The following is a 72089-nucleotide window of genomic DNA, read 5'->3' on the forward strand; positions in this document are numbered from 1 at the left end:
GCCTTCCCAGAGGCTTGAACCAGAGATCTCCACCACGCTAGGGCTTCACCCTTGAACGACTGGGATACAAACTTCACCACGTCTCTCTCAGCACAACCACTGATGTCCACAACAGTGTCCATTTTGTCTAACCAGGTCATGCAATCTACCGCGCCCTTTTTTCCAGTAAAATCTCGGGGTTTGCAAGAAACGAAATACTTATACGTGCAACCCCTGGCGCGAGGTGCGTCGTCGACCACTTTTTTCTTAGGATGGACACCATGGGCGGACCTAATGTGGTCCGAGGCGTAGCCCGGGCTACGGCTCAACTTTTATCCGCTAGTGTAAAAATTTTTTTTTTCGTTTTTTATACTAAGGACACCCCTCAATAATTACTAGGACACCCCTAAAAAAATTACAAACTGAAATAAGCCCAATTTATTCTGATTATGTTGGCCCAAATAATCAAATGATAGCCCAATACTAGTTAACCCAAATAACAAAATAATAACCCAACAACATTGGGCGGCAGATTATTATGCAAGGATAATCAAAGGTCACGAACAAACAGGCGGAACACGGGAACAGTTCAACAATCGAACAGAGGGGGGTTTTTCCCAGATTTATTGGGTTTCCTCCTGAATTGGTGTATAGGCATTATTGCCTAGTGGAGATGGATATGATCGGGTGGTTCTGCTGGTGGCACGATGATACTCCAGTGGTCCGTCAGTGATCCAAATTTGCCGTTCAAAAAAAAAAAGTTCAACAATCGAACAGAATTGGCTTGGCTGAAGTGTTGAACTGCTGTTGTCGGTCACATTAGGTCGCGAACAAACAGGCGGCAGATTATTTTCCACTTGCAGGTTTGTTTCCCTTTGATTTTTTCAATATTAAAGTTTTATTAGTTTTATTAGTTTTATCACTTTGATTAGTTTCCCTTTGATTTTTTCCACTTGTAGATAATCAAAGGTCACGAACAAAGAAGTTTTATTAGTTTTATCACTTTATGAATATTAAAGTTTGATTAGGTATTTAGGTTTGTTAGTTGATTGTTTAGACTTTCAGTTTGAATATTTGATTAGTTTTATGAATATTTAGACTTTCAGTTTGATTAGTTTTATGAATATTGTTACTTATTGTTAATGGCGGTTTGATTAGCTTTATGAACATTGTTACTTATTGGTAATTGGTTGTTAGTTTGATTGTTTATTGTTTGAATTCTTTGTAGTGATGACGAAACCAAAATCCAAAAAACAAGCTTTAATTGGGAACTTTTTCAAAAGAAAATATGAAGAAATTAATGATGATGATACAACTCCGAATGAAACAACTCCTCCGAATGTTGACGTTGATTCAAGTCCGAATGTTGATCAAGCAAAATGATGACGTTGATGCAATTCCGAATGTTGATCAAGCAAATGATGATTTGAATGATAATCCTACAACTTCAATTACAACAACACGAGGTATTATTGTTTTTTATATGCATTTGATGGGAGATATATTAAGTTACACAAATGCTCTTTCAAAACACCTTCAACAAAAAGGTAAAGATTTATTAGAAGCGGCCAACTTGATAAATGGTACAAAACGAGTATTAAATGATTTAAGACAAAATGGGTTTGAGCCGATGTTGGAAAAAGTGACTTCCTTTTGTAAAAAATATGACATTACAATGTTGGACATGACGGAAAGTTATGGTAATCCAAGAAACCGAAAGAATGTCATTACAAATCGACATCATTTTGAAGTAGACATTTTTAATGAGGTTTTGGACATGCAAATTCAAGAACTAGGAAATCGATTTAGTGAGGTAACAACTAGTTTGATAAAAAATATGTCGGGTTTAAATCCTTCTAACAGTTTATCTAAGTTTGACCCATCGAAGATATCAGCGTTTGCTAAGATGTACCCGGATGATTTTACTACACAAGAAATAGGGAGTCTTTTGGGTGATATTGAGTCATTTCGTCACACAATAAGCGATGATGATAACTTTGAAGACTTGAATGGAATAAGTGATCTTGCGCGTGTTATGGTTGAAACGGGAACGCATAGTTCTTGTCCTACAGTTTATCGGGTAGTTAAGCTAGCTTTGCTTTTACCGGTGGCAACCGCAACCGTTGAAAGATGTTTTTCGAAATTGAAGCTTGTGAAGATGCATTTACGCAATCAAATCGGTCCGGAATTCTTGAACAATGCTATGGTTTGTGCGGTCAAAAAGGATTTTTTAAGTGAAGTAAAAGACGACGATGTGATGGAACGATTTCAAGCTATGAAAAAAGAAGAGGACAAATCTATTAGGTATTTGTTTTACTTTATTTTATGTACTGTTGTTTTTTTTAATATTGTACGATTGCACGGTAAAAAAAATTTTTTTTTGGGATACCCCTGAATTTTTGTTCTAGTTCCGCCACTGATGGACACTATTCTCATTTGATGAGTGCCGATCGTCATCCTTCTTAGGCTTAGACGGAGTCGAGGGTGGTTGTGAGATTTAGAGTGGGTTCTTGGCTTTGAGTGTGGTGTAGATAGGGTTCTGTTCCGAGACTCGGTGTATTCTTCGTACTGACGATCTAAGGCTGCCTTAACAGCGCCGTCTACTAGAGCTTTCAATTCCGCGCCCGTTATATGAATTTGGGCGTTATCATTGTCATCCTCCTTCGAATGACCATTAACTTCATTTGGGTCAGCCATTGCAAACTTGAATCTGCTACAGAAGATAATGACAAAGTTTTATTTAGGAGTTTATTATGGAGTTGTCTTTTATGGCAAATCATTAACCATGGTAAACATGGACCATATCTGGTTAATTTGTTACTCACTTTCATTTAGAATTTGAATATAACTTATCCTAATTACAAATAATATTGTTAGTGGCATATAATCCTAGTCACAAGGACGTTTTTATAATATAAGCCGGGATTTCAGAGAATCAAGGCATGAAGGTTTGAACCGTAGTCCTTTTACCTTTTCTGACAGGGAGTCACAGACTACAACTGCCTTTTGTCTTTTATGACAATAAGTATGGCCCGTAGGCACTATATCACTAATTGATGTTTTAACCCAATGATTTATAAATCATTAATTTAGGTCTTGGAATCCTTCGCAAGATTCTTAGAAGAATGACGCGTGTGATTTAACGCAGGGGCGGACCTAATGTGGTCCGAGGCGTAGCCCGGGCTACGGCTCAACTTTTATCCGCTAGTGTAATTTTTTTTTTCGTTTTTTATACTAAGGACACCCCTCAATAATTACTAGGACACCCCTAAAAAATAATTACAAACTGAAATAAGCCCAATTTATTCTCATTATGTTGGCCCAAATAATCAAATGATAGCCCAATACTAGTTAACCCAAATAACAAAATAATAACCCAACAACATTGGGCGGCAGATTATTATGCAAGGATAATCAAAGGTCACGAACAAACAGGCGGAACACGGGAACAATTCAACAATCGAACAGAGGGGGGTTTTTCCCAGATTTATTGGGTTTCCTCCTGAATTGGTGTATAGGCATTATTGCCTAGTGGAGATGGATATGATCGGGTGGTTCTGCTGGTGGCACGATGATACTCCAGTGGTCCGTCAGTGATCCAAATTTGCCGTTCAAAAAAAAAAAAGTTCAACAATCGAACAGAATTGGCTTGGCTGAAGTGTTGAACTGCTGTTGTCGGTCACATTAGGTCACGAACAAACAGGCGGCAGATTATTTTCCACTTGCAGGTTTGTTTCCCTTTGATTTTTTCAATATTAAAGTTTTATTAGTTTTATTAGTTTTATCACTTTGATTAGTTTCCCTTTGATTTTTTCCACTTGTAGATAATCAAAGGTCACGAACAAAGAAGTTTTATTAGTTTTATCACTTTATGAATATTAAAGTTTGATTAGGTATTTAGGTTTGTTAGTTGATTGTTTAGACTTTCAGTTTGAATATTTGATTAGTTTTATGAATATTTAGACTTTCAGTTTGATTAGTTTTATGAATATTGTTACTTATTGTTAATGGCGGTTTGATTAGCTTTATGAACATTGTTACTTATTGGTAATTGGTTGTTAGTTTGATTGTTTATTGTTTGAATTCTTTGTAGTGATGACGAAACCAAAATCCAAAAAACAAGCTTTAATTGGGAACTTTTTCAAAAGAAAATATGAAGAAATTAATGATGATGATACAACTCCGAATGAAACAACTCCTCCGAATGTTGACGTTGATTCAAGTCCGAATGTTGATCAAGCAAAATGATGACGTTGATGCAATTCCGAATGTTGATCAAGCAAATGATGATTTGAATGATAATCCTACAACTTCAATTACAACAACACGAGGTATTATTGTTTTTTATATGCATTTGATGGGAGATATATTAAGTTACACAAATGCTCTTTCAAAACACCTTCAACAAAAAGGTAAAGATTTATTAGAAGCGGCCAACTTGATAAATGGTACAAAACGAGTATTAAATGATTTAAGACAAAATGGGTTTGAGCCGATGTTGGAAAAAGTGACTTCCTTTTGTAAAAAATATGACATTACAATGTTGGACATGACGGAAAGTTATGGTAATCCAAGAAACCGAAAGAATGTCATTACAAATCGACATCATTTTGAAGTAGACATTTTTAATGAGGTTTTGGACATGCAAATTCAAGAACTAGGAAAACGATTTAGTGAGGTAACAACTAGTTTGATAAAAAATATGTCGGGTTTAAATCCTTCTAACAGTTTATCTAAGTTTGACCCATCGAAGATATCAGCGTTTGCTAAGATGTACCCGGATGATTTTACTACACAAGAAATAGGGAGTCTTTTGGGTGATATTGAGTCATTTCGTCACACAATAAGTGATGATGATAACTTTGAAGACTTGAATGGAATAAGTGATCTTGCGCGTGTTATGGTTGAAACGGGAACGCATAGTTCTTGTCCTACAGTTTATCGGGTAGTTAAGCTAGCTTTGCTTTTACCGGTGGCAACCGCAACCGTTGAAAGATGTTTTTCGAAATTGAAGCTTGTGAAGATGGATTTACGCAATCGAATCGGTCCGGAATTCTTGAACAATGCTATGGTTTGTGCGGTCGAAAAGGATTTTTTAAGTGAAGTAAAAGACGACGATGTGATGGAACGATTTCAAGCTATGAAAAAAGAAGAGGACAAATCTATTAGGTATTTGTTTTACTTTATTTTATGTATTGTTGTTTTTTTTAATATTGTACGATTGCACGGTAAATTTTTTTTTTTTGGGATACCCCTGAATTTTTGTTCTAGTTCCGCCACTGATGGACACTATTCTCATTTGATGAGTGCCGATCGTCATCCTTCTTAGGCTTAGACGGAGTCGAGGGTGGTTGTGAGATTTAGAGTTGGTTCTTGGCTTTGAGTGTGGTGTAGATAGGGTTCTGTTCCGAGACTCGGTGTATTCTTCGTACTGACGATCTAAGGCTGCCTTAACAGCGCCGTCTACTAGAGCTTTCAATTACGCGCCCGTTATATGAATTTGGGCGTTATCATTGTCATCCTCCTTCGAATGACCATTAACTTCATTTGGGTCAGCCATTGCAAACTTGAATCTGCTACAGAAGATAATGACAAAGTTTTATTTAGGAGTTTATTATGGAGTTGTCTTTTATGGCAAATCATTAACCATGGTAAACATGGACCATATCTGGTTAATTTGTTACTCACTTTCATTTAGAATTTGAATATAACTTATCCTAATTACAAATAATATTGTTAGTGGCATATAATCCTAGTCACAAGGACGTTTTTATAATATAAGCCGGGATTTCAGAGAATCAAGGCATGAAGGTTTGAACCGTAGTCCTTTTACCTTTTCTGACAGGGAGTCATAGACTACAACTGCCTTTTGTCTTTTATGACAATAAGTATGGCCCGTAGGCACTATATCACTAATTGATGTTTTAACCCAATGATTTATAAATCATTAATTTAGGTCTTGGAATCCTTCGCAAGATTCTTAGAAGAATGACGCGTGTGATTTAACGCAGGGGCGGACCTAATGTGGTCCGAGGCGTAGCCCGGGCTACGGCTCAACTTTTATCCGCCAGTGTAATTTTTTTTTTCGTTTTTTATACTAAGGACACCCCTCAATAATTACTAGGACACCCCTCAAAAATAATTACAAACTGAAATAAGCCCAATTTATTCTGATTATGTTGGCCCAAATAATCAAATGATAGCCCAATACTAGTTAACCCAAATAACAAAATAATAACCCAACAACATTGGGCGGCAGATTATTATGCAAGGATAATCAAAGGTCACGAACAAACAGGCGGAACACGGGAACAGTTCAACAATCGAACAGAGGGGGGTTTTTCCCAGATTTATTGGGTTTCCTCCTGAATTGGTGTATAGGCATTATTGCCTAGTGGAGATGGATATGATCGGGTGGTTCTGCTGGTGGCACGATGATACTCCAGTGGTCCGTCAGTGATCCAAATTTGCCGTTCAAAAAAAAAAGTTCAACAATCGAACAGAATTGGCTTGGCTGAAGTGTTGAACTGCTGTTGTCGGTCACATTAGGTCACGAACAAACAGGCGGCAGATTATTTTCCACTTGCAGGTTTGTTTCCCTTTGATTTTTTCAATATTAAAGTTTTATTAGTTTTATTAGTTTTATCACTTTGATTAGTTTCCCTTTGATTTTTTCCACTTGTAGATAATCAAAGGTCACGAACAAAGAAGTTTTATTAGTTTTATCACTTTATGAATATTAAAGTTTGATTAGGTATTTAGGTTTGTTAGTTGATTGTTTAGACTTTCAGTTTGAATATTTGATTAGTTTTATGAATATTTAGACTTTCAGTTTGATTAGTTTTATGAATATTGTTACTTATTGTTAATGGCGGTTTGATTAGCTTTATGAACATTGTTACTTATTGGTAATTGGTTGTTAGTTTGATTGTTTATTGTTTGAATTCTTTGTAGTGATGACGAAACCAAAATCCAAAAAACAAGCTTTAATTGGGAACTTTTTCAAAAGAAAATATGAAGAAATTAATGATGATGATACAACTCCGAATGAAACAACTCCTCCGAATGTTGACGTTGATTCAAGTCCGAATGTTGATCAAGCAAAATGATGACGTTGATGCAATTCCGATGTTGATCAAGCAAATGATGATTTGAATGATAATCCTACAACTTCAATTACAACAACACGAGGTATTATTGTTTTTTATATGCATTTGATGGGAGATATATTAAGTTACACAAATGCTCTTTCAAAACACCTTCAACAAAAAGGTAAAGATTTATTAGAAGCGGCCAACTTGATAAATGGTACAAAACGAGTATTAAATGATTTAAGACAAAATGGGTTTGAGCCGATGTTGGAAAAAGTGACTTCCTTTTGTAAAAAATATGACATTACAATGTTGGACATGACGGAAAGTTATGGTAATCCAAGAAACCGAAAGAATGTCATTACAAATCGACATCATTTTGAAGTAGACATTTTTAATGAGGTTTTGGACATGCAAATTCAAGAACTAGGAAATCGATTTAGTGAGGTAACAACTAGTTTGATAAAAAATATGTCGGGTTTAAATCCTTCTAACAGTTTATCTAAGTTTGACCCATCGAAGATATCAGCGTTTGCTAAGATGTACCCGGATGATTTTACTACACAAGAAATAGGGAGTCTTTTGGGTGATATTGAGTCATTTCGTCACACAATAAGCGATGATGATAACTTTGAAGACTTGAATGGAATAAGTGATCTTGCGCGTGTTATGGTTGAAACGGGAACGCATAGTTCTTGTCCTACAGTTTATCGGGTAGTTAAGCTAGCTTTGCTTTTACCGGTGGCAACCGCAACCGTTGAAAGATGTTTTTCGAAATTGAAGCTTGTGAAGATGGATTTACGCAACCGAACCGGTCCGGAATTCTTGAACAATGCTATGGTTTGTGCGGTCGAAAAGGATTTTTTAAGTGAAGTAAAAGATGACGATGTGATGGAACGATTTCAAGCTATGAAAAAAAGAAGAGGACAAATCTATTAGGTATTTGTTTTACTTTATTTTATGTATTGTTGTTTTTTTTAATATTGTACGATTGCACGGTAAAAAAATTTTTTTTTTGGGATACCCCTGAATTTTTGTTCTAGTTCCGCCACTGATTTAACGAATCACATCTGCCAAGAACGTTAACATGTCTACAGAGGTTAACAGGAATCTAAACCTTTTAATCGGGTCTTACCATCTTGGCCGGGTCTTATAATGACACCAGGCTAGGTTTCACCATTAAGATTCTTTATTTAAGCAGGTTAATTTAAAAGGAATGATTTCATATAATAATGTATTAAAATGACAAAAATGAAATTTATAAACGTAACATTCCATTAATCATAATAATGCTTACACACTGCCCTAAACGGGACTTTTTTTTAATAGACAGTTACTTACGCAGAGGTTTACAGAAAACAAGTCCACGCAGGGACCAAATACAAGGATAGATGTCCGCACAGGGACAAAAAGATAAGTCCACGCAGGGACTGAAAGGCAATTGTCCACGCAGGGACTAAATACGATAGATGTCGTCGTAAGGACTAAAATACTCAAAACAAATGTCCTCGCAGGGACTTGATTGTAATAGTAAATACTATAGTACATAAAGAGACTAATGATCTCATTTCTTCCTCCCTTTTAGTAGGTTTCCTAGGCCTTTAAGGAATCCACGATTACTTTTACGTTCTTGCTCAAAGTCTCGTTCCACTCGGTTTAGACGGTGGAGGATTTCTTCTTGCTCCGGTGGATAAAAACGTAGCTGCTGCGACGGCTGCTGAACCGGAGGTCTAGGAGGTGCTGGATACCCATGTGCTGCGTATCCTAATCCCCAAGGATCCCCATAAGGTCTGTCGGGATGGAGGGCATTGTAATTAGCCGCTACCACGTATGGGTCGGCATCATAATTATAGTTGTAGTGCGTGTGAGTCGGCTGCTCAAACGGGTTGTACGCGGTGGAACCGGCGTACACTGGTATCGGATTGTCATAGCCGAATGGTGGCGGAGGTGGTGCAACTGGTGCAGAATTCACCTCTACAGGGTGACCAGAAGGTTCCCCTAACTGTGGTTCTTCAGGCACTGGCGGAAAGTGACATGCACTCGAGTGGCGAGGGGTGCTAAAGTGGAATTCCCCTCCTCGGGTAGACATCCGCGCGCCTGATCTCCTGCGCCTTGGCGGATCAGGAGGTGCTGGTTGAACTGGTGGCGGTGGAGGCGGTGGCGTAACTGCCACGAAACGCGAATCCTCGGAGGGATCCTGTTGCTGCTGCTCATGAGGCGAGAAGTGGTGAGGAGGTGTGAAGTACCAATCACACTGGTTAAACCTCGCCTGGTAACTGTCGGGACCTTGATAGGGTGTTCCATGAAAGGATGACCCATCAGAGATCTCGATAGGATGGTTGGGAGTACCTCGTGCAGGTTCTATGGGATCCGTGTCTTCATCCATATCTACCGCGTTGTCTTCAGAAAAGTGATCCTCTGGTCCTAAAGGGTTGTAACCTATTGGTTCTTGGACGTAATCAGCCGGGTTAAATCGGCCTTGAAAGAAAGGGGTAGGATCGCCATAGGAACGGTGCGAAGCAGATCGCTGGAGAGGTATAAACGAAGGTTGAGGGTTATCGGGTTCATTTTCTGAGTTTGGTCCAAAAGAGTGACGGTATGAAGGTGTCGAACTGTGTGAGGTAGACCGTCTTGCTGGCTCAAAGAGGTTTCTTCTACGCCTCTGAGGTTCTTCACTCCTTGTGCTGGAAGGAGCTCACATGTTTAAAGGTCCGGCCTCGTGATCATTATGAGTAGTGATCGGCCCTTTGCCTCTTCCTCCTCTTCTAATTGCTGGTGGCATATTTCCTGCTTAACAATTCTTTAAATCACAATAAACAATAAAAGACAAACTGGAATAACAATTCGAATTTGTCCTATGTTCTTGTCTAGACTCAAGTATGTGCAATTGTGTCATTGAGATTAAACACATAAGGATAGTGTTTAATTCACTCAACGTTGGCTCTGATATCAACCTGTCACACCCCGATTTCCACGTGTTTCACCGATAGGCCCGGTGGGGGATTACCAATATAGTCAAACCACAACATTTAAATGCACAGCGGAAGCATAAAGATAAATTATATTTCAACCACTGATTGTAATATCCAAGTATCACGAGTAGTCGAAACAAATCCACAGGGGATCAAAATAAAATATAAAATATTGTTCAACAGATATTGGCATCCCAAGCTTGCGAGGCTCTAACGATGCTAAGGAGTGGCCAGCCTATTACGAGTAGAACCTGCATTAATCTTTTTGGGAAAAATACGTCAGTTTACACTGGTAAATACATTCAACCGACACTTTTGTAAAATGTTTAATAAAATTGATTTGAATGCACCTGGCACAAACTCTTATAACTTGGGATAATTTATAATTAAATCTTGTAAAAGAATTACATGTTCACTATGCGTTCGGTCGCCCGGGTCGTGCCGGGTTTAAGGTTAATAGACACGCCACAAAGCATAAAGCCGTGGCGGGAAAACCAACGGTTATACCTTTAATAATATAGACACATTGTCGGGTGTACGCCTACACCCGCGTGTCGGGGTCGTGGCCATTTCGTAAAATGATGCCAAGGATATCCGGGACATGGTCATTAAGCTCCCAAAGGTGTAAAGCCAACAAAACCAATTTTTAAACGGGTCACATTGAAAACACCCGACTACTAATGAGTTGGGGTCAATTGCCCGACCAAGCGGTATTTTAAATACCGTAACCTAAGCCCGTATAACGGAAAATAAGTTAAAAGTATTTACCTGAGCAAGTAGTAACCTTAATCAAATAAATGCAAGTTTATTTTACTGGTCTTCTATTCTGGAACGAAGGTTTAAAATAACCTATTAGAATCCTAGCGGGTCTTTAATTCAGCCTTAGCTTAGACCGGTCAGTTTCAAAGGATAATTACGGTTTAATCGCGTGAAAGGCGAAAACCGGGATTGGAATGTGGTTTGGACCCAACAAGTTTGAAGATTTGTTTTATATGGGTAATATAACCACACTCTGGATTTTGAAGTAAAAACGATAAGGTTTGACCCGTTTCGGCTAGTTTATGTAAACTAGTTACATAAACCGAACCGTGCGCGCAAAGGCGTAACGGGTAACCGTAAGAGTCCTACACAGGTTTCCTAAGTCAATATGCTTTAAAGAGGTTTTGGTATCAGTAAGATACCTTCCATAATTCCCGTAACGAGTTTAAATTCAATATATGCCCCGTAGGGGTATTTTGGTCATTTTAAAGGTTATAAAAGAGGTTTCTGAGTTCTACAGGAAATCTGAGTTCTCCGAACAGTTTATAAAGTCCAAAATACTCTATTTATTATTTAAAATCAGTAGCAACTGGAATCGGGTCAAAATACCATGTAGAACTCAAGTTATGTTATGAAAAGGGTATATTCGGTAATTACCGAACCGATGCCATAACTGCAGGTTATGAGCAGGTTAAAAATAATTAAAAATCTTTAAAAATCCCAAAATATTATTTTACATCAGTGTGTAAAAGGTTTGGTGTCGAAATTTGGGTTTAGATAGGCTTTATGCTAAATGCGCCGTTTAATTACTAAAGTTTCCGTAATTGCGCTATTTAGCATAACTCCTATTCTAGACCTCGGATTGACATGAAATTTTTAGGGACATGTTTAGAAATCAGTAACTAAGGTTGTTGTCCTTTCATCTGTTGAAAATTCTCGTTTTAAAGCGAAAAGGGCGTTATGGTCAACTTTTGAGCTTTTAACGGAAATGTGTAAAAGACTCGGACAAACCACGAACCGGTCACAGAGGGTTATACCATCATGTAACCTGGTCCTAAGAGAGTCCTAAGGCATATCTAACTCATACCATAACGGGTCAGAATTGAAGTCAAAGCAAAAGTCAAAGTTTTGCGACTTTCGGTTCCGAACCGGGTCAAAACAGAAAACGGTCGGATCAAACAAGCTTAGACTAGTTAATAAACTTGTTATCATGTTATATGAGTGTTAAAACAGGTTACACGCTATCTACATTACTGATTATGCATAAAATCGCAAAATAGCATTCTGTTGACTTTTTCTAAGCAAGTTTGACTCGACATTCGGATTAGTTAGAATGGGAATCAGAGGGTGCCCTTTCAGGGGTTTAAGGCCCACATGATTACCAACATATAACTACCTTTGATTCGACAAACCACTGGACCATTTGTGATTTATCGTAAAGTCAATCGTTAATTACGACGGATTGACTTTTAAGCTAAAACTATGTAAGAACTAAACCACAAAGGGTTAGGCATACTTACAGAAGCTTGGTACACGACCTGAGATGATAGAAGAGTGTTCTTGAGCTCCAGAAGTGATCAAGAAAGCAGGTTTGAGGTGTGTTTACTAAGTGCACAACTCATGGCCTTTTATAGTGAAAATGGAAGCACAAGATCATCACAACTAAGGTTACAAGGGCTCCTTGATCATCAACATGTGTCCCTGGGTGCTAGGGGTCGTTTAGGGGGCGCCCATGCTCTCATAATGGCATTCTAAGGCGGTTAAAATAGCAAACAGTGAACCTGTCCCCGTATTCTGCATCTGGCGGTCTGACGCGACCCGCGTTAAGGATCAGGCTACCCTTACGCGGGTCGCCTGAATCCTAATGTCAGGAACCGTATCTACACATGGCTCGCGGCCCGCGTAAGATCACTTGCAACTCTAACGCGGCCCGCTTTAGACTTGATTTTCAAGATTTTCAAATCTTTTGCCATTATTGCCCTGGCCTTTCGGTTTCGAAGGGGTAACTTTGCGTTTTAGGGCCTCGTTTATTTACGAATAAGGGCCTCGGAACTTTTACCCAGATTATTAACCCTTGGTTAATTTATTATTACCCGAAAAGTCATAACTTTCAATGTTTGACGCTTTCAACCCTTTTTAACGAATTTGATCATATTTTCTCGTTTTAAAACGGAACTTCGTGAAATTTGAATCACGCCTTCTAGCGAGTATAATTTACCATTACAAAGCCTCGGGTATGCCCAAAGGTCACTCAGAGGTATAACTTAAACATGTTGACACATTTGGCCCCTGCAGTTTGTAATTCCTCACTTTCTTCCACAAATCGTTCCGTACGATCCATGATTCATTCGTTTGAAGGTACTAGCATCATTTAGGGTTACTGTACAGTATATTTATCCCTCGTTGATATTTTTAACCCTCGAATTTATATACTTCCGATGTTTGTCAACTTTAGTCCTTTAATTAGTATTTAATACCACGTGTAAACTTATGACACGTGTCAATACATCATTGGACGCAAAATTTCGAGGTGTTACAACGATGTATTGAAACGAGGAGATCTACTTATGGTTACTCAATTTTCTTAGGCGACAACTTGGTCTCCTGGAGTGCCAAGAAACTACCAACAGTAGCAAGATCAAGTTGTGAATCTGAGTATAGGGCAATGGCAAATGCGACAGCCGAAATCATTTGGATCACACATCTATTGCAGGAACTTCATGCTCTACCACCGAATCGGCCAACACTTCTGTGCGACAACAAAAGTGCCTTATTCATGTCTCAAAATCCAATTTCTCACAAACGTGCCAAGCATATCGACTTAGACTATCACTTTGTGTGAGAATTGGTTATGTCGGGAAAATTACATACAAAGTTTATTCCTACCAAGCTTCAACTTGCGGACATCTTTACAAAAAGTTTGCCACGACCTCTCTTTGAGCAATTTCGAGACCTCCTACGTGTTCAACCACCGCCGTTCGCTTGCAGGGGGATAACAGACAATATCATCATCACCTAATCACTCCTAAAATCCCTCTTCTACATTACTGTGAAAATTATGTTTTATTGTATAGTTAATAGATTGCTTATACTTCTCCATGTAATTAGCCTTGTAATCAAGTATATAATGATACATCAATCTCTCTAAAATTCAAGAGAGAATTCCTTGACTTTCAGCCACTTACACCACCTCTTAGGATCACTCCCACATATTGCTCTCACAAATTTAGCCCAAAACCATGGCCCAATCATTCATCTATGCCTCGGCGAATTCACTTCTGTCGTAATCTCCTCCCCCGATCTAGCTAAACAAGTCATGAAAGCCAACGACTTATCTTTCGCAAACCGACCCAAGCTTCTGAGTGCTGAAATAGTTGGATACAACTACACGGATATCGCCTTCTCCCCTTACGGAGAATACTGGTGACAAATGCGTAAAATCTGCATCTTGGAGCTGCTTGGTGCCAAGAAAGTCAGGTCATTCGAGTCCATTCGTGATCAGGAGTCATGGAGACTCGTGGAATGCATGGTTAATGAAGGTAAGGTGACAGTTAATCTTACTAAGAAGATTTATGCCACGATTAATGTTATTGCAACTCGGGTGTCTGTTGGAAGTAGATGCAAGGATCATGGGATGCTTGTTGAGTTGATTGAACAGGTTGTGTCGTTATCTGGTGGTTTTGATGTGTCTGATTTGTTTCCTTCGTTTAAAATGTTGCATTTTGTGACGGAACGAGGGGAAAGTTGATGAAGCTTCGTGGCAAGATTGATAAGATGTTGGACAGTATAATCTCCAACCACCAGGAGTGTCGTGCCGGTGGCGGTCGGGCTGAGCAAAATGAGGATCTGCTTGATGTTTTGTTGAGGCTTAAAGATGATGGAGGGCTTGAGTTTCCATTGACTTATGATAACATCAAAGCAGTCATCATGGTTAGTACTCTGCTGACTAGTTGGGTTTGTGCTCAGGCTCGAAGTTAAACAAGCTACCTCAGCTTTGCTCGTGTTTATTTTAGCGAGCAAAGATTTTGAGCCCGAGTTCGACTCGTAAAAAACTCAAACTAACTTGTCTATTTACACATATTGATATATATATATATATATATATATAATATTTTTAACATACACATAATACATAATTTATATGATCCTAAGTCTAATGCACAAGGTTGGCTAATGTAAAACTTGGGTTATAATTAACATATAATAAAATCTGGGCTTTAGTTAAATCGAGTTAAACGAGTGGAGTCTTAAGCCGCGAACTTTTTAAACAACCATACGTTAACTCATTAAAATATATGTTTGCCATAGGTGTATCATTACTCTATGCCATTTACTTCTATTTTCCTTTTAATAGACATTTGATTCATTAATGTATTAAACTAATCCTGTTTTCATGCTATTGATATAGGATATGTTTGCAGCCAGTACAGATACAGCTTCGGTGATAATCGAGTGGGCAATGTTTGAACTAATGCTAAATCCAAGGGTAATGCATAAGTTACAAGGAGAGCTTAGGTGGGTTCTCAAAGGTAAGAAAAAGGTTTACGAGTCGGATATTAAAGATCTTGATTATTTAAGACTAGTGATCAAGGAAACCTTGAGGTTGCACCCTCCTCTTCCGTTGTTGGTCCCTAGAGAGTGTCGTGAAAAGTGTGAGATCGGGGGGTACGATATTCCTGTTAATACAAAAGTAATTATTAATTTCTGGAAAATAGGACGCGATCCAGACTTCTGGAATAATCCTGAGAGTTTCATACCAGAAAGATTTAGCGAGAGTTTAATTGATTTTAAAGGGACACATTTTGAATATATTCCATTTGGTGTCGGAAGAAGAATTTGTCCAGGGTTAACTATGGGGTTGGCGAATGTAGAGCTTCTTCTTACGAGGCTACTCTACCACTTCAATTGGGAACTTCCGAACGGAGTAAATCCAGAGAATCTTGATAGGAGTGAGTCTTTTGGAGCCACTTTAAAGCGAAAACACGACTTGTACTTGGTTCCAAGTGCTTATAACACAAACTAATGATCTAATTGTGTGTTTAAAGTATGATATTGAAATCTATTGTATGTTAATATGTTATAGTTTTTTTATGTAACAGTGAAATTGTAACATCCATCCTAATTGTTTGATGAGGTGGACACTATATGAATATTGTATTAAAAAGTCAATAAAAGGTTATATTAACGTATAATGATGAAATTCTCAACTTTTGTGGCTAATATCCAAACAAACAACACATGAGGGACTTAAATTGCCATTACGACAAAGTTTGTTTCATGAGTATAATTGCAAAAGGGGTTCGTACGTTACACAAGGAGAAAGCACAAACTTGGTATGATTTTAAGCCGTCAAAAAAAGTTTTTTTGGTTTAATCCTTTCAAGTAGATTTTGCTTTTTCTTAATAAGATACAAAGTTTTGTAAAAATTCTTTATAAAATTTTGAGTATGTAGTTGTGGCGTGCTTATTTTTATCTACATTTTGATATAGATTTTACTCTAAACCGAATTGTATACAATAATTTGCAAGTAAACGACGCACAAACGTACATGTCATCAAAGTTGCTTCACGGTTTATTTGTGTTCTATAGATAAAGTGACGCCGTTTACCCTTTTAGTTGTTTGAGTAATATATTATGATGCTTCATAAGTCGTTTACCCTTTTCGATATTTGAGAATTGTAATATAACGTTTTATGAAATTTTGAGTATATCATTGCGACGTGCTTATATTTATTAAGGATCTAGTAAATATTTATGTGACCAAGAGATCCAATAACATCCGAAGAATATCAATACCAGAGTTGTATTCAGTTTTATGGTTTTCTCAACTTGGCGGTACAAAATTTGTTGAGTTTTTTTTATATAAAGTTACAATATTTACCTTTTTAGTAACATAATATATATCATCAAAGTTGCCTCATGATTTAGTTTTTTTATAGTATATAAAGTGACAGTGTTTACTATTTTAATTGTTTGAGTAATATAATACGATGTTTGATAAGCCGTCTACTTTTTTTTCTTGAACACGATTAGTACAATATGAAGAAAATGTTTGTTTACAACAATTTTTTTTTTATAGAAAAGTTGTCTGATGTAACCTAAATATAAAGTTGTATTTTATATCAATCGTGAACCATAAAAATAAATACCAATATTAGTTCCAATTATACTAATACCGATCATGAAACACTAACCTCCGTTTTTGGGCCACCCATTTTCGACTAAGGACACTTCATGGTTTTGGGCCACCCGATATTGATCGTCTCACAAAGTATAGACACTTCACGGTTTTGGGCCACCCATTTTCGGCTAAGGAAGTAGCTCAAGTATTCCTTGATAACATCTATAAGCTTCATGGGTGTCCTAACTCAATCATCTCAAATCGTGATCCCATATTCTTGAGCTCTTTCTGGACCAAGTTTCTAAAGCTTCAGGGGGTGTCTTCTAAGTTGTCTACGGCTTACCACCCGCAGACGGATGGCTAAACAGAGGTTGTTAACAGGTGTATAGAGGGCTATTTGAGGTGTACGGTGATGGAGAGACCTCACACGTGGGTGAAATGGGTGTCTTTAGCGGAGTGGTGGTATAACACAACGTTCCACTCGTCCTTGGGGAAGACCCCGTTTGAAGCCTGAAGATGCATATCCGCGGCCGGACATTCGTCATGATGACCGGACCGAACCGTAAAGAACGAACATCCTGGGAAAACCTCGTTCCCCAACCATCGGTGGACGGACCACCAACAGGTGCGTCCAGACGGATGGCATCATCACAGTTGACTAGTATAAATACCCCATCAAGTAAAAACCAAGGATGATTTTTCTGAACCTTCGTCCTACTTTTCTCTCTATCAAATACTTATCCTCACGTCGGAGGGTGGTCGTAGAGGGGCCCTCCCATCTCTGCGGCGAGCCTAACGGTTTGTTCTTTTCTAGGTTCAGATATGCGATCAAGTATAAGACCCAAACTGTGATTACAGGCCCCGACCCTAATCCTTGGATATTCAAAGCCCTTTACGGATATTGCCCCCCGTTACACATTCCTTACATTCCCAAAGACGCGATGGATAAAGAGGTGGATGAGATGATGCAAGATCGGGAAGAATCTTTGAAGGTCTTGAGACAATCATTAGTCAAGGCTCAGAATCGTATGAAGGAACATGCCGATAAACACCGAACTGAAAGAGTTTTTGAAACGGGCACCTGGGTTTATCTCAAACTGCAACTGTACATGCAAAATTTGTTAAGGGTTCACAAGCATTCGAAGCTCACCCCTAAGTATTTCGTATAAGGAATGACTCCTCAAATTAAGTCACTACCTTAATTCTAGCCCACTCATAATTGGAAGATATCAATGTAATTATGCAGCCTTCTTTAGATCCTTCTAATTAGCCTTTTATTCATCCATTTCCATGTTGTATATTGTCTATAAATTAATTGTAGCATTCACATCTCAGATATCAATAAAAACTATTTCAATCATCAACCTCTTTATGGTATCAAGAGCCTAAAAGCTCCCTTGAGCCCTTCTTCATCGATCCTCTGTTTTTTTTCTTCTTCTTTTCTTCAACCGACATCCATGGCTAACACTTTTGCAACCATCATCACCCTTGCTACCCACACTCACTTCCCGATTCAACTCACATCAGACAACTTCTTGTCCTGGCGCAAGCAAGTTCTCTCGACCCTAACCGGTCTCGAACTCGAGCAATTTGTTGATGGCCGCACTGAACCACCTCCGAAGACTATGGACGGAAAACCCAATACGGCGTACCGACTTTGGTTCCGCCAGGACCAGATCCTTCTCGGTGCACTTCTTGGCAGTTGCTCGGCTACAATCCTCCCGATTGTCTCGTCTGCCGACACCTCTCAACAACTCTTATCCCGGCTAACCGAGAGTTACGCCAGCGTTTCACGCTCCCGGATTATTTCTCCACGGTCCAAACTTGCAACCAACACCAAAGGAAACAAGTCGATTGCTGGTTATCTTCATGAGATGAAGGTAATTGCTGATGAATTAGCCCTTGCCCAGAAGCCGGCCGACGATGATGACCTTGTCGTTCACATCATTACACACCTCAGTGACGACTACAAAGAAATAGTTGCCTCTCTCAAGATGCGAGATACCTCCATCTTGTTCCATGATCTCTTTGAGAAATTGGTGGACCATGAAAGAACACTAAAAAAATCCCAACCCCCTGCCCTAGTTACCACCGTGAACTCTACTCAAAGACAAAGCTACAGGCCTTTTAACTCACGACCCAACTCAGATTATAGGACACCCAACAGGCCTAATCAATCTGGCCCAAGACAAAACCGCTATTCTTCACAACACAGTGGCACACCGAATTTTCGTACTAACAAAAATAATCTCTTTTGTCAATTTTGCAGCATTCCAGGTCACGACACAAAAGAATGTCGCAAGTTTGCAAGTTTTTTTTGCAAAACAATAACCTTGCTCTTATGACCTCCTCAACAAGTCCAACCATCAACGCTTCCATGGCAAGCTCGTCACAACACCCATCCACACCAATGTTTAACAGTGGGGCATCTAGTCATGCCACATCCGACCATGCATCATTACACCATCTCTCATAATATGGGGGGCCGGATGAGATTATCCTAGGAAATGGTAATTCTCTTCGAATCTCTCATATCGGTCAATCATTTATTTCCACTCCTTCTCGCTCTTTACATCTCAACGATGTTTTGCTTGTTCCTAAATTACGCAATTATATTATCTCAGTTGCAAAACTTTGCAAGACTAATCGTGTTTCGGTTGAATTTTTTCCTTTTCATTTTTTGTTAAGGATCTTCGCACGGGGGCGCGACTTATGCGGGGGGTGAACATCAATGATGTATATTATGCATCTCCAACGTACCGCACTTCTCTCACACAACTAAAATCAACCAGCAAGACATCCGGATCACTTCTTTCATGGCACCACAAACTTGGGCATCCCTCCATCAAAATCCTAAAACTTATACTCAATAATTTAGGAATTGATTTCAATAAAATGTCCAATGCTTTATTTCATTGTACTGCGTGCTCTTTAAATAAAAGTCATAAATTACCATTTGGTGAAAATTCTTTCAAAGTCTCCAAACCTCTTGAGCTTGTCTACTCTGATGTTTAGGGTCCGGTTCAAACCTCTAATGATGGTTATGCTTATTATGTCATATTTGTCTACTTTTATTCCAAATATACTTGGTTATATCCAATGAAAAGAAAATCCAATGTCTTCATTTTATTTCCCCAATTCAAGTCTCTCGTTGAAAAATTCTTCCACACACCACTTATCTCTCTTTTTTCAGACAATGGTGGTGAATACATTGGCCTTCTCCCCTACCTTCAACAAAATGGCATCTCTCACTTTACCACTCCCCCACATACCCCCGAGCAAAATGGTGTGGCCGAACGACGCCACTGTCACATAGTTGAAACTGGGTTGTCTCTCTTACAACATGCCAACTTGCCACTCACTTTTTGGTCACATACATTCCAAACCGTCGTCTATCTTATCAACCGTCTCCCTACTAAAATATTAGACTTTAAATCACCTTGTGAAAAATTATACCGAAACCCACCCAAATACACCAAACTAAAACCTTTTGGTTGCTTATGTTTCCCGTGGTTGCGTCCATACGCGCCATCAAAACTTCATCCTCGATCTAAATCATGCCTTTTTCTCGGTTACTCCTCCTCAAAATCGGCCTACAAGTGTTATGATCCCACCTCTCACTGTCTCTACCACTCACGTCATGTCGAATTCGTTGACCATATCTTTCCGTTTTCTATGAATGGCGCCACTCCAATCAAATTACCTAACCCAGACAACTTCATCCCTACATATCTCTCTCGTTCGACCTCTTTACCCAACCCTCCAACTCCATCTTCTGCTTCGTTTCCTACACTACCTACATCTCCTAATCATCCCCTCCTTCCACTTCTGCCACTGAACCACACTTGCCTACCACTTCCGCTCAAACTCATCACCAAAACCCATGTCCTACCGAACACCCCACAAATCCCTCTCAATCTCGGTCAACCGATGCACCAATATCCTCACGCCCTTCCTCTTCGAACCATGCTACCACTCGTCTCCAGCGTAATCGCAAACCCAACTCAAAATATTACAACCCCAACCTCGTAAATGCCACTACACTTCATCCTCTACCACCCACCCTTGAACCCACCACCCACATTCAAGCTGCCAAAAGCTCACAATGGCGTAATGCAATGGACTCAGAATTAAATGCCCTTCTACAAAATCAAACGTGGGAACTAGTTCCAGTAAACTCTCACACACCAATAGGATGCAAATGGGTCTTTCGCATTAAACGCAATCCTGATGGCTCCATTGCTAAATATAAAGCCCGTCTCGTTGCCAAAGGCTTTCTCCAACAACACGGAAAAGATTACTTTGACACATTCAGCCCTGTCACTAAACCTATCACCATTCGACCTATTCTCTCCGTTTCTCCCTCGAAGAATTGACCATTAAGACAACTTGTCAATAATGCCTTCCTTCATGGTACTCTTCATGAGGTTGTCTTCATGACCCAACCACCCGGCTACATCAATCCTCAATTTCCTCATCACCTCTGCAAACTCAAAAAATCCCTCTATGGTTTAAAACAATCCCCTAGCGCTTGGTACAATGTGCTCACGAATTTTCTTCTTCGCTTTGGATTTCGAAAATCCTTAGCCGATGCCTCCCTCTTTATCTACCAACATTCAAAAGTCACTTGCTACTTCATGGTCTATGTGGATGACATTGTCCTTACTGGAAATAACACTTCGTTTCTTAATCGCTTCATTGAAGCCTTAAGTAAAACTTTTTCCGTTAAAGACCTTGGCATGCTCCACCACTTCCTAGGTGTTGAAGTCATTCCCACACCCTCGGGACTTTTCCTTTCTCAACATCGTTACATCCAAGATATTCTTCAACAATTTCACATGGATGGCGCAAAAGATGCCACTACTCCGCTTAGTGCCATTGACCATCTGTCCGCCAACGACTCGTCTCCGTCTGTTGATGCCACACCTTATCAGAAACTTGTTGGGTCCCTCTAATACCTTGCCTTTACTCATCCCGATATCTCTTTTTCCATTAACAAGCTCTATCAGTTCATGCATAATACGCACCAAACTCATTGGCAATCCCTTAAACGGGTCCTTTGTTACTTAAAGGGAACAATTCATCATGGTCTATTTCTAAATCGCAATTCCTCTCTCAATCTCTCGGCTTTCTCAGACTCTCATTGGGGAGGTGTACGTGATGCCGGTCGGTCAACCACTGCATACATTATTTACTTTGGCACCAACATCATTTCACGAAAATCTGCTCGTCAAAAGTCTGTTTCCCGCTCCTCTACATAGGCTGAATACAAGGCCTTAGCTAATGGCTATGCCGAACTAATTTGGACCAAACACTTATTACAGGAACTGGGTGTTCCTATATCTCAATCACGAACATTATTTTGTGATAATACAGGTGCAACATATCTATGTGCCAACCCCGTTTACCATTCACGCATGAAGCATATCGCACTTGATTATCACTTTGTTCGAGAACAAGTCACAACTGGCAAACTACGTGTCTTACGCATCAGCTCTCAAGATCAACTCGCGGACATGCTCACCAAACCACTGCAAAGAGCTCCCTTTCTTCGTAATCGGTCCAAGATAGGAGTCTCCGACGGATCCTCCATCTTGCGGGGGCGTATAAGGAATGACTCCTCAAATTAAGTCACTACCTTAATTCTAGCCCACTCATAATTGGAAGATATCAACGTGATTATGCAACCTTCTTTAGCTCCTTCTAATTAGCCTTTTATTCATCCATTTCCATGTTGTATATTGTCTATAAATTCATTGTAGAATTCACAACTTAGATATCAATAAAAACTATTTCAATTATCAACCTCTTTATTTCGGTCCCTTTTTGATTGTGGAGAAGGTGGGAAATGTCGTGTATAGGTTGGACTTGCCGGGCGAGGCCCAAATTCACCCCATCTTCGATGTTTCGTTGCTCAAGGGAGCGGGTGGACCACCGTCTAAAGTCATCCCTCTCCCAACAGAAGCTCGGTTCACTCTTCAGCCGCACGCCATCTTGGATCGTAAGCTTGTTAAACGTGGTACCCGGGAAACTATGAAGGTGTTGGTGCAATGGAAGGGGCAGTCGACTCAAGATGCAACGTGAGAATTTTTGGACGAGTTGAAGCTGCGTTTTTCGAATTTTTCGAAGCTCACTCAAGGACAAAAAGTGGTTAAGAAGGGAGTATTGACATGATCAATAGTCTCGTTTCCATATTTAGTGTTTTTCTTATTTTTGTGTGGTTTGCATGTTCCAAGGACCATTATGGCCTTTACAATATTTTGTTGGGTGTCTTTTGTAAGTTTGAACATTGTTGATGTTTTGGTTATGCCGATTCAGAGATCTGGGATCATCCAGAAAATCGGTTTTCCAGTTCTAACCCTATCAGAATGGCATGGATGGCACAATTCTCAAAGAATCTGAAAGAGCTCCGAGTTCTGTTTTGTCAAACTTCACCTGCCAGTGCTTCCACCAGGTATCCTTTACAATTTCATCTCATATTACGTGCCCTAACCCCAACTCTAACCCCAATTTCGTTAGGGCTTTTCTTCAGAACAATTACAAGGAACTGAAGAATGCAAACCCTAGCTTGCCCATTCTCATCCGTGAGTGTAGCGGCACCGACCCTCAGTTGTGGGCTAGATACGGTACGTGCGTCATTCCCCTTCGTCATTACATCTAGGGACGATGAGCATTTGGTACCGGGTATATTCGGTATATTCGGTATCGGTTTCTATTTTCCTCATTTTTCGGTACCGGTACGGTATCTACCGGTAAAACACCGATAAATACCGGATACCAAAAAACGGTGAAAAGTGGTAACTTTTCACCGAACGGGTACCGTGCTCATCCCTAATTACATCAATCAGTAATTTATTTTATGTTTTTATTTACTAGCAAGAGTTTCTAAGATGAAGCCATAGGAAACAGAAGACAAAGAAAAGTTAATTTTTAATTAGAAATCAGAAATTAAGACCATTTTCATCTCACATTTGTTGACTCTACAATTATACAAGTTAGGTAATGGTAGTTGATTATTTGAATAGTATAAATATACCATTTTTAGGTGTTTCAATGTTGTAGAAGGCGCTAGGCGCTAGTCGGGCGGTGAGGTACCGCCTAGGGATTAATCGGGATTAATAGGGATTAATCGGATTGGACTTTTTAAGTATAATTTTTCAATTATATATATATATATATATATATATATATATATATATAGATAACTTTATACTTTTTATTAATAAATTTAGAAGTTTAGGAGATAACTTTATACTTTTTATTAATAAATTTAAAAGTTTAGGAACCATATGTAAACTAGTGAAAGATAGAGGGGGTTAAATGTTAAAATATCTAAACTTAAATGTTAAAATAGGTTTATAACTAAAATTTGGGCCTTAAACCATGGGCCAGGTTTCAAAAATTGGGTTTTTTGGGTCAAAAAACATGGGCCCGATTAGTCCGATTTTTACCGATTTTGTCCGACTTTTACCGACTTTGACCGATTTTGACCATAACCGATTTTTTTAACCGACTAGCTTAAATTTAGGCAGTAACCCACCGACTAGCACCTAGGCGCCGATTAATCGGCCGCCTAGGCCGATTTCTGCAACATTGGTTTTAGACATGTTCAAACAAATACAGACGATTTTAGTTCGGAAGCTGACTAGCTGAGCATGATCGTCTGAAACTGCGCTTGTCCAGGCGAGGTGTTTCCCTGCGCTGCGTTTCGGCACCTAGTTCTGTCTTTGACAACATAGTGTTTAAGCAAAACTTGAGTAGATGCAATCTTTAAACATTTCGTGGTTTGGCTCATAAAATTTAGATAGCTGACACTTGGAATGAACTGCCTGTGCAAAATACTTATGATTAAGAGATCATTCTAAAAAAGAATTAGATGAGAGTCAATAGTTTTAAGCTCTTACACCATGCTTAATTCCAAAAAACTTAGATCAGATGGTGTATTTCTATAGCAATGGTGCAAATTATAGAACATGTTCATCACATACTATGCAGTTAATACTGGTGATATATTGGTTATATCGGTCCCCTAGTAAAATATTGGTGTCAAATATCGGTCAGAACATTGGTACCGATATTATCGGCGATATTGACTGATATATGGTCGATATATCACTGAATTATTAGTGTTAAATTGCTATATATATAAATTCTGCATGATATTAAAATTACCGATATCTCACCGAGATAACCTATATCTCAAATACCGGTCCTTGACCGATATCTGATATTTTACCGCATTAACTGCATAGATCACATATGAATTGTTGTTCAAATCCATGAACGTTTTTGCACAGTTTTAAGTTTATCTGCCCAATGTAAGCCATATTATGCTCTTGACACGCGGTATATTTTACTCTAAAAACCTCTCTAACCGATCTCAGAAGTTGCCAGAAAAGATAAAAGAGGGACAAAAGCCAAAGCAAACTATTTCTTTGTTAACTCGGGGCTTTGTTCTCAAATAACACAACTTTCAAACACTATTATGTATCTCAGTAGATGTTAAACAAATTTTTGTTTCAATATTTCTTTTTCTTTTTTTGTTCTTTTCTATCTATAGGTACTAGTATTGATTTGCAAGTAAATGTGCTATAATTTACGTGAAAACAGGTTAAAGATTTTGTCAAAGTTTACTCTTTTCTTTTAAACATCAACTGTTTATAAGCAGGGTAAAAATGTAATACATGTATCCTAGGAACATTTGAAAAAACTAAATTAAATCCAAATCCTTTGCTGCTAGAACATTTAGATCATGTTAAGAGCGAAAAGATTGTGTTTATCATAGGGTTAGCTTTATACATATTATGTAGTAAATTACTTCTCTAACTTGGAGAAATTTAATAAACAATCTTTTCATAGTTATTAAAGCGAGCGCCCAAGCGCACCTAGGCGCAAATAAAGCCTCGGGCCCAACAAATCGCCCTGAGCGCGCCTCGCGCCTTTAATAACTATGGTTCATGTCATAGTTATTAAAGCGAGCGCCCAGACGCGCCTAGGCGCAAATAAAGCCCCGGGCCCAACAAATCGCCCTGAGTGCGCCTCGCGCCTTTAATAATTATGAATCTTTTACTTGCAGCATGAATATTTTGCCCAAAGGTTGTCAAGTACAATGGTTTTTCTCAAAAGTTAAATTCAAGTATAGTGGTTGCCAATGTAAATGTTTTGTAAGAACAAGGCTGTATTGGTATTATTATTTCGACTAGCATACAAAGTTGAAGCCTTGGTTTAAAAAAGCAGGAAGCGCACAAAAGCGACGAGGTCTAAAAGCGAGGCGCAAAGCGCAAAAGCGGCGAGCTTTTCATACGCAAGGCGCAAAGTGATTATATAAATTATTTTATATATCCCATAGGTTTTTAGCATCCCCTACCTTTGATTTAGCTAAAATTAAGCTTTAAATATGTTTTAAAATGAAAAAAAAAAACAGAAATGTACAGCATAAAAAGCCTATTGTATAACACTCAGCTGCACAGAAACACCCCATGTACAAAAGACGCGTGCTTCAACTGCGCCTCAGGTCAAATTTTTGTCTAAAAAGCGCGCCTCACCTGCGCCTTTTGTACACCCTGCGCCTTATGTCACAAAGCGATTTGGTTTGCGCCTTAGGTCGCCTTGCGCCTAGGCGCGCGTAAGGCGCACTTTTTTAAATCAATGTTGAAGCATAAGATTCGCTGATTAAGATTATCATCATTACAAGTTAGTTGATGGTATTATCGTGTTTGAACATAGTTTATGGTTTATGTAATTTTTAATCATATTATGTTTCTCATAATTATTGCTCTGTGTACAGACATGGGTGTCGAGAGGGGCATACGTTTGGAAGGGATGTCAGAGACCCAAATCTCTAAAGCAGTCGAGGACCTTTCGAAAGGTGGCGCATCCCTTAAATCATAAACATGTCAGCAGATTCTTTCCTTCTTTTATATGAATAAGTTCTCGGTGATATCATGAAGTTGTAAGGTGATATGAACATATGGTTGAGATCGATCACCGTATTATGTATGGTCTAATGACCCATGTGTGTGATCGAGACATTTGAGATTATCCTTGTGACAAAGATCACATACGATTTTAACTTTCAGTAGTTTTGACAAAGAACGCAAATAATCATATGCCTGGACATATGGTCTTCCTTTTAGAAATCGTATAGAAAACATGTGTCATCACATTTTCTCGTGTTAGGATTTTAAGCCCAAAACTACTTTATTATGAAAATCGAAACGAGTCTTGATTTTAAAATCCGCTTTGGGCCCCAAAAAGGTTAACTGAAAATCATTCAACTCTCTGGTAGGATCTTTGGATCCATATTACTTACGACAAGACGACAACTACAAGAATCAAAGGTAAAAATGCAGGTTATTGTTTGCACAAGTTTAAACATACTAGTTTTAACTAAACATAGATCGCCACGTTCGAAGTAACGAGTTTAAGCTATATGATATAAAATACGGGTTTTGAAAATCATTTGGCAATCCATTTTAGCATGTCTCTCATGACTTATGGACCAACATGACAAAGTTATATTGAGCACATGGTTTATAACAGAAGACCAAGAAACAAACCTAGCACTAAGAATGATTATATTGTTGAGTTTTTAACCACCACATGAATCACAAAAGGAGCGGGAAAAATAACAATGATAAGGCTGAATGATGTTGTTTAGCATAACGCCTCACCACGTCAACACCACGCAAGAAATGATCTTTAACTAACTCGCTCTTTAACTAGGCCGGAGCAGTTTAACTTTGAATTAAAAAGAAAATCTAAGAAATGTGATTGGTTGCTTTTTGGTGGCCCCCACATTTGCAATGGTTAACTCTCGTGAAAGGCATGACGAACACTTATTTAGCACCACCTCTTTAACTAGGTTGGGGCGGTGTTTGAAGCGTTAACAAATGATGTAGTTAGGGACGTGGTTCCACACCATCTCGCCTAAATACGTCGAATTTGAGTTATACTCTTTGACTAACATGTTATTTGTGTGAAAGTGAAACAAATATTAAAATACATAACTTTTTTAGACCATATTTAAAAAATGAATATTATTACTAAAATGTTTAAATTTGGCCCATTCAACAAAATTTTATTTTCGATTGGCCCATTCAAGTAAGGGTGACTTTTTTAAACACTTAATGATAAAGAAGGGGCCAATCAGTAATTTCACAATTTCTTTTAAAACCCGAAACCCTAACCCCATTTGAAGCCTCTGTCTGTATCCCTTCCTCTCATTGACGGCGTTTTTGCTTCAAGGTAAACCCTAATTTTCTCCTACTCGCATAATCATTCGTACACACTTCTAGTCAGATCACTGATCTTCACATCAACGTTCTGATCACCTTACTATTTGATGTTTTCGGATACACTGTTGGATTTTGATTCGAATCAACGATTCTAGGTTTTGAGCGTTTGTTTTTCAAATGATTCTGTTGCTGTTTCCATTTTAGATGATATGATCTTGCTTAATGTTTGTTATTATTTGACTGTTGCTATAGGTTAGTATGTATGCGAGTTGATTTTACATGTGTGATGTTTTTGTTGTCAATTTATTTGTTTAAAGTAGTTTGAACTTTCCGGAATGATTTGTTATGATGAGTGATTCATTTGTTAAATGATAATTGCATTGCTATGATATTGGTTCAATCATGTATCTTAAGTTTGAGAAGTAGTTACTTGTTTAGATTTGTACACTAGGTGTTGTTTATGGGAAATTATTTCACTCGCGTGACGTTTGTGTCGTAAATGTATCATCGTAACGTAATTTTGAGTCTTCTGGAATGATTTGATATCACGCGTGATACATTTGTTAATTATATTCTTATGATTTTTTGGAACCATTGGCTCAATTGCATACCTTAGGTTTGCAAAGGGGATATAATTTGATTCGTGTTGACTGTTGACCTATTTGTATGACGTTGGCGTTTTTTCATTTGACGCCGAGCCTGTGGTTGTATGCTAATGAATAGGTGATGTCTCTGTTGACGCTTCCATGGTTTTAAAAAATGGTTGAGGCGTGCGCCTCAAGGCGAAATGGCCAAAAAACGATTCTGAGGCGCGCCTCAGGGGGTTTATACTGTATGTGCACCTCAGAGGGGCTGAGGCGCTAAAAGGCTGTGCCTCAGGGGTTTTTGATATTTGTTTTTGATGTTTTTGAGTTTTTGTGTCAATTTAAAGCAATTTATGTCTTTTTTATTTGTGTTTTTGATTATTTTGATGAATTGATGATGAATTTAGTTAGTATTACTATTTGTATAAGATATATAATATTTATATTTATTTTTTAACTCCGCCTCGGTTCGCTTCGAGGCTTACGCCTCGTGAGACGAAGGGAAAACGCCTCGAAACTAGTTTTTTTTAAACCTTGGATGCTTCATCAGTTAGCTCTTATTTTTCATTTTGTGGTTGCAAATTCACAATGCGTAATGATTCTTGCATTTTTTTTTGCAGCTTTTTGATTTTTTGAGGATGGTGAGGGTCAGCGTTTTGAATGACGCTCTAAAGAGCATGTACAATGCCGAGAAGAGGGGGAAGAGACAGGTCATGATTAGGCCTTCTTCAAAAGTTATCATCAAGTTTCTTATGGTCATGCAAAAGCATGGTGTGTTCTTGATCCCTTATTTTTGAATAATTGCAGTATTGCAGATCTTATGGTTAATGAAATTCATTGACACTTTATATTTGTGTTCAACTATGCACAGGTTATATTGGTGAGTTTGAGTATGTTGATGACCACCGATCAGGAAAGATTGTTGTTGAACTGAACGGACGTTTGAACAAATGCGGAGTCATTAGTCCCCGATTTGATGTTGGTGTCAAGGAAATTGAGCCCTGGACCGCTAGACTTCTTCCTTCAAGACAGGTTAGACTTGGCAGAATTTAATTGTTTTATAAAGATATGGTGACCAATATCATTACAAAGATTTAAAATTTAGTAATGTTTTTTTTTGAATAAAATGCTATGCAGTTATTATCAGTGATTTGTCGGTTATTGGTCCCATGTAAAATATCAGCACCGGTATTATTGGCTTTATTGACCGATATATCACCGATTTTCGATATCAGTACCTTTCATCGTAGTTCTACCGTTGTCTTTCTTCTTATTGCTGTTATTAGTGTTTTAAATTTTAATTATTAATTGTTAGTGTTAAATGTCAGTGTTTTAAGTCTTAATCAGTTCCTACTTGCTACTATTGTTAGTGTTTTGCAAGTTGCAATTGGTTAATTTGTTAATGGTGTTAGAGTATACTGAATTGTTAGTGTTAAATTGCTATATTTATATATATATATATATATATATATATAATTATATATATATATATATATATATATATATATATATATATATATATATATATATAGGGAGAAGATCATGCGAGAACCACCTCTTATTGTAAGAACCGCGAGAACCAATGTGAACACACCAAAAATGCCTAAAAATAGCTAAAAGTCACACAAATTTTTTTTTAATATTTTTATATAAAAATCGCCACTTTTCGAAGCAAAAAAAAAAATTAAAAAGTTTTTTTTTTTAAAAAAGTTTTTTTTGGCCACTAAAAGTAGCGATTTGAGCATAAAAAATATTAATTTTTTTTTTAGATTTTTTGTTAGATTTTTTTAGGTTTTTTGGGGGTTTAGTTTTTAGCATTTTAGCTTGGGGTGGGGGGGGGGGGGGGTTAGGTTTTTTTGGGGGTTTTAGCATTTAGCTTGGGGGGGGGGGGGTTAGGTTTTCTTTCTTTAGGTTTTTTTAGCTATTTTAGGTTGTTCACATTGGTTCTCAAGGTTCTCACAATAAGGGTGGTTCTCGCATGAGCCCCTCCCTATATATATATATATAAATTCTACATGATATTAAAATTACCGATATCCCACCGTGATTACCGATATCTTAAATATCGGTCCTTGACTGATATCCGATTTTTTACCGCATTAACTGCTTAGCAAACGCTATCCGTGTTTCTGTTTTAACAATTTTATGTTTAACTCGTTTAACTTGTTTAGAGATAAGTTTCCTGTGCTTCAATCAATATTAATATATGTGAACAATCAATGAAACTTGCAGTTTGGGTACATTGTTTTGACAACATCCGCTGGAATTATGGATCATGAAGAAGCTAGGAGGAAGAATGTTGGCGGTAAGGTGCTTGGGTTTTTCTACTAAATCTCGATAATCGATGCTATATTAGAGCTCGGGTTTAGGCTTGGCTCAGAAGAAGTTTTATTTTCGAGTTTGGATTTTTGTTAAGGCAATGTTATGGTTTTTGTTTGAATTATCTTTGAAGTTGTCATGTTGTGGACATTTTACTTAGGTTTTTCTGGATCAACTTTGTCACCTTTAATGTTAAAAACATTTTGTTTACTCATTGATTTACAATTTTTTCAGCTGTGTTTTTTAATTATTGATATTGTTTTTTGTTTACTCATCACTCATGATTTCTTTTGTCATGTATCACATCCAAAAAAGTAGACATAATGCTAGAACATATCAAACAGTTGGTAATGCATTGATATCTGAAAAGACAATAACAAACAACATGCCTAGTAAAATCCATACCAAGGTTGTTGAGAGTCAAATCATACCTCTATCCAAGAGGATAGAGAAGCTTTCTCTAGGGAGATCTTCAACATTAAAATCAGATATGTGACATAACTACTTATGAAATCTTAATAGTAGAAAACAAAACTATACTTGGTATACGTACTTGACAGATGCGCGTTATGAACCAAATAAGCTTTGTTTACAACCAGAAGTTTCGGTTGCTCTCATTTTATAGTCTCTTCGGCCCTTTGTTCAATATTACATCTCTATTCGGAACATAAACTATCACAACAATCCATACATAATAAATAATTAATGAGTTGCGTCACGTGTTATAATTGTACGAGATTAAAGATTTCTGCTTTATTTTATTTATCTTATTTACTATGTCTTATTTGTGTACACAGACAATTGCAATCATATCTACTAGAGAAGGCATCAATCAACTAGTTTCTTTTGATAAGGTTGTGTAATGAACCTATGGTACATTTTTTTTTACCGGAAACGACATGAGGTATGCCTTTTTGCCCCCGGTGTGATTTCTTTAGCGTTGAGGGCCTCAAGCATACCTCCTTTTTAAGCCATGCCTGTCTCCAACGATTTTGACAGTTTACTCGAATTTAAAATTGTATCGATTAACTCAAACAACATTCAGTGAGAATTACGAAATTAAATGATACCAATTTAACATTGAGTGAATAAAAACTGTGGAGCGTGAACTATAATATTATTTACTATATAAATATATTCATAACTTTATAATTACAAATGATCATATAAATATACCAGTCACGATCTATCAAACCAACAATATTCTTATAAATGTATAAGAGAATTGAATTTAAACCCTATACGTATGAACTATCGATAAGTATAAACCCTCAAGGTAGCGGTAAGCATCTAATTTCCCTTTAGCACAAGTTTCTGCCATAGCCTATTGAAAGTCACTTGGCCATCGTAAGCTACGATTTGCATGATCTCGTTGGTTAGCAGGAAATTGACGGTCCCATGAGTTTTCCAGTGGCGGGTTTTAATAGTTACCCCCCCCCCCAAAAAAAAAAAAAAAAAAAAAAAAAAAGACTATCAATAACTACAAGAAAGAACACCTTATTAAATATATATATTATTTATAATAAAATCATATTAAAACAACTTAATATAAAAAATATCCATGTAGTTTCACATTCCATTTGGTTTCATTGGTATATGTGGCTCTTGACCAAGTTGCTCTTCTAGATTGACAAATAGTTGGCTCAAAGGACTTGGCCAAACATTGGAAAGAAAGTTTCATTGCATCAAATCCATTCATTTTTTCATTGCACCTATATTAAGTGACATATTCAAATAAGCTAAATTGACATAAATTTATGGATCTTATTAACTTAATGGGCTCTTGTTGGAAAAAAATCGTTGTCTAATCTAAGTAAGTAACTAATGGCTTTTCTTAGCTTTACAAGCTCTTAAAAGTTTAAGCTACTTTTAGAAAAAGTATAGAGGCTTCATATGCTTTTATGTTAAAGTATGTAGGTTCTTTGTTATTACAATTTCCTTTCTCTCACGTATATAGTTATTTTTATGACAATATATTAGCCTCTAAACACCAAAGAGATTCTAGAATAAAAGGCAAGATAAACCTAAATTAAATATCTAGCCCAACACAAACACATATTCAAGTCCATAATTGAACATGAACATAGAATATCTAGCCTAACCAAAGGGTGTGGTTCACTAGTGTAGGCTCATCGCCTCGCCACCCCACCTTAACGCCATGTCTGTATCCCCTTCCACCCACTGGCAAAGCTTGGGATTTCCGATCGGGGGGTCGAAAACGTATATACCTAATAAAATTATAAAACCGGGGGGTCGAAAACATATATACCTAAAAAACTCTATACGAAAACTATATACCGGACACTACCGAGTGAAAAGTTCGGGGGGTCGGGCGTCCCCCGGCCCCTACAAAGCTGCATCGCTGCTTCCACCATCTCTCACATCCACTATCCATGGGTATGGTTCATTAGTGGTTAAACTGATTTAAAAAAAAATGATCATTACAAGTCACACCTCAACAACTAATTCCTCTTGCGGCCTTCGTGGAGATCTTCCTACGCATCACGATCACTAGTGGCCATCATGCCACCTCACTCCATGACCGTCCTTTACAAATCCATACCGTTTGATCTAATCATTTTATGTTAATATTACATTAATGTTAGATACTAAAAGTGTATTATATTGCATATAATGAAAATTAAATAACCGTAATCGAGTAAATTATATTATATTAAAACCTAATACAATTATTAGCCCTAATGTCTTGTTTAACTGAATAATCATTTCCCTCATTTCTTAATATTTTTTGCGTGTGTCAACTTATATATAAAAACTTAATTAGGTGGCCAAATTGATAATTATTCAAATAGAATAGAATAGTGTCAAAAGAAAAGGTGAAAATTCAATATTTTAAAATAAATTGTAATCAACGCTGAAATATCCAGCTCAGATTTGAGCCCCTGCAACGCGCCCACGGTAATTACCGTGATCCGCCACTTCGTTCCTTTATATTCAAAACCGTCCACCGGTTAATCTTGTACGCGTGAACACCGGAACCTTTCTCCCCCCTCATCGTTCATTCGTTTACTCTTCTTTTTCCAATTTTTGCTATACTGCGCAGGGCAAGTGGCGCGCATCTTAGCCAACCGTCATCGTTTGTATATCATTATTATTATTTTCTAAATTTATTTGAAGGTAAAATAATATATTTGGATCTGTTATTGTTTGCTCATACATTAACTTAGCCTGAATCTGTTGGTGATTATGTTGATTTGATTGTTGTTACAGATATATATATATATATATATATATTTGTGTGTATCTGTTGTATATACATACATAGATACGCAGAATTTGAAGGCTCGTTTTTGTTGAATATTATTAATGGCCGCTCCACCGGTTAGGGCACGAGCAGATTATGATTACCTCATAAAGCTCCTTTTGATCGGAGATAGCGGTGAGTTGTAATTTTTTTTTTCCATTTGAAATTGAACTTTTTGGAGTAATTATTAGTTTTATGGTTATTAATTTGTGTTGACTTGTTTGTTTGTATTGATATGATAAAAAAAAAATTGAAGGTGTTTTTGTACGGATCTAGGTTTGATTTTGGTGCCTTTTGTCATAAGTTGATCCTGTTGTTTGAGTTATTGATATGTAGAATCTGTGCTATGATGCTTATAATTTGGTGCTGGTGTTTGTGGTTGATCAATTTTATTTGAAACCTTGTGTTTTGACTTTTGAGATAGTAGTATCTGAATGGTTAAGTGCTGAACCATTAAGAGGTCTGAACCATTAAGTGTTGAACCAGTAAGTTCTCTGAACCATTAAGAGTCTGTATGATTAACTGTTCAGAGACAAATGTTTGACCAATTCAGATTAGAGGACTTAACCATTCAGACTCTGTATAAATCTTAACCATCCAGAGGCAAATGTCTGAACCATTCAGACATCTGCTCGTGAAACAAACAATCTGAACCATTAAGTGCTGAACTAGAAAGAGGTCTGAACCATTAAGAGCCTCATTAAGAGGTAAACAAACAGCCCCTAAGTGTTAGTTATATAAACTTGACTTAGTTTACTAGGGTTAAATTATTCTACAAATAACGTAAGATGTGAAGGAGGGATTTTTCTTTTTTTTTTTTTTGAATCTTTTTCCCTACTTATTAAGCACGTATTTTAGTCTCAAAATCTAAAAAGAAATTGTGATTTTACAATAGTAAGTAATTATAATTACCCTACAATAATTACTCTTCTATTGTAAAATCACGATTTTTTTTTCATTTTGCAATTAAATATCATTCTTAAGTAGTAGGGAAAAAGAAGAGTAAATTGCCAAAATCGTCCTTGAGGTTTGGGCATGTTTGCCATTTTCATCCAAAACAACTTTTTTGTACAATATAGTCCTTCACGTTTGGGATTTTTTGCCATTTTCATCCAAACATCTAATTTGCTTTATTTTTTTTATCAAACATTTGGATGAAAATGGCAAAAAAATCCCAAATCTCAGGGACGATTTTGGCAAAAAGGTAGATGTTTGGATGAAAGAGAAGGACTAATAATCCTGGACTACATGGTACAAAAAAATTGTTTTGGATGAAAATGACAAACATGCCCAAACCTCAGGGACGATTTTGGCAATTTACTCGAAAAAGAATTTTAAAAGAAAAAAAATCCCTCCTTCACTTCTTACGTTAAGAGTATTTTGTATGTTAAGACCCATTTGTATTTGATCTTTACAACAATTGACTAAGTATTGTTATGATTATTATGTAACATATTTGATACCGAATATATATTTGTAATCATAGGTTTAGAACTAACGACGGTTGGTGCTGGTAGTTAATAACCGGTATGTCCAAAACGACATGTCGGTTTATTGGCCTCAAACCAACTGCTGTTTCCTTTGCAAACATTCTGTGCCTTTATCTCTTTCACATCATTATATACACGAAACAAAATTATGCTTTAAGTACACATAAAAGTAGACGGTAATTGTATTGTTGATTTCAAATTTACCAGTGTACTTAACTATGAGTTACTTCCTTCCAAGTGACAATTGATTAGTTTTTAGCCTTTTCTCTTACTTGCAGGTGTAGGGAAGAGTTGCCTTCTTTTGCGTTTTTCTGATGGTTCTTTCACCACAAGTTTTATCACTACCATCGGGTGAGTTTTTTTTTTTTTGAGTGAATTTCAAGAATTGTCCTTTATCTTTATACCCATTTTCAGGCGCTGTCCTTTATGTTCAAAATTGACGAGTTTTGTCCTTTATGTTTTCATATCATACACGTTTTGTCCTTTAGGCCTAACCCAGTTAGTTTTTTCAGTTAAATTTGGTCATATGCTTTGCACATGAGGGCATTTTTGTCAATTCAAAGGTAAGTTCAACGGCAGATTTACAGCTCAAAGCTTCTGCAACCTTTGAATTGACAAAAATGCCCTCATGTGCAAAGCACATGACCAAATTTAACTGAAAAAACTAACTGGGTTAGGCCTAAAGGACAAAACGTGCATGATATGAAAACAAAAAAGACAAAACTCGTCAATTTTAAACATAAAGGACAACGCCTGAAAATGGGTATAAAGATAAAGGACAATCCTTGAAATTCACTCTTTTTTTTTTTCTGCATAAACATGTTACCCTTTTTCACAACATATTTAAGAATTGTGACTTTTTTATTTTTTCAACAGGATTGATTTTAAGATAAGAACCATTGAACTTGATGGCAAACGGATTAAACTCCAAATCTGGGATACAGCTGGTCAGGAGCGGTTCCGCACAATCACAACTGGTATGGTTTAGGATCTATTCTAGTAGATGATGGTATACATTTTCCACTAGTTTAGTACCCGTGTAATACGCAGGTCTTGTCAGTTAAAACCTATACACAATAATATGATATACTAGATGTCAGTTTTACTAATATACCCTTATGCAAAATTAAGAATTGAATGGATGTATATGATGATGTAGTTATCTCATAATATGAAGGGTGTGTGTTAAGTTATCTTTAAGAGTAAACTTCCATTTTGCTCCCTGTGGTTTGGTCATTTTAACGGTTTTGCTCCAATAGTTTACAAATAGCCATTTTCCTCCCTGATCTTTCGAGTTTGTCGCCAGTTTGCTCCCTAATCTTTCGAGTTTGTCGCCAGTTTCCTCCCTGATGGAGTTAGAGGCTGGGAGCAAAATGAAGATAAGTTAGAAAAATCAGGGAGGAAAATGGCTATTTTTAAACTATTGGAGCAAAACCGTTAAAATGACCAAACCACAGGGAGCAAAACGGAAGTTTACTCTATATTTAAAATAGAATTACAAGAAAATATATGTTGCTTTTTTAACAGTTGTGCTATTTTCCTTCTTTAATAAAATCATAAAAAAAATAAAATTAATAATGTCACTAGTGGGTTCATTTTGAAGGTATTGATGAGAACTTTCAAATAATGTATCATGTAGTTTGTTAAAAGAAAAAAAATACCTTTGTTATACACATTCATTATATGCAAATATTATTATATTTAATCAACTCTTGGATGTTACTTAATTAGTATTTTTTTTGTTAAATACCTCCTAATATAAGGTGTAAATATTTTAATTTTGATTAATATTAAGTTAATAAGTAAGCTTTTTTGCTAAACACTTCATAATATAATGAGTGTATATTTAAATTAATAATGTTAATTATTAGTGATTTTTTTTCTTTTGTTAAATACCTCATAATAGTGGTATTTAAAAAAATAGTCAAAATGATGACATCATCAATGACAATTTATTATTTTTGTTGAACATAAAAGAGAACCATATCTATATAATTTTGAACATAATAATGATTTTTTTAACAGTTTTTAATTGGGTTTGGTTAACCAATATATCTATATATAATTTTAGAAAAATGAGGTATTCGTAGCAATTTCTATTTATTAAATTAAGCTACATATCTACCTCTCAGGTTTAGCCCCCTAGATTTAAGAACAAAAGTAGTGATTTGCTCATGAGATGTGCATCCAATTTTATTAGGGAAATTGGCCTGTAATAATCCCACCTAGACCTTATTGGCCATTAATAATCCCAACTCAGAATATTCCCCCCACCAGTCCCACCTTTCACCTATTTTGCCTACAACGGTCCCCCGTTAAAAAAAAACTTTAACGGAGTTAAGATTTTTTCCAAATTACAAACAGATTTTTTAGGGCTTTTGATTAGAACGACGATATGGGTCCATTGATGTAAAACTTGCCTCGAAACGTTGCTCCAATTGATGAAAACGGCGCTTCAATTTGGGTGTTTAAATTTCCAATTAACCAAAATCAAGTCACTTGGAGCACCATTTCGAAGTAAGTTTCACATCAATGGACTCGTATCATCGTTCTGATCAAAAGCCCTAAAAAATCAGTTTATAATTTGGAAAAAAACTTAACTCCGTTAAGTTTTTTTTAACGGGAGACCATTGTAGGCAAAATAGGTGAAAGGTGGGACTGGTGGGGGGAATATTCTGAGGTGGGGATTATTAATGGCCAATAAGGTCTAGGGGGATTATTACAGGCCAATTCCCCATTTTATTAAAATGTCAATAATTACTTAACATGGATTAAATGATCAGTGGTCCTTACTCAACAGTAGCTCAAATCCTGCATGAAATAATTGTATAATAATCTTTTTTCCCTCCAAAAACTCCAGCTTATTATAGGGGAGCTATGGGAATTTTGTTGGTGTACGATGTTACAGACGAATCATCTTTTAACAGTAAGAATTTCTTCCCTATTCTATAAAATATTAGATTATTAACATCCTTTATCTCCAGTTTTATGAAGGAACACGAACATCATTAAGGAATGAACATGTTCATGAACGGTTCACGGACGAGATTTCTTGTTCATGTTCGTTCATTAAGGAAATGAACATGTTCATGGACACTTACCGAACTTAGACGAACGCAAACGAACACAAAGAAATGTTTATGAACATAAATGAACACAAATGAACGTAACATACACATTTAGAAAAACGTTCTGCATTTTTCATCAGAAAGATTACGAAGAATTCACCAAAAATAAAGAAATACTTAACATAATTAACACAATAATTCTGAAGTTTGTCCAAGTTAAACTAAAATTGAAATGATCAAATGAGGGATGTTAGCAAAGGTGTATAGTATTGACTTCAAATTTTAACAACTAAAGCCAATAAGATAAAAATAGAACATAAAAAAACCTTTAAATGAAGAGTAAATTACAAAAATCGTCCTTTATGTATGTCACTTATTGCAAACTGTGTCCTTTATCTTCCATAACTACAGAAAACGTACTCGATGTTTGCAAACCCTTTCAAGTTATGTCCTTTAGCCCTAACTCAATTATTTTTTTTGGTTAAATCTGACCAAATGGACCCCACATGAGGGTATTTTGGTCATTTTACTCTCATGTGAGGTCCATTTGTTCAGATTTAACCACAAAATACCCTCATGTGGGGTCCATTTATTAACTGAGTTAGGGCTAAAGGACATAACTTGCAAGGATTTGCAAACATCGAGTACGTTTTCTGTAATTATTGAAGACAAAGGACACAGTTTGCAATAAGTGACATACATAAAGGACGATTTTTGTAATTTACTCTTAAATGAATGAACATAAATGTGCGAACATAAATGGACACATTACCGAACATAAACGAATGAACGCAACCTTTGTTCATGTTCATTTGTTTGACATATCGAATGAAATTTCTTGTTCGTGTTTGGTTCATTTATTAAACGAACGAACATAAACGAGCTTCCCGCCGAACGGCTCACGAACTGTTCGCTGAATGTTCGGTTCGTTTACAGCTATCTTTAATAAAATAATCGGTGATCATTCACCATATCATCCCATTACTGACAGACATAAGAAACTGGATTCGGAACATTGAACAACATGCCTCTGATAACGTCAACAAGATTCTTGTTGGTAATAAGGCCGATATGGATGAAAGCAAGCGGGTATGTTTCAATTGTTCAACTTTATGCTTTTTATTTACTTTTGAGTTAATTACTGTTTTCGTCCCGGTGGTTTGTCAAAAATCACTATTTCATTCCATTAGTTTAAAAATTGCGATTTCAGTCCCTGTGGTTTCACTTTCGTAACCATTTCAATCCATTATTCTGTTAAGTACACGGACTGAAATGGTTACGAGGTGGACTGAAATGGTTACGAAAGTGAAACCACAGGGACTGAAATCACAATTTTTAAACTAATGGACTGAAATAGTGATTTTTGACAAAACAAAGGGACAAAAACAGTAATTAACTCTTTACTTTTATTAAAGTTTGGTAAATTATGATGCTGTTGCGATGTTTTGTAGGCTGTTCCTACCGCCAAGGGTCAAGCACTAGCTGATGAGTACGGCATTAAGTTTTTTGAAACTGTGCGTAAATCATTCATATGTTTTTTATTCGTGTTATGCTTTACTTTGATGGCGGTATAACAGTATATAACCTGTGTTTTCTTTCACAGAGTGCAAAAACAAACCTAAATGTCGAGCAAGTTTTCTTTTCAATAGCAACGGATATCAAGCAAAGACTTGCGGAAACCGACACTAAGGCCGAGGTATTTTCGACCAATTTTTTTATTACAAAAAGAATGAAAAATCATTGCGGTTCATCAGAGGCGTTCATAAACCGTTGCAACCGACCTAGTCGTTGAGATAGGAGAAAATCGGTCGGTTTGGGTTGATTGAGATTTTTATACGCATCAATTCATGGTTTAAAGTTTAAAAGATAGGGGTGCTAAACGGGTCGTGTTCGCGGGTTGGCGGGTTCAACCTGAACCTAAAGTGTACCCGAAAATCGTGTTATACATATGAACCTGAACACAACCTGAATATTAGTGGGTTGACCCGAACACGACCCGTTCAACTCGAATAATTTTTTCCGCAAATTAATATATATTAAAGTTAAGTTTTACTACAAAAAAACACAAATGTATATAATACCATTACATTTAAATTATAAAAAATATAATATAATATAAATGGGTTAAACGAGTCAACCCGTCAACCTGACCGGGTTGACATGAACCCGACCCGACCCGTTTAGACTAAACCCAAACCCGTGAATTTCGTGTCGAGTTTCGGGCGTGTCGGAACTCACACCCCTATTAAAAGACCAGGTTAACGGGTTGGTGAACTGTTAATACTGGCCGTTTACCTTATTTATATTATAGAATAAGCAATTATATGCATTGTACATTCTCATGTATTATACTTTCTTTTTAATTATTGGTACAAGATAACAACAACAACAACCATACCCAGTATAATCCCACCTATAGCGAAGCTATTGACAGGGTCTGGGGAGGGTAGGATGTAGGCAAGCCTTACCTCTATCCCAGTGATAGAGAGACTGCTTCCAGTGAGACCCCTGGCTGTACAAGATAATGATTCAAAAAAAGACTGGTTCAATTGTTAAAACCGGACCATGAACACCCACATTTTTCACATCAATCTTACTTTAGATGTTATGTTTTGTATTATATACAGCCATCGACGATCAAGATTAATAAACCAGAGGGTGGAGGTGCTAATGATCAAGATGCCCAGAAATCAGCTTGTTGTGGTTCTTAAAAAAACGGTTCATAGGCAGAGCTCTGACGGTATCATGATGCGCATTTGGTCGAACTTACTTGCCATTCTTTTCAAACTCTTGTGTTATGTGAAAACATGTTAGGTTTTATTCTTTTGTTTTTCATTCTCTTGGTTTTTTATATTCTCTTTGTTTTACATCTACATTAAACTCAGGATATGAACACACTTTGTTTTTGGTATTTCTTGTGTTTTGAGAGAGCGAGTTTAAAATACAAGACCACCTTATCGTGCGACAGTGGCGGAGCTAGCCCATTAATTTAGGGGTATCCCGGATTTTTATTTTACCATATACTCATAAAATTAATAAAAAAAAAAAACGATAATAAAGTCTTAAAACCTAACAATTAAGAGTTAATTGCTCGGATGGTCCCTGTGGTTTCACGTTTTTTCACGTTTAGTCCCCACATTTTGAAAATAGCATGTATGCTCCCTATGGTTTGTCATTTTGTTACTCGGATAGTCCCCCAACATTTACTCTGGGGACTATCCGAGTAACAAAATGACAAACCATAGGGAGCATACCTGCTATTTTCAAACTAACTAACATCTACTCAGGGACTATCCGAGTAACAAAATGACAAACCATAGGGAGCATACCTGCTATTTTCAAAAGGTGGGGACTAAACATGAAAAATGTTGAAACCACAGGGACCATCCGAGCAATTAACTCTAACAATTAACAAATATACAAACTACTAGACTAGAATTCTAGATAAACTATAACATTATCATACAAGAGATCAAACTATCAAAGATTCAAAGGACAAGAAATCGAACAGGTCTGCCGGTCAACGGCGACGTAGCAGCAGGTTGAATCGATTTTCAGGCAGTGAGGCGTCAGCAGGGATGAATCGCTGATTGTTGGCTTCTGTCCTGTACTCCTGTTCGTGCGATGTTGAATGTTCGACACTTCAACGTTTGGGTCTCCTTCCAGTTTCCAATTGCTGCCCATGCCCATAATCAATGGTTTATTTTATTCTTTTGGTATTACAAATTGGGTTTAATTATCATTAGGGCTTAATTATTAAATAAGTTTTGGGCTTAATTAATAATATCAAGTTTCATATTTTGCTCTTAGGGGTATCCTCTTATATGTTTAGGGGGTATCCTATGTATAAAACCGAAAAAAATACACTGCAAATACGAGGTTGAGCCGAAGCCCGTGCTACGGCTACTTACATATTAGTTCCGCCCCTGTCGTGCGATGCATACACGAGCATCTCAACCACACATCTGATCTAATCCAAGCCTTCGATTAAACGTGGTGGCATAATAGTAATTAACTTTGCATAATTACGCACGTTATAATATTCAATTACACATGAGTTGGGTTAAACCCAAATTATGCACAACGTATGGGCTGGGACCGTTGGGTTAACCCTAATTACGCACGTTATTTGTATAATAATTACGCACGTTATTTTGTGGTCGCATACTTTCGTACGTTAACCAGCCCCTATATATTTATTAGCCTTTTAAAGTAAAACCATGGAAGAAAATTCTTATTAGTGTAAGTTACATCATGCCAACATGTTGATCTCATCCAAAGACAAATCTTATAGAGAGAAAATAGATTCTATACACAGACTTATGTACATATATTTGTCAAAGTTCATCACCAAAATCATCCACAAGCACCATTATAACAATTTTGAAACACTTATGTTTCTCTCACATTACAACATATGGCAAGTAGTATTTACAAATGCTTATAATGTTCTCGCGGTTTTTTACTTAAAAATTGTTTTTGCATGCGCCCCGGAAGCCTAAGATACCAACTACAACTATATATTCAATTCATCCTTCCCATAAATCCGTTGAAGTTCACGAGTAGCCGCTTGAAAAGACTCTGAAGAACGAATGAACACAAATAACATCAGATCTTAATCTTAATCGTCTACTCTACTCGATGTAAAATTAAACTTACCTTTCCAGCTACGAAATGCTTTTTGATTGATCGGGGAACCAGTTATGGTTTGGATCGCATCAAACAATAAAATCTCGGGTGTGCTTCTCAACTCCTGTACTATTTGATATATTGTTTTCCCGCTCTCAAAATATATGTGATTGTTTGGGTGCTTTGTTTTGCAACCAGCGTGACGTTCAAACTCGTAAGCATTCAGTGCCTAACCCGAAAAAAAAAATATATTTAATTTAGTTAAAAACTATTTCAATGTATGAAATTACACAGAGAGTGAAGAATAGTTTACCTTAGTATGATTACATGATTGACAGCCACACATGTAGCCAGAACCTTTTATGATTCCTCTGAGCTCCTATTTATTTAAAATAAAAAAAACATCATGGGTTAATAAAAAGACAGATTGATTATAATATAAAGAGTTAATTACTGTTTTCGTCCCTGTGGTTTGTCAAAAATCACTATTTCAGTCCATTAGTTTAAAAATTGCAATTTCAGTCCCTGTGGTTTCACTTTCGTAACCATTTCAGTCCCTGTACTAACAGAATAAATGGTTACGAAAGTGAAACCACAGGGACTGAAATCGCAAATTTTAAACTAATGGACTGAAATAGTAATTTTTGACAAACCACAGGGACGAGTAATTAACTCTAATATAAATAACCTTTTTAATCATATTGTGTTACAAGTTACAACACCACCATTTTTCTAGTAAAAATGCAGAAGCAAATGGATGTGTTGGAAAACGTGTCGAAACAGGTTCCGCAATTAAATACACTTCGGATTACTATAAGTAAGACGATAGGTTCAGGCGTTCAGCTACTCGGGTTGGGTTGACCCGTCAATACTTTTTGTAACCATATTATTAAGATATTAATCTTATTATTTTAAATATAATGATTTAAAAGGTTTAGGCATTTAAGATTATATAAACTTCGGGTTACTTTCAAGTTTCAACCCGTTTGACCCATTTCGTATTTAACCAAGTTTTTACCTGTTATACATAAATATAACGAGTGAATTTCAATGATTGTCCTTTATCTTTATACCCATTTTCAAACGTTGTCCTTTATGTTTAAAATTGACGAGTTTTGTCCTTTATGTTTTCATATCATACATGTTTTGTCCTTTAGGCCTAACCCAGTTAGTTTTTTCAGTTAAATTTGGTCATATGCTTTGCAAAAAACAAAAAAAAAAAAAAAAAAAAAAGAGGGCATTTTTGTCAATTAAAAGGTAAGTTCAACGACAGATTTACAGCTCAAAGCTTCTGCAACCTTTGAATTGACAAAAATGCCCTCATGTGCAAAGCACATGACCAAATTTAACTGAAAAAACTAACTGGGTTAGGCCTAAAGGACAAAACGTGTCTAATATGAAAACATAAAGGACAAAACTCGTCAATTTTAAACATAAAGGACAGCGCCTGAAAATGGTTATAAAGATAAAGGACAATAATTGAAATTCACTCTAAATATAACCCAAATCAACCCATTTCTATATAAATGGGTCGAAATTGCCAACAAACAGGTATGACCATTCAAAGTATCAATCATTTAAAATAGAGTAAAATGCCATTTTCGTCCCTGAGGTTTGGCTACTTTTGCAACGTTCGTCTAAAGGTTTGTTTTTCCGCATCTGGATCCAAAAGGTTTGAAATCTTGCCATTTTCATCCAACTCGTTAATTCCATCCATTTTTTAACGTTAAGTCATGGGTATTTTCGTCTTTTTAGCCATTTTTGTGATGATTAAAAGGTTTAGGTGGGGCGAAAGTCAACAGAGGTAGATCTTTATTTCTTATATTTTTTTATTTTTATAAAAATGTCTAAAAAGACGGAAATGCCCCTCATTTAACGGAGAAAAACGGATGGAGTTGACGAGTCGGATGAAAATGACAAGATTTTAAACCTTTTGGATCCAGATGCGAAAAAACAAATCTTTGAACGAAAGTCGTAAACGTGGCCAAACATCACGGACGAATATGGCATATTAATCCTTAAAATACAATGCAAAGATGTTTACCTCCCTTGATATCGAAACATATTTGACGGGAACTCCATCTAATATACCGGTAGCCATCAAACTTCTAACATTCGAAGGGAAGCTATTAGGGGCTTCCTTTTTAACCGCTTTCGGTTCCAATTTACCCTTCGATTTGACCCCTTGATTTGTATTTCCAACCGCAATCGCATTAGACGCATCCAACTCCTTATTCCCCGAAGACTGCAACGTATTAATCGTAGATTGATCAAACGTTAACCCATAATAACTATTCGTCGGCCTCGTCAACGTTTCAATCTCGGATTCGTCCTGAAAACCTCCGAAAGATATCGAATTCGAAATCGATATGGAAGTTTCTTCGTCTTTGCTTGATGCGGGACCCATTGATCGATGAGCAGGGTCGAACCCGCTATACGAATGACCCATTAAAGTCACATTAGCATCTTCATTTCCGTAGTTGGGCCCGATTGTTATGAAATTGGTCTCGTTCGATGCACTGACAGTATTATCGGCCTCTTTAACCTGGTTAACTTTCACTTTTCTAATCCCGCCATAGTTCACGTTAATCTCCGGATCTTCGACAGAGTAAGACATTGATAAACCAACTAACGACGCGTTCCCGATTTGATCATGGGCTATCTTTTTATTCACTGGCCCGTTATCCATTCTAACGGGAGAGCCTAACAATCGGTCGATAAACTGATTTGGAGGTGACTGGAGAGCGGAAACGTTGTCCCACGATAGATGACAGGTCGGAATTCCAGAAATCGATTTGCTATTTGGAGATTCTATGGCTTGGCGTTTGCTAGGGAATAATTCGGTTTCGGTTGCGTCGGTAAACCACTGGTGGTCTCGTTTCGATTCGACTCTTGATGAGTTACCGAATAACGCGTCCCCGTCACCTTTTCCCATCCAAAATCCCTTGTCGTGGAACGACTGGATCGATGAAATCATCACAAAAAAATAATACTTATAGTACAGAACATAATCATCAAAGTTTATAATTATGAATCAAACTACAGAATAAAATCATCAAATAAACTTATAATTATGAATCAAACTACAGCATATAACCATAAAAAAAACTTACAATTATGAATTAAACTACAGAATAAAATCATCAAATAAACTTATAATTATGAATCAAACTACAGAATATAATCATTAATAAAAAAAAGCACCTCATAAAGCCACACCTCAAAATCTTAATTTCACACCCTGTGTATAACGTTATACGGCCCGTATAAAATAATCTGACATGACAAATATTGAGTTGTATAATGTTATACGACTCGTATAGATGGAGAAAATATTAGGTCGTATACGGGTCGTATAATGTTATACGGCCCCTATACGGCCCCTATACAAAGTAGTTATATGACCCGTTTTATACGGACCGTATACATGTCAGGGTGTGAAAATAAGATTTTTGGGGTGTGGGAACAGTGAGAGCCTAAAAAAATTATAACTATGAATCAAACTACATAATATAATCATCAAAAAACTTCTAAGTTATAATTATTAATCAAACTACAAAATATAATTATCAAAAAAAAAAAAAAAAAAAAACCTTGTTTGACCAATTAAATTTACTAATTAATTGACCACACAATTAAGATGTTTAAATGCTCATACAACATTAATTAATTATCAAACAAGTAGATATACATAAGTTTAAATGTAGAATTACCTACTGCTCCAAAAAATCGAGGCGGTTCGAAAAGATCGAGGCGGTTCGAAAAGATCAAAGACATCCGATTCGGGGAACTACACGACTTCCGCGTCGGATAACTTGCCCTAAATGAACTTAAACGACGAGCCTCTAGACGAACCCCTTGACGAGCCCGTTGAGGAAGATACACCCACAAGGCCACGACGCAGACGAGGTGGTGATTCGTCAAGCAAAGGGAAGGAGGCGGTGGCGGAGTCGATCTTTAGAATCGAAGAGGAGAAAATGACCCAATACAAGATGGCCGAACAAAGAAAAGAAACAATGATGACCCTAAAAGTTGAACGGGAGCAGGCGTACAAGGAACACTTGAAAACGATCGAAAGACAAAATGATTTAAAAATCTTGTGTGAAAAACACGCCCATCTCGACGAACCGTTCAAGTCAATTGTCATCGAACAAAAGCGCGCGATTTGCGCAAAGTGGGGTTGGGAGATGCCATCGGTTTAGTTGTTTTTTTTTAAATCGGTTTAGTTGTTTTTTTATTTGGTTATGTAATTTTTTTTTAAAGTTTAATGAAATTTATAATTTAGTGTTTTATTTTTATTTTCTAATTTTAAAATGAAAATTAAAAAAAATGGGAGTGATAGAATCCATCACTAGTGATTCCACCCCTAGTCCATTTCTATCACTAGTGATAGAAATATGGTTGATGACATGTCATGATTTGATTGGAGAATGGGAGTGATAGAATCCATCACTAGTGATTCCACCCCTAGTCCCCTAATAATAAAACAATAATCAAACACATAAAATGCACACACATATATATATACACAATTATATAAACAATAAGAAACCATACCATTGTGCTAATGAATATTCTCCAACAAGTATTAATTACCTCTGTAAAAAAACAATAAAAAAGTAAACAGTCAAGTTACAAACCCTAAATCAGAACTCAAGAACAAAAGTCAAACTTTTTTACCTTGAAACGGACGGTGGTGGTGATCTATGTGGTCAACTGAGATCCATTGCCGGCGGCGAACGGCCGGCGATTGTGGAGGTGCATACTTTTATGGTGGATGAGGAGCACAGGATTTTTACCCGAATGAAAGTGTGAGTGAGCGTACGCAATCTGGTGTTGACCTAACGAGTCGTCATAGGTGATTAGTGTTAATCACAGCCGTTGGATTAGTGGGGTATATGATGAGTTGATAGATGAATATTTTGGTCCTCCAAGTTTGAGCTATTGTCTTTTCTAGATAGGAATTTTGAATGGGATACCAAATACCGTACCTATACTATATTCATTTTGACCGAATTTCAGTATCGGTATTTTTTTGCGATTGGTATTTTTAACGATATTGGTATCGTACGTCCGTTATCATTCGTACTGTATATGGTTTAGAGGTGAGCTAAATTTCGGTTTCGGTAATTTGCGACACTGTGTTGGTTTGGTCTGGTAAACATGTACCAAACACCAACCTCGTCTCTATGGATATCAGTGATCTCACTCTTATACTTCATCGTAAAATCGTGTATCATATCAAAAGGATATCTAATTACTAATTATCTATGGTAGGGATAAGCATTTGGTACCGGGTACCAGTACCGAATTATTTTCAGTATCGAATCAGTACCCACTTTTTGGTGTTTTTGGTACCGGTATTGGTTCGGTACGGTATCGGTATTTTACCGAATTTTGCCTTCAAATACTGGTCACGTTTGGTACCATACCGTACCTAACATTTTAGGTACCGGTTGATGGAGAGTGTGAAACCCATGTGTTAATGTGTGTTATAATATGTGTTTTCTTATATTTTAAGTAATAATATGCCTTGAATATGTTAACTACAAGTGTTCGTGGTTTTACAGGTAAATCACTTAAACCGGCAAAGTTAGAGCGTTTAAGGATGATGAACAAAGTGATTCATGATAATCGGGCGTCGAATCGGGTCAAGTTAGAGTTCAGAGATTCAAGAGATGTGATATAACAAAGTTCGAGGGCCTTGCAGTGATTAAATGGAAGTTAATTGTGGCTGAAATGTTGAAGGAACGAAGAGTTATGAAGTTAAGGGGGTGAAATCGGCAATTGATGAAAGTCATATATTTGGTGTATGATGGCTGCATGATTCACGTGTTCACCTACACGGTTTGGATATGAAAGATAAAAAAGAAACAGAAGCCGTAGACCGTAACTTACGGTTCAAAAACGTAAGCTACGGTTTCTCTTTGGGTAGTGCACATGATTTATTTGTGGGGAAAAGAATTAAAGATGGATAAAAAACCTACTACACGTGACTTGGTGGGAGGTTGTTTTGGTTTTCACAAATATCACATCACAACATTTTAGAAATCACGTGAGGTGGAGGAGATTTATTAAAAAAAATCAACAATTTCAATTATCATCATACATCATCACTGCAGACCTTCGGGACGCACAACAAGGGTACGTGTAGGGCACCATCTTTTATTTTAATGATCACATCAACATCATAGGGATATTCACGCAGCCATTTTGAGGGAGGAAATTAAGTGGGCCAATATTATCATAGGAGAACATAGTTTTGCATCACGTGAGATGGACTTGGGCCGCACATGGGATACGAATTAGAGCAGTCCATACGAGAACATTGGGGGCGGCAATACGACTTTAAGGATCCATCATCAACACACACAACATGAAAAAACGACGGCAGTAGAGGGAAGAAAAAAAGGGGGCACAATGATCGAAGCCTGCGAAGATCATTCAACCAACATGAGCGGCTAGTTTTCTTATGGTTTCCTCCGGATGGAGGGTTTTTGTAAGTTAGACAATTCTATGTGTTTGCTACAACCGTTTTATCTTGGTGATCTAAGCATTCGATGCTTTTCACTTTGATTTGATTTGATTTATTGGTTGTAAACAATTGCATTTATTTAAACCTTAATTTCTAAGCATTCAGTTCCCGAGAGTTCTAGTAATTGGGATATATTTGACATGGGGTTAGGGTTTGTAAGTGTAATTGATAATCATTCGATAACCTCCCGTTATGTATTGACCGGAGTACTTAGTCATTGGTTATCACAATTAGTTAATCAGGTTTAACACCTATGTCTATGTAGGTAATGATTAAACACATAGTTGAAGTTAACTGGAAAACCTGAAATCTGGAGGAACCATTTTCTCATCTGTTGATTTAAACCTTAGTTTTTATTCGTTAACTTAGACAATTCTCTCAAACAGTCAAACTATCAATTGATTTTTATTTCTTAGCATTAGTTAATTAAATACTTAGCATAATAACACTTTCCACAATCCTCTTCTGGTTCGATATCCGACTTACTCTATCTACATAGTTTAGTTGGTTTTTGCATGTCCTTAACGACAGACATCAAAATGGCGCCGTTGCCGGGGAGGCGTGCGCAAAGTGTTTAGTGTTAAGTTTTAGTTAAAAAAAATAAAAAAAAAACCTAAAAAATTTTTGCTTTTATTTTGTTATCTTATTTGTTTGGGATTTACGTAGGTAGTTGAGCTGTGTTTGTGCAGGATGACAGATCTTACTATATTTTGCGGCTCTTCTACATGTATTTTGTGCGGGGAACCACTTCACCCGTGTATCGGTTATCACGAGGCCCGATTTAGACGGGAAAGAGCGAAATTGGAAGAACCACTGATGCCTTGCTATAAGAATCCTTCCCCTCCACCATATTTCGATGATTCTGATACAACGGTGGAGGATGGTTATTACTCGGATGGATATGATCGGGACGAGGATGCTTATTATGAGCCAAGGACGGATGGACGATGTTTCTGTTGCGGTGGTTATCATACTTCTTATTATGATGATGTGTGCGCAGTGTATTTGGAAAATCCAGAGTATTGGAATAAAAAAATGATGGATGCGTACATCTCAACACCGTATCAGGGATACCGACAGTATCATCCCGAGGAATATCCTGAGCCCGAGGGTGTCTATACTTATCAGACCGAGGAGGAGAAAAAGCTTGCTACGTTGGAAGTGACTTTGTCCAAACTCGAGCAGTATTTATCAGCACCCAACCTTTCCGATGAAGATCGAATCAACTGTTTAATTTCTAAGTGTCAGACTTTAAAATTGAAGATAGAAATAGAACAACGCCTTTCACCATTACCTGATGATATTAGAGATTATTCTCACATGAAGGAGGAGGTTGTGGAGGATAATACCACACCAATGAATCTTTTATCTGATGAAGAGTCACTCGTGGATCAGATGGTGTGTGAGGATGATGAGGCAGAGCAGTTTGATGAGATGAATGTGTGTACCGAACCTCTTCCCATATCAATCATTCCAATTAACAAGTGTGGGGAAGAGGGTTCGAGGAAGAAGATGAGAAGGGTGAAACAACAAGACATCCAGGTATACCTCGTGAAGTGGATTAGCGAAACCTGCAAGTGCAGTCTGAACATGCCAATTATACTTACAAACCTATGGAGATGGCATGTAAATTTCCGGGCATTCGTTGGAAATGTTTTGGGTAAGTGTGCACTAAGACCACCATAACGCATATCAGGTATGGTCTGGCTGAAGACCTTTAAACTTAGCGCTCTCGGGAGGCAGCCCGAGGATGTAGAGTATTGTATTTGTTCTTCTGTTTTGTTTTGGTGTTGGTTCTGTTTTGGCAGGTTACTACGTTTAATTCCCGCGGATGCAATGATTCAAGTGTGGGGATGTTTGGCAACATCCCCGCTGAGATGTCAGAGAATCCAAGAGGAGTTTGCGCCCCTGTCTGATCACAGCAGTTGCACCGCTACAGACACTTGCTGATTTACTGATTAGGTCAATGTGTCTCTATATCCTTTATTTTATTTGTTTTTGTGTTTTTGGTGGTGTGAATCTTTGTGTTGGGAATGGTGTCAATTGTGAGTCGTCTAGGTTGTTAGCCGTTAATGGTTTGTAGGTGGTATCTCTCGAGTTTAGAGTATAAATTGCACCATACATTGGGGACAATGTATCCCAAGTGTGGGGATGCGGTAACTCGAGAGAGGGTTGGTAAGATTGTTGATCTTAAATGCTTGAAGTGGTTGAAATTTGGCTAAAATTGAAAAATTTTGAAAATTTTTTGTCTCAAGTATGCTTGAAATTCATGAAAACCAATATTTTCAATCGCTAAAGGGTTCCTACTGATATTAAACTAACTTAGATCCCTAGTCATGGTTGTCCCTTTAAGTTTCATGAGAGTATTTCTGACAAGTTTTAGAGAATTAAAAAGAGATGCCTAACTAGGGGTAACATGCTTTAGGAATTACACATGCTACGTGTCGACAACCTATATCCCTTTTGTTCGGTGAGAGATTTGAGCCTACTAGATTGTTAGTTGAATTACAATAACTGTTCAATTGTCGAGTGTAGGCCATATGCTGCCTTGTATTAGAACTTGTGTGGTTTGATACGTGCCGAGACTGTAGTTTAGCGTATGCACATAAATGATAAAGGCATTAGGATCCATCCATTGTGTTATTTGTTGATTGTTTATCACCCCACCTTAGTTAACCATGTTGAGCCTTTTACCCTTCATTTGATACACCTTGTTTGACCTGTTTGATTACCAACCATGAATGACAATTATGTGTTAGATTTGTTGAAAAAAAAGGAAATGAAAGAAAAAAAGAGAAAAGAAAGAAAAAGAAAAAATAAAAGTATTATTATGTTTTTGTTATATAAATGGGTCGCAAATCACCAAAGTGTTAGTAATTATTGTGAATAAAGTTGTCATGGTTTGGTATTCTTTTGTGTTCGTCAAATAAATATAAAAATCCAAAAATATATCCCTACCTTTACCCTTAACCCGAACCCGAAAGTCCTTTTGATATGTGTTACGTTAATTGATACAATGGAGGTGTGATTGCTATACAAGCTTATGATTGCAAGGTAACATATTTGGTTTTGAGCGAAATATATACTAGCACCTTACACGCTAGTCTTGATTAAACCGAGAGGAGTGATTATTGTGAGGGGCGTGTGGCATGTGTGTAGTATCATAAGCATGTTAGTTTTAGTTAGGCAAGTCTTGAAGCTGTTTTAAATGCGTATCATTTATCTGTCAGATTGTTAATCTCGATTGTGTCAGTCTATGGGACGGGTATGACCTGAGATCTTAAATTGCTAATTCGGTAAGGGATTTAATGGTGATTTGTTAATAAGGTGAGTAATGTTTGTAATAGTTGCTTGAGGACAATCAAAGTTAAGTGTGGGGATGTGATGGAGAGTGTGAAACCCATGTGTTAATGTGTGTTATAATATGTGTTTTCTTATATTTTAAGTAATAATATGCCTTGAATATGTTAACTACGAGTGTTCGTGGTTTTACAGGTAAATCACTTAAACCGGCAAAGTTAGAGCGTTTAAGGATGATGAACAAAGTGATTCATGATAATCGGGCGTCGAATCGGGTCAAGTTAGAGTTCAGAGATTCAAGAGTTGTGATATAACAAAGTTCGAGGGCCTTGCAGTGATTAAATGGAAGTTAATTGTGGCTGAAATGTTGAAGGAACGAAGAGTTATGAAGTTAAGGGGGTGAAATCGGCAATTGATGAAAGTCATATATTTGGTGTATGGTGGCTGCATGATTCACGTGTTCACCTACACGGTTTGGATATGAAAGATAAAAAAGAAACAGAAGCCGTAGACCGTAACTTACGGTTCAAAAACGTAAGCTACGGTTTCTCTTTGGGTAGTGCACATGATTTATTTGTGGGGAAAAGAATTAAAGATGGATAAAAAACCTACTACACGTGACTTGGTAGGAGGTTGTTTTGGTTTTCACAAATATCACATCACAACATTTTAGAAATCACGTGAGGTGGAGGAGATTTATTAAAAAAAATCAACAATTTCAATTATCATCATACATCATCACGGCAGACCTTGGGGACGCACAATAAGGGTACGTGTAGGGCACCATCTTTTATTTTAATGATCACATCAACATCATAGGGATATTCACGTAGCCATTTTGAGGGAGGAAATTAAGTGGGCCAATATTATCATAGGAGAACATAGTTTTGCATCACGTGAGATGGACTTGGGCCGCACATGGGCTACGAATTAGAGCAGCCCATACGAGAACATTGGGGGCGGCAATACGACTTTAATGATCCATCATCAACACACACACAACATGAAAAAACGACGGTAGAGGGAAGAAAAAAAGAGGGCACAATGATCGAAGCCTGCGAAGATCATTCAACCAACATGAGCGGCTAGTTTTCTTATGGTTTCCTCCGGATGGAGGGTTTTTGTAAGTTAGACAATTCTATGTGTTTGCTACAATCGTTTTATCTTGGTGATCTAAGCATTCGATGCTTTTCACTTTGATTTGATTTGATTTATTGGTTGTAAACAATTGCATTTATTTAAACCTTAATTTCTAAGCATTCAGTTCCCGAGAGTTCTAGTAATTGGGATATATTTGACATGGGGTTAGGGTTTGTAAGTGTAATTGATAATCATTCGATAACCTCCCGTTATGTATTGACTGGAGTACTTAGTCGTTGGTTATCACAATTAGTTAATCAGGTTTAACACCTATGTCTATGTAGGTAGCGATTAAACACATAGTTGAAGTTAACCGGAAAACCTGAAATCTGGAGGAACCATTTTCTCATCTATTGATTTAAACCTCAGTTTTTATTCGTTAACTTAGACAATTCTCTCAAACAGTCAAACTATCAATTGATTTTTATTTTTTAGCATTAGTTAATTAAATACTTAGCATAATAACACTTTCCACAATCCTCTTCTGGTTCGATATCCGACTTACTCTATCTACATAGTTTAGTTGGTTTTTGCATGTCCTTAACGACAGACATCACCAGTACCCATATATGGCGAGTTTCGATACCGATATTGAGCTCATCCTTAATCCATGGGGTATCGAGTATAGTAGATAATGGTTAAAAACAACTCTTATTTTGACTTTTTTTTGAACGGCAAATTTGGATCACCGATAGACTAATGGAGTATTATTGTACCACTAGTGGAACCACCCGATCATATCCATCTCCACTAGGCACCACTGAAGTATCATCGTGCTGCTTGTAAGCTACCTGAGAGAATCGATACGAGCTTAAACTTTAATGTTACAATAGAAAAAAATATGAATGGATCATGTATCAAACTTCTGGTTGGGCAAAAAAAGTAAAACAATATAAGGTTTGAATGGTAAATCTATATAAAGTTGAGGGTGCAATAATGTAACTTTAACAGGGGGCGTAATGTCGTCGTCATCATCATCATACTCAGTAAATCACACCAATAGCAAAGCTAATGTAGGGTGTAAGGAGGTTTAGACGTAGTTACCTTTACCCGGTAGGAATAGAGAGACTTCTTCCGGTGAGACCCCCAACTCAATAGTAGTTTTGCATCAAGCCTTGGACATAAGGCACGTAACACTCAGCAATTGAGACAGAGGCCGGTTAGTTCATGTACCCCTTGTCTTTCGGCTATCAACGCCACCACATGATGTATGATTAACTATCCCTCTATTTTAACGTTATTTTCATGAAATTAGTAAAATAACGTTAAAATAGTGCATTTTCACTTTTGCCCCCGAACACCCACACATATATACATTATCAAGCGCTGCGTTTAAGAGGGGGCAGAATGTAAGGGTTTATTTAAAGCCATCCTTAAGGGTTTGTACCATGTGTAACATGTGATTTGACACAGTGGACAACAATCACCGTTCACACATTTTATATTAGCTTGTAGATTTCTATTACATATTTTCCGTATTATGTAGATCCAAATAAATATATATTATTAAATTAGGACCCGCCAATATACGTGACATCTATAAACATCTCAAAATTATATAAATGGTAGATATTATAAATAAAAAGTACCAAATACCATCAATCCAACCTATTCATAGCCATGGTGAGAAACTCCGGTATAGGCGATCGTGGCGTCAATTTCCTCACATTTAACCTATTCTCATTGATATCGTTTTTATTTTATGATGGTTCATTCTTTTCACCGTGGAATCACAGATCGGGTGTTCCTCCGAAGTATTGTAGTCGTTGTGCTAAGCACTATATCATGCATTTTGAGGCCGATTCGTTCTTCACGTATGATGTGAGTATTATAAAATTATGAACTTTTTATTTCTAACTTGGAATTAGCTCAATTGATTTTTAAGTTGTTTACGAAGTTGGTTAGATTTTCTTTATAGTTCAATCAAAACATTGCACGATATACATTTTAGGAATTTAGTGATTCGAATGGATATACGAACGATTTTATTGGTGTGTTCCATATCGAGAACGTTAATTGGGTGAAATCATTATGTTCTTGCCAAAATCGTAGATGGTTTCTAATTTTAGGGTTTATATTTTGTAAAATCCCCAAAATATGATTTTTTTTAATTAAAAAAACAAGTCACATCTCAAGTCAAAATTGAAAGTTGGCCTCTTTTTTATTTTTAAGGATGAAGCATTGACAATCTTATATGAGTAGGAATATGCCTCTTCTAAACCCACATTTGTATAATTGCTCATTGTAATCCTCTGTCACATGATATGCTTTTAAGGACACAAATCTTAACAAGATAAATAGTTAAATATGATACACCTTCGTTGATTCAAAACCATAACAAATCTTATTTAAGGCTCAATTGGCCTGAATTAAAATTAATGGACCTGAAAGTGGATGAGGTAAGCATCAATGATTTTTTTTCACGGCAAATTTGGATCACTGACGGATTATTGGAGTATCATCGTGCCACCAATGGAACCACCCGATCAATGAATTTTTTTACCGATTTTTTATTCTGGTTTTGTCTACTTTGCTTGAAATTGCCGCTTCATTTGTGTCGTAGTGATTACGTTGTAACTAAACAAACAATATAATCAGTTCACTGTTTAACTAGTTGAACGACCAATACCCTAGTAGCCTGCTTTGACTTGTAGAGGTTTATTTTACTCTTTTGATTAGAGTTAGTAAAACTTATAATGAAAAGTAATATATATATATATGTGTGTGTATCATTTCCTGTTATGATGGTTGATGGTTTTCTCATTACATGGTAATTTTTAATTTACTCATTTTTTGTGACTCAGATAACGGCTATGGGAGGTGAAAGAGTTGGCAATCAAGAGAAGAGAAGTTATATTGATGCATTTTATAACAAATAATATGGTAAAATATATGTATTGGATGATTGAAAAGAAATCTTGTAGTCACCAATGCATTAAATAAATAAATAAAAAAGACATAAATATATCATATGAAAATTATCGAGTGTTCATTTATGATTAAGTAGGAGTATTAATTCTCCTATATATTAATTCTCCAACGTTTTGAAAATATCATTATCCTATTATCCTAATAATTGAAGGAAAGAAACCTGAACAATAGAAACAATGAAACCACATGACAGGGAATAGTATCATCCTACCATTGGTTTAAATGGGCGGTCGCCCCTCCCCTATTGAACCAACCAGTTTATTATTTTATACACGATTTAAAATTACATTTTCGTCCTGGAATAGTGTTTCTCTGCCATTGGTTCAAATGGACGATGAGCAATACTCATTGGACCAACCAGTTTATTATTTTATATCCACTTTAAAATTACGTTTTTACCCCCAGTTAAAAAAATACGATTTTGTTATCCTAATAATTGAAGGAAAGAAACAGTAGAAGCACCTGAACAGTAGAAGCAATGAAACCATATGGCAGGGAATAATATCACCATGTCATTGGTTCAAATGGGCGGTCACCCCTCCCCCATTGGACCAATCAATATATTATTTTATACACACTTTAAAATTGCGTTTTGCCCTGGAATAGTGTTTCTCTACCATTGGTTCAAATGGGCGGCGAGCAATACCCATTTGACCAACCAGTTTATTATTTTATATCCACTTTAAAATTACGTTTTTTGACCCTAGTTAAAAAATACGGTTTTGCCTCGACTTCAAAATACGTTTACTCTTTTGCTCCGAGCTAAAAAATATGATTTCGCTCTCGGTAAAAAAATTACGTTTTTACCTTCAGCCAAAATTACGTTTTCGCCCAAGTTCAAAATAAAATTTTGTTTTTCCCCCGGCTCAAAATTACGATTTTACACCAGTTTACTATTTTATACCTACTTTAAAATTACGGTTTTGCCCACAATTTAAAATTATGTATTTGCCCACAGTTAAAAATAAATTTATGCTTTTGCCCCAGTTAAAATTTACGAATTTCCTCTCAGTTCAAAATTACGATATCACCCTCAATTCAAAATTACATTTTTCCCCAGTGCAAAATAAAAATATGGTTTTTCCCTACCTAAAAATTAGGATTTTACCCCCAGGAAAAAACTTTTAATTTTTCTCCCAGGTAAAAATAAAAATGTGACTTTGCACCCAACTAAAAATCGTGTCAAAAAGCTGCCTAACACTCTTTTTACTTTTTATTTCTAGCAAAACTATAGTACTGTTTTTTTAATTAGTTTAGAATTATTCGGCCATCGTCCCGCAACACGGGCGGGGCATCACCTAGTTCATTTAATAATCATAATACAAGCATATACAATAACTTAAGCAAGGAGAAAAGATAGCCCCCTTTACAAATATTCACAGTTGCTATTGCGCGCTACGTAGCGTATATGTCATATGTATATACTATATAACATATAGCGGCATTTTTATTTTATGTTTTTGTTTTCATTTTTTTCTTATCTCCACGGTTGGATGCCTTAGGTTTATTCATATAACATGTATTTTTCCTGTATTTTCCTCACCTCCACTACTCGATTACATGTGTTTTTTGGTTTATCTACTTTATCACTAAACATGAAAAAGCGGACACTATTTCGTCGCTATCACTATGTAGTATATATGTAATTTGTCGCTATTGGCCGATATTCGTTGTTTACAACTATGCAAGGATTCATACCACAAGAGAAGAAGACAACTTGCAACTAAATAAGTTAAAAGTGAAGTAGCATAGAAACAAGTATTTCATTGTATTAAGAAGTTTGAAGGTGTTCCTATGATGGGGCACAAGCCTTGGTTAAGGCTTTGTCAAATGCCCAAGAGAATTTTATTGAAGGGGGTGCAACTTTCATTTCTTAATTTGATTCCAAAAGTTTGTGCGCCGCAATCCTATTTTAAATAGCAAATCCAATTCTACTGAAAATAAAATTTGGTTCTTCGGCGTCCAGAAATTGTTGTGCACGATCTTTCGCACTCTATCCAGGAAACCGACAGCTTTAGGGGCAAGGGACCCAAAAGTATCAAAGGCAAAGAGAATGAAGACATGTTGATTTCTTAGCACAAGTTTTTTCATGCTTAGCGACTTTCCCTTATTCTGACTTCAACACAGCCTGGCTAGCCACGAAACGGTTTCCTGTAATTCTGCCTTCAACACAACCTATAAAGTATAATCTCCTTATTGTTGTAAAATATAATAGTTGAAAAAAAAATGACTACTAGTTTTAAGTGTTTCAAATTGCATTACATAATTTGTCGTGTCAATCTAGTAATGTGTGGTTTTATTTGTTTCATTATATGAAAATACCTATATGAATACAAAATAAAACATTTGTCCTTTGTTTGTGTGTTAACTAGGTTAGAATCTCGTGTATTACACGGGCTAAATAAATATAATTTTATATACTAAATAAAAAAATGTATCTTTAAAAACCGTCTATTGCACTAATTGAACATATACATGTATTACACGGTTTAAATACATATGATGTAATCGGTAATTAACACACACAGTCGTTAATATATGTTTTTTGAAAAAATGAACTTTGATAACACACACAGTCGTTAATATATTTTATAACATTTTACTTTGTTTTTTTTTTTAATTTATTATTAGGTTAGAAACTTGTGTATTACATAAGTTATAACATTTTACATTGTTTTTTTTATTTATTAATAGGTTAGAAACTTGTGTGTTCTACATAGTTGAATCCATAAATAAGAGATAAGCGAAAAAAATAATAATTATATAGCAATAATCATTGAAATTAATATTAATAATTAACCCGTTATACTAAACAATATATATTGGTTCTATTATATAAGCAAAACAATTCATTTATATTTATATGAATATGTTCTATATCAACTAATATCTAATCTAATTTTATTGGCATAAAAAAAGAGATACATGATTATTTATATGTTTCTTAGCTAAAAGAACACACAAAAGTATGCAGGAATAATATATGTCATGTAAATAAAATTTTATTTAACATATGTCGGGAATAATGAAAAATGAAATGTATTTAATATTTTATTTATATAATTTGAAGATAATTTTATGTATGGTATTTATAATTAAGTAGAAGACAGAAACGGGAAAACATAAAAATAAATACTTCTAATGAATGACATGTGTTTCCCCTAGGTTTATTTTAATTTATTATTTTTAAGGGAAGTATATAGATTGATATATATTATTTTTTAAATTTTCGTGTCAAAAGCTTTTTGATATTAATATAATATTGAATCACGTAAGAAATTCGAATGTGTGTTCTTTTTATGTAGATTTATTCATATAAAACAAAAATTAAATCAACGTATTCATTTAGATAAGCTTAAAAATGAATATCTTTAATTAAAAATAAATAGATATTTAAAATTAATTAGGAGATAATTAAGTAGAAGATAGAGACGGGAAAACATAAAAATAAATAACTTAAATGAATAATAATTTAAATTAAATAATAATTATCTACAATTAAGTAATAGTAGATGGTCTATAATAATGACAAGTGTCCTTTTATTGGTTTCTTTTATTATATGTACTAGCGGTAAGATCCGTGTGCAAACACGGGTCGTTTCTTAGAAAACCATGCATAACAAATTTTAATAAAAAGTACAGATAGGTGTATATATATTGTAATTTTTAGTTTAAGGCTAGTAGTGATACACATGTATAATTTTTAGTTTAAGGCTAGGTACTGTTTTCCACCAAGAAATCAAGATTAAAATTAAAACTCATATAAGTTGCATGTGATGTAGTTAAATTAACGAATGATGATAAGTAACTGAGAGAACATGATGAAAGGAAATAACATTAGTATGTGACCACTGTTTGACCAAAGTCAAACCACTGTTTGCAAAAAAAATATGTTTGAACAAAGTTAAACAACTGTTTGCAAAACTATGATTCTTAGTGGTTCAAAAGTCTGTTTGTGTAACACCCTGAAAAATATAAAAACTTTATATTAGAATTATAAAGAATAGAATAAATGATAAAAACTAACTAGGAATAAATAAGCCAGTTAGTCGAGAGTCTTGTAATAATTTGCCAGTGAGTTAAAACACTCAAAATGTGAACTAAGGAAAATGGAGGGACTAAACGTGTTAATTCTGAAACTTGAATTAATAAAAACAAAACAAAATAAAATAAACCAAACACACACAAGAGTGTGTGTCTGGTCGATAGAAGCAGTGGGCGACAAAGGAGAACCCCCAAACCCTAGTTCCTGCTTAATCCCTCAAATTGAAGGCCAAAATCTAGTCCAAAACGAAATCCGAGCTTGGATTAGTGATCTCCATTGTAAGGGGGATCATAAGGTATGTGAAATTTGATAGAAAACCTCTACTTGAAATTCTCATGAACTTAGGGAATTCGAAATATGTAGATGCATGATTGTTATATGATGGATTAGGAACACTATAGTGTCTAGAAGTAAACCCTAGACAGTAATATGTGAAGTCATGTTTAATTTCTGAGAATTTCATGAACACCATTGAAGGTGATTCATGGGTTTTGTGAGAAACTAATAAACACTAGGGTTTTGAGTGTTAATTCTAGTGTAATCTGGGTTATAGAAAGCAAATTCTGAAATATTGATGTTTAAATTTATGTGTGATTGTCCGATTGATGTTAAATTTGGCTAAGTAACAAGCCATGAACTTGAATATAAAAGGCGTAAAATTCTGCCCCTAAAGTGTTTGTGAAAATGCCTAGTAGAAGGCCAAATGTTGAAATATGAACAAAAACGCATAATTTCACTAAATGGTAAATTATGCGTTATATGTGAAACAAAGAGTTCTAAATGTAATGTGGTTGAACTCTACAGGAAAGGAAGCCGGAGCATCGAGCGGACAAGCCAATGTGGACGCACGTTTGAAGGGTTTACTTTAAAGGTATGTAACTTCATTCGTTACATTAAGTGTTTTGATATTAGAATATGCATAGTTGTGTAGTAGAATAGAAGTTGTGTTGATTGTAGCGACCATGTTCGTTACTCGAATCAATAGGTTAAGAATTGACAAGAAAGCCGCTTGGTAGTCATTATATTGGAGGATTCCATAAGATGAGCCAAACGGGTCGAATAGTAGTGTAAATTGTAGTGTTAGTGTTTTAATAGTTAGCGTTGGCGACAACAATCACAAGAGCATGAAGCCATGAGATTGGTAAGGAAATGTCAGTGATGATAAGCCTGGATGTTGGGTATAAGGCGCCTTAGGTTTACTATTGAAACGGTAGTAAAATGGGTGAAGGTAGAGTGGGTTGAACAATGGTTTAGAGATTTTTGGTCGTTTGGCCCGTAAATCAAATTTTCGATATGGTAATTGAAATGGGTACGTCGGTAATGAATTTACAGACGTATAGGAAAAATAATCACCTAAAACGGACTTACGAGTCAAAAGTTATGGTCAATTGAAGTTGAAAACTTGAATTTCTGGAGCTGGCAGGAAATGCAGGTCAAAAACCTGCATCTGCTGGAAAACGGTATCCCCCGCGACACGCGACAGGATCACATAGATCCGGCGCGACACGCGAGAGACGTCGCGACACGCGACAGAATGAACGATACCTGGCGCGACACGCGACAGGGCAATTTGTGAAATTTTATTTTATTTTCAATAATTCGATGCTAGAACTTGTTTATACACACTATATCTATGTCAAAACTAACATTTAAGTGGTTTTTGACTTTAGGTGACAATGGGGACTTTCTGGATGGCGATCAAGTAAGTTGAAGAACCGAACACGAACTTTTGAATGCTTCCGCGTTAATATAATCTTGTTTAGACAATGTTTTTGTTTCAAACAATTTGCTAATCATATTGTAAATATTAAAACTAGCTAGTATTTGGCTAGTAGGTCATAACCTTAAAACTTATGTTTTGTACTTATGTTAAAGTAAAATACTTTTCTTTTATATATACTCCTGCATATTTCCATTAAATTCGAATAGAAATTAGACGGTTGTTACAGTTTGACCAAAGTTAAACCACCGTTTGACCAAAGTCAAACCACTGTTTGCAAAAAATGCAACCACTGTTTTCTCCACAAAACACTGTTTAACTCAACATTGGTTTCAAACATCTGTTTTTATCCATATGTTGACCAAAGTCAACAGATGTATCAACTGCTGTATCAACAACAATGGTTTTAAATTGATGAGCATTAGTTATGAAAAAATAATATAAAATCATATTTGCTTTCATTGTTCTATATTCTATGATCGTAAATCTTGAAACATCTCTTGATACAAGATCCTTCCTTTTTAGGGTATAGCGTTCCATGAACTTTTCATCTTCGTTTCTTAAAATACAACCTTCACCACATGATCCTAGAAAAGAAATAAGATGAAACTGGTTATGAGAATCATAATCATATGAACAGATATCTAACCTAACATTTCAATAAGTCAGCAACTATATGTTTTAACCCAACAGTGTTTTGAAATCACTTTTTGGTTAAAACAGTGTTTGAAACCACTGTTGGGTTAAAACAGTGTTGTAAGCCAAAAGTGGTTTCAAAACACTGGTTTAACAACACTGTTATGTGTAAATGGACCAGTTATTAAAACCATAGATATATTTTTGACTCGTTACGGACTCGACGCGAGTTTTAAGTATTTCATGGGCTTTTTAGGATTGGATTATAATCATCATTATCATTTCAATATGTAAAAAAAACTAAAATTTTGTCTGGGCTCGTTTAGGCTCGCAAGCCTAAACGACTTTCAGGCTCGAGCTCGGGCTCGATAACTAAACAAACTATATTTTAGGCTCGAGCTCGGGCTCGATAACTAAACAGACTATATTTTAGGCTCGAGCTCGGGCTTTGCTCATTCGAGCTTTTAACCGAGCCGATCTCGAGTAGCTCTCGAGCCTCTGGGCTTGTTTACGCCCCTAAAGCACAATCAATTGGAAAATATTCAGTCGAAAAAAATATAAAGATGATGATACCTTGGATAGCCTCCATCCTGAGAGTTATGGGCAGATCAACGTTAATTGTGTCATTTGAACTCCATTGTTTTGTGACTGATAGGAAAGTACCTGCACGCAATCGAATATGAGATTGTGAAAAAGTTTACAGATCTGCACATGCATACAGTTTACGAATCAAGAGCATTTTGTATTCACAAATCAGCAGGTATCAGCACAGAATTGTTCATCTGCATCAGAGTTGATACATCAGAATTCTTTTATTTGCGCAAATACGGATCAGGTTTGCAGGTTCAAGTATCAGCAGCATATAAAAGTTCTAAAACAAATCAGCATTTTGATTACGGATCAGGTTTATGAATCAGCAGGTGTTGAGTAGTTGTTAGGGACCTGGACAGCCTCCATCCTGAGAGTTATGGGCTCGAGAGCTAATCTACATAAAGTTGAGGGTGCAATAATGTAACTTTAACAAGGGGCATAATGCCATCGTCGTCATCATCATACTCAGTAAATCCCACCAATAGCAAAGCTAAGGTAGAGTGTGAGGAGGTTAAGATGTAGTTACCTTTACTCGGTAGGAATAGAGATGCTTCTTCCAGTGAGTCCCTCAGCTCAAAAGTAGTTTTGCATCAAGCCTTGGACACAAGGCACGTAACACTCAGCAATTGAGACAAAGGCCGGTTAATGCATGTACCCCTTGTCTTTCGGCTATCAACGCCACCACATGATGCATGATTAATCCATCTCTTTTAACGTTATTTCACAAAATTAGTAAAATAACGTTAAAATTAGTGCACTTTCACTTTTGCCCCCGAACACCTACACATATATACATTATCAAGCGTTGCGTTTAAGAAGGGGCATAATGTAAGGGTTTCTTTTTTTTAAGCCATCCTTAAGGGTTTGTACATGTGCTTAAACCATGTGTAACATGTGATTTGACAAAGTGGACAACAATCACCGTTCACGCATTTTATATTAGCTTGTAGATTTCTATTACATATATTCAGTATTATGTAGACCCAAATAAATATATATTATTAAATTAGGACCCGCCAATATACGTGACATCTATAAACATCTCATAATTATATAAATGGTAGATATTATAAATAAAAAGTACCAAATACCATCAATCCAACCTATTCATAGCCATGGTGAGAAACTCCAGCATAGGCGATCGTGGCATCAATTTGCGTCAAGAAACAAAATTTAACCTATTCTCATTGATATCGTTTTTATTCTATGATGGTTCATTCTTTTCACCGTGGAATCACAGATCGGGTGTTCCTCCGAAGTATTGTAGTCGTTGTGCTAAGCACTATATCATGCATTTTGAAGCCGACTCTTTCTTCACATATGATGTGAGTATTATAAAATTATGATCTTTCTATTTCTAACTTGGAATTAGCTCAATTGATTTTTAAGTTGTCTACAAAATTGGTTAGATCTTCTTTATAGTTCAATGAAAACATTGCACGATGTACATTTTAGGAATTTAGTGATTCGAATGGATATACAAACGATTTTGTTGGTGTGTTCCATATCGAGAACGTTAATTGGGTGAAATCATTATGTTCTTGCCAAAATCATAGATGGTTTCTAATTTTAGGGTTTATGTTTTGCAAAATCCCCAAAATATGATTTTTTTTAATTAAAAAAACAAGTCACATCTCAAGTCAAAATTAAAAGTTGACCTCTTTTTTATTTTTAAGGATGAAACATTGACAATCTTATGAGTAGGAAAGAAGGCTAATGATAAACAGTAGAAGTGCATGCCACTTCTAAACCCACCTATGTATAATTGCTCATTATAATCCTCTGTCACATGATGTGCTTTTAAGGACACAAATCTTAACAAGAAAAATAGTTAAATATGATACACCTTCGTTGATTCAAAACCATGACAAATTTTTTTTAAGGCTCAATTGGCCTGAAAGTGGATGAGGTAAGCATCAATGAATTTTTTTACGGTAAATTTGGATCACTAGTGTACCATTGGAGTATCATCGTGCCACCAACGGAACCACCCGATCAATGAATTTTTTTACCGATTTATATTCTGGCTTTGTCTACTTTGCTTGAAATCGCCGCTTCATTTGTGTCATATTGATTATGTTGTAACTAAACAAAGAATATAATCAGTTCACTGTTTAACTAGTCGAACGACCAATACCATAGTAGCCTGCTTTGACTTGTAGAGGTTTATTTTACTCTTTTGATTAGAGTTAGTAAAACTTATAATGAAAAGTAAAAAATATATATATGTATCATTTCCTGTTTATGATGGTTGATGGTTTTATCATTACATTGTAATTTTTAATTTACTCATTTTTTCTGACTCAGATAACGGCTATGAGAGGTGAAAGAGTTGGCAATCAAGAGAAGAGAAGTTATATTGATGCATTTTATAACAAATAATATGGTAAAATATATGTATTGGATGATTGAAAAGAAATCTTGTAGTCACCAATGCATTAAATAAATAAATAAAAAAGACATAAATATGTCATATGAAAATTATCGAGTGTTCATTTATGATTAACTAAGAGTATTAATTCATTTAATAATCACAATACAAGCACATACAATAACTTAAGCAAGGAGAAAAGATAGCCCCTCTTTAAAAATATTCACAGTTACTATTGCGCGCTACGTAGCGTATATGTCATATGTATATAGTATACAACATATAGCGGCATTTTTATTTTATGTTTTTGTTTTCATTTTTTTCTTATCTCCCCTGTTGGATGCCTTAGGTTTATTCTTATAACATGTATTTTTCCTATATTTTCCTCACCTCCACTGCTCGATTGCATGTGTTTTTTGGTTTCTCTACTTTATCGCTAAGCATGAAAAAGCGGACACTATTTCGTCGCTATCACTACGTAGTATATATGTAGTTTGTCGCTATTGACCGATATTCGTTGTTTACAACTATGCAAGTATTCATACCACAAGAAAAGAAGACAACTTGCCACTAAATAAGTTAAAAGTAAAGTAGCATAGAAACAAGTATTTCATTGTATTAAGAAGTTTGAAGGTGTTCCTATGATGGGGCACAGGCCTTGGTTAAGGCTTTGTCAAATGCCCAAGAGAATTTTATTGAAGGGGGTGCAACTTTCATTTCTTACTTTGATTCCAACAGTTTGTGCGTCGCACGCCCATTTTGAATAACAAATCCAATTCTACTGAAAATAAAATCTGGTTCTTCGGCGTCTAGAAATTGTTGTGCACGGCCTTTCGCACTCTATCCAGAAAACCGACAGCTTTAGGAGCAAGGGACACAAAAGTATCAAAGGCAAAGGGAATGAAGACATGTTGATTCTTAGCACAAGTTTTTTCATTCTTAGCGACTTTCCCTGATTCTAACTTCAACACAACCTAGCTAGCCACGAAACGATTTTCTGTGATTCTGCCTTCAACACAACCTATAAAGTATAATTATTGTTGTAAGATATAATAGTTGACGAAAAAAATAAAGGACTACTAGTTTTAAATGTTTCAAATTGCATTACATAATTTGTCTTGTCAATCTAGTAATGTGTGGTTTTATTTGTCTCATTATATAAAAATACCTATATGAACACAAAATAAAACATTTGTCCTTTGTTTATGTGTTAATATGACCTAAAATATACTTTTAAATGGTTACTCATACACAACATACCTACTAAAAATAGTGACATAAAAAATAGAGTAAATTACTTTTTGAGTCCCTACGTTTTAGTGGTTTTAATCATTTGAGTTCAAAATCAAAAAGTTTAACGCCCTGAGTCCCTAGCCATTTATTTTATAACGTTTTGAGTCCAATTTTGTTCATTTTATAACGATTTGAGTCCAAAAAATTGGACTCAAAAGGTTAAAATTTTGACTCAAAAGGACTCAAATGGTTATAAAAAAAGTGTCTAGGGACTCAGGGCGTTAAACATTTTGATTTTGGACTCAAATAATTAAAACCACTAAAATACAAGGACTCAAAAAGTAATTTACTCTAAAAAATATCTCTTATGTTTATGTTTATATGAACCCATATAATTGCTACTATCTTAATTTATTGTGTGCAGAGGTCTTGACTGGTATCGGGAACTCAGGCTTTGCTAAAGTCAACATGGGTCAAAATGACAGTAGAACGCTACTGGATGATTATAATTTTTATGCTGAGTTTTTGAAGATCGTTATCATTATGTCTTGATTTTGTTATCTAATATGGTGTCATACATGGAATTTGAAGGGATAATTTGGCTAGAATAAAAATTATGGTTGTAAGGGCTAGTTGACAGGGGCGCAGCTATTAAGGGGCCAAGGGGGGTGCCCGACCCTTCGAACTTTTCACTCAGTAGTGGTTTTCGTATAGAAATTTTTAGGTATATACGTTTTCGACCCCCTGGTTCTATAGAAATTTTTGGGTATATACGTTTTCGACCCTCCCGTCGGAAATCTCAAGCTTCGCCACTGGTAGTTGATCCACTAACTTGAAGTTGTTAGAAGTAGTTAAAACAGTTGGGATGGCTAGTTAGTAGGTGAGATTATTGGAAGAAATTACATGAATATTGGCAGCTTTGGAGTTCCTGTCTATGGATGGGTGTTAAGAGTAACCAGCCTATTAGTACTGTTACAAACTCAACTATACTAACTAACATCAGATATTCTTTAGTTAGTTACATATCCACTAGTTAATAAAGGGTCTTTGGTCTGGCGGTGCGGCCGGTGCCAAGATGTTGGATAAAGTTTTGTCTTTTCAAGTGGTGGGGTGGGGGTTCAATCCTCGTGGTGAACAAAAAAATATGTAGTTTAATAGTAGAATTAGAGAGTGTAAGTTGTTGTTCTACAACAAGGTTAAGCATTGGTTTGATGGTAAAAAGATCCAGTTGCTTTGGTTTGAGTATATATTTATAATGTGTCTTTTATGTTGCTTAGGGTGTTAGGAGTGGTTAAACACTTGATAGTGGCAAACTAAAAAATCAACCAGTGAGAGTGTGCCACGTCAATCAGTGAAAAGTGTTTAAACTTTGGTGAAAAGTGTTGGCAATGGTTTAGACATTTGGTGAAGTGGTAAACTTTTTTTTTTTTAAAAAAAAGGAAAAAGGTGTGATTGGTTGAGAGATGGAATGGACCCCACCCACACACCCCTCTCTCTCCTTTCTCCCCTCACCGCGTCGGCTTCCCCTCCCCGATCCAAGCGTTTGTCGGCAACGGCAAAGTGTAGGCGGCGGTGTTTACCGCTCGGCAAAACCGTTTGCCGATCTTTGCCGACTACCGCTCCGAACACCCTTAAACTTGTGTATATATTGTCATGTTTTTTCAAGATGTAAACGAGTCAAGCCACTCGTAAGCTACCTGACAGAATTGATACGAGCTTAAACTTTAATGTTACAAGAGGAAAAAATATGATGTATCAACTTCTGGTTGGGCAAAAAAAAAGTAAAACAATATAAGGTTTGAATGATAAATCTACATAAAGTTGAAGGTGCAATAATGTAACTTTAAGAGGGGCCATAATGTAAGTTGAAAAAAAAAGTCATCCTTAAGGGTCTGTACCATGTGCTTAAACCATATGTAACATGTGATTTGACACAGTGGACGACAATCACCGTTCACACATCTTATATTAGCCCGTAGATTTCTTTTACATATATTCAGTATTTTGTAGACCCAAATAAATAAATATTATTAAATTAGGACCCGCCAATATACGTGACATATATAACATCTCATAATTATATAAATAATAGATACTGTAAAGAAAAAGTACCAAATTCCATCAATCCAACCTATCCATAGCCATGGTGAGAAACTCCAGCAAAGGCGATAGTGGCGTCAATTTGCGTCAGCTCGATTATTTTCTTTTATGTTATTTACGAAATTGGTTAGATCTTCTTTATAGTTCAATAAAGACATTGCACGATGTACATTTTAGGAATTTAGTGATTCGAATGGATATGCCAATGATTTTATTGGTGGTTTCCATATCGAGAAAGTTAATTCGGTGAAATCATTATCTTCTTGCCAAAATCGTAGATGGTTTCTAACTAATTTTAGGGTTTATATTTTGCAAAATCCCCAAAAGTATGATTTTTTTTAATAAAAAAAACAAGTCACATCTCAAGTCAAAATTGAAAGTTGACCTCTTTTTGATTTTTAAGGATGAAGCATTGACAATCTTATATTAGTGGGAACATGAGTAAGAAAGAGGCCTAATGATAAACATAGAAGTGCATGCCTCTTCTAACCCCACATATGTATAATTGCTCATTGTAATCCTCTGTCACATGATGTGTTTAATGGACACAAATCTTAACAAGATAAATAGTTAAATATGATACACCTTCTTTAATTTAAAACCATGACAAATATCTTTTTAAGGCTCAATTGGCCGGAATTAAAACTAATGGATCTGAAAGTGGATGAGGTAAGCATCAATGATCTTTTTTGAACGGCAAATTTTGATCACTAACGGACCATTAGAGTATTATCATATCACCAGTGAAACCACTCGATCAATGATTTTTTTACCAATTTTCATTATGGTTTTGTCTACTTGCTTAAAATCGTCGCTTCATTTGTGTCATATTGATTACGTTGTAACTAAACAAACAATATAATCAGTTCCCTGTTTAACTAATTTTCTTTTAACGGCAAATTATCTACATCGACTCATCACACCTCCCCGTTGGAGGTTCGGTCCCACTAAGGCCAGACGGTCGTTTATTAGTTATTACAATAGGGCCCACGCTGGCATAGAGAGTCACACGGCGTTCAACTGGATAAAACCCCACAAAGACTACCAAGCCAGTTGAGTGCCCTCACCCAAAGTGCAATGGATGGGACTCAAACCCGAGCTTCAGGGGTAAAACCAGGGTGCCTCAACCATAGTTAACATTACTTCTAAGCACGTATGTTGATCCTAAACCTCAACCATGTTACATGACTTTAGGGTAAAACCAGGGTGCCTCAGGCCGTCAGGCCTCAACCATGTCACCCTGTTTAACTAGTTGAACGACCAATACCATAGAAGCCTGTTTTGATTTGTAGAGGGTTTTTTTTTTTACTCTTTTGATTAGAGTTGGTAAAACTTATAATGAAAAGTAAAAAACATATATGTGTCAATTCCTGTTTATGATGGTTGATGGTTTTATCATTACATTGTAATTTTAGAACACACATTTTTTGTTGACTCAGATAACGGCTATGAGAGGTGAAAGAGTTGGCCATCAAGAGAAGAAGAAGAGAAGTTCCATTGCTGCATTTTATAACAAATAATATGGTTAAATATATATGTTTTGGATGATTGAAAAGAAATCTTGTAGTCAGCAATGCATTAAATAAAATAGACATTCATATGTCTTATGAAAATTATTCAGTGTTCATTTATAATTAACTAACAGTATTAGTTCGTTTAATTAGGTAAATAATCACAATATCAACCCATACAATAACTTAAAAACATTTTTAAAACATCTCCAACAATGACACACATAAGCAAGGAGAAAAGATAGCCCCTTTGTACACGTATTCATAGTTGTCAAAAGCGGCTATAGCGATTGCTATAGCGCGCTACGTAGCGTATAGGTCATATGTCATTACATAGTAAATAGCGACAAATAACGGCATTTTTATTTTATATTTTTTTCCCATTTCCACTGCTCTATACCTCAGGTTTGGTATTATAACATGTATTTTCCTCATCTCCACTAATCAATAACATGTATTTTT

The 72089-nt window shown here is 36.2% G+C and overlaps 5 protein-coding genes and 1 pseudogene across 7 annotated transcripts; 5 read left to right on the forward strand and 1 right to left on the reverse strand.

Moving 5' to 3' along the window:
- Positions 1-4336: 4336 nt before the first annotated feature.
- On the forward strand, positions 4337-7088 carry LOC110870244. The gene is made up of 2 exons (XM_022119439.1): positions 4337-4976; positions 6934-7088. The coding sequence occupies exons 1-2, from the start codon at positions 4337-4339 to the stop codon at positions 7086-7088; spliced, it is 795 nt and encodes a 264-aa protein (XP_021975131.1).
- Positions 7089-7196: 108 nt separating this feature from the next.
- On the forward strand, positions 7197-15824 carry LOC110870246 (annotated as a pseudogene).
- Positions 15825-23225: 7401 nt separating this feature from the next.
- On the forward strand, positions 23226-27087 carry LOC110873184 (NADH dehydrogenase [ubiquinone] 1 alpha subcomplex subunit 2). The gene is made up of 3 exons (XM_022122111.2): positions 23226-23376; positions 23442-23548; positions 26710-27087. Exons 1-3 carry the CDS (start codon positions 23291-23293, stop codon positions 26811-26813), a joined length of 297 nt encoding a protein of 98 aa, XP_021977803.1. The 5' UTR covers positions 23226-23290; the 3' UTR covers positions 26814-27087.
- Positions 27088-28060: 973 nt separating this feature from the next.
- Positions 28061-31295, forward strand: LOC110873185 (40S ribosomal protein S15a). The gene is made up of 4 exons (XM_022122113.2): positions 28061-28169; positions 29364-29514; positions 29615-29775; positions 30976-31295. The coding sequence occupies exons 2-4, from the start codon at positions 29382-29384 to the stop codon at positions 31072-31074; spliced, it is 393 nt and encodes a 130-aa protein (XP_021977805.1). The 5' UTR covers positions 28061-28169; positions 29364-29381; the 3' UTR covers positions 31075-31295.
- Positions 31296-34037: 2742 nt separating this feature from the next.
- LOC110873186 (ras-related protein RABE1a) lies at positions 34038-41796 on the forward strand. Its single transcript, XM_022122114.2, has 9 exons — positions 34038-34200; positions 34294-34462; positions 36096-36168; positions 36694-36794; positions 38678-38743; positions 39877-39974; positions 40337-40399; positions 40489-40581; positions 41513-41796. The coding sequence occupies exons 2-9, from the start codon at positions 34390-34392 to the stop codon at positions 41594-41596; spliced, it is 651 nt and encodes a 216-aa protein (XP_021977806.1). The 5' UTR covers positions 34038-34200; positions 34294-34389; the 3' UTR covers positions 41597-41796.
- A 1375-nt stretch (positions 41797-43171) lies between these two features.
- On the reverse strand, positions 43172-48361 carry LOC110873187. 3 transcript variants are annotated; one of them, XM_022122116.2, is made up of 6 exons: positions 48195-48360; positions 48072-48112; positions 45559-46473; positions 43828-43893; positions 43545-43743; positions 43172-43466 (listed from the first exon to the last, which is right to left on the reverse strand). In XM_022122116.2, exons 2-6 carry the CDS (start codon positions 48072-48074, stop codon positions 43402-43404), a joined length of 1248 nt encoding a protein of 415 aa, XP_021977808.1. In that variant the 5' UTR covers positions 48075-48112; positions 48195-48360; the 3' UTR covers positions 43172-43401. The 3 variants fall into 3 exon arrangements, with proteins under 3 accessions (XP_021977808.1, XP_035832545.1, XP_021977807.1); XM_035976652.1 differs by lacking the exon at positions 48072-48112 and having other exon boundaries at positions 45559-46475; positions 48195-48361; XM_022122115.2 differs by lacking the exons at positions 48072-48112; positions 48195-48360 and adding an exon at positions 47228-47736.
- Between the last annotated feature and the right edge of the window lie 23728 nt (positions 48362-72089).

This window comes from Helianthus annuus, chromosome 8 (genome assembly GCF_002127325.2).
Source record: "Helianthus annuus cultivar XRQ/B chromosome 8, HanXRQr2.0-SUNRISE, whole genome shotgun sequence".
NCBI lineage: Eukaryota > Viridiplantae > Streptophyta > Magnoliopsida > Asterales > Asteraceae > Helianthus > Helianthus annuus.

Bases quoted from the DNA above. Each gene is read 5' to 3' on its own strand.
- LOC110870244 (XM_022119439.1), top strand. From the start codon at position 4,337: ATGGGAGATATATTAAGTTACACAAATGCTCTTTCAAAACACCTTCAA. The intron at 4,977-6,933 runs GTTTTTCGAAAT...AATTCTTTGTAG, and splicing joins AACCGCAACCGTTGAAAGAT to TGATGACGAAACCAAAATCC.
- LOC110873184 (XM_022122111.2), top strand. From the start codon at position 23,291: ATGGCATGGATGGCACAATTCTCAAAGAATCTGAAAGAGCTCCGAGTT. The intron at 23,377-23,441 runs GTATCCTTTACA...CAATTTCGTTAG, and splicing joins CCTGCCAGTGCTTCCACCAG to GGCTTTTCTTCAGAACAATT. The intron at 23,549-26,709 runs GTACGTGCGTCA...CTCTGTGTACAG, and splicing joins TCAGTTGTGGGCTAGATACG to ACATGGGTGTCGAGAGGGGC.
- LOC110873185 (XM_022122113.2), top strand. From the start codon at position 29,382: ATGGTGAGGGTCAGCGTTTTGAATGACGCTCTAAAGAGCATGTACAAT. The intron at 29,515-29,614 runs GTGTGTTCTTGA...AACTATGCACAG, and splicing joins TATGGTCATGCAAAAGCATG to GTTATATTGGTGAGTTTGAG. The intron at 29,776-30,975 runs GTTAGACTTGGC...TGAAACTTGCAG, and splicing joins GACTTCTTCCTTCAAGACAG to TTTGGGTACATTGTTTTGAC.
- LOC110873186 (XM_022122114.2), top strand. From the start codon at position 34,390: ATGGCCGCTCCACCGGTTAGGGCACGAGCAGATTATGATTACCTCATA. The intron at 36,795-38,677 runs GTATGGTTTAGG...CAAAAACTCCAG, and splicing joins GTTCCGCACAATCACAACTG to CTTATTATAGGGGAGCTATG. The intron at 39,975-40,336 runs GTATGTTTCAAT...GATGTTTTGTAG, and splicing joins ATATGGATGAAAGCAAGCGG to GCTGTTCCTACCGCCAAGGG.
- LOC110873187 (XM_022122116.2), bottom strand. The intron at 43,894-45,558 runs GTAAACATCTTT...TTAAATAAATAG, and splicing joins ATGTTTCGATATCAAGGGAG to GAGCTCAGAGGAATCATAAA. The intron at 43,467-43,544 runs GTAAGTTTAATT...TTCGTTCTTCAG, and splicing joins AGCATTTCGTAGCTGGAAAG to AGTCTTTTCAAGCGGCTACT.